A 69,360-nucleotide genomic window follows, 5' to 3' on the forward strand; every position below is an offset into this window, starting at 1 on the left:
TTACGTGATTGAGGCTCTTAAGGAACAAAATCCAGGAAGTCATCATTAGGGCGGTCAGAGCCGTATTAGGGAAGGAACCCAAAGTTTTTCGCTGAAGTTGATGCGCATTGATGGTACGGTCTGACGTCTGTTTCGCATAGCAATCGGTGACGCATAGCAAAAACACATCGTTTGAGATCAAAGAACACGAAAGTAAAAATCGAAGGCTGCAATACCGAAGGTAATAATATGTTAACATACAGCGTAACGAGTGATCATTGGCCATTCATGGCTGTGTAAGCTTGCTAAACCAAATCCATCCATTCGATTGCCACCGTAATCAGTTGTTAAAAATACTTTATATTGTGATTACGACTAACGATTTAGCTTAATTTTAGGCCCACGCAAAATCTCGCCGTGATCACGCTCGAAAGGACCCGACGAAGGCACGGCGAACCCGTTCGCGCAAGTGAGTGAAGTAAAAATCAATTTTCATTCATGTCCGCGAGGTATGGGGTAAAACAGCGTGTTTATTTTTGTGATATGTCTCGCATCGGCCAGCCCCCGCCAGCGGTCCGCAATGCTCCGCCGGCACATCTTCATCACGGTGCACGCTGAACACACACCATTCGGAGCAGAACGACGACGACGAAGACGTTGTTAGTGATTTATAGACGATTACTTACGCACTTGCCGCGCGAATGAGCGAGCGCTGCGCCAGGGGGGTATACTTTTGAATTGTTATTATGCTCTCCGAGAAGCCACGCCAGGCCCCTGCCGCGGTCTTATGCTGCGCCGGGTCTTGCACTTGCACCCCGTGGCACGCCATGCTCGAAGGCCGCCCAATAGAGTCAAGTGCTGCCAGGCAGGCCGGAGCTGCACTGGGTACCAAATCAAAAAAAGAGATATTCAAAAATATTAAAAATCTCTTTTTGACACGATCGTGGCTCCCGGTGACAGGTTCGGCTTGTTTGTTTGTGACGCCCGTGATGTGCCCGTGATCGACGAATTCAATTTCGGGCGCGGTGCTGGGATGTGGGGACAAACGAAACATTTTTTTTCGCCAGATGGTTGGAGTTTCAGGGCCTCAGGTCTGCGGCACGCTGTGCAGTTTCAAGAATTTCAAGCAGACTTGCTGTCTGCAATGATTTTTTTTTTGCTTTTAAATTTGTTTGTTTTCAAGCACCAGTAATTGGCCTGTCAGAACCGATCAGACAAGATATTGAGTTGCCCGGATTGATCGTTGGGCTCCGTTATCCGTATTCGATTGCAACAGAAGCGCACAGTTTTACTGCAGCTTGAAATATGATGTGCCCGTGACTAAAAACAAGTAACATTTAGTTTAAGTAAGCACATTTTTAAATGTTTTTTTACTCTTTTAGGCGATGTTTGAACGGAGCGGTACATTTAATTTGCCTTCGATTAGGCTTCGTTACGTAGCTTTCGTGCATTCCTTCGGGAGCAAATAGATGGAACAGTAAGTACTTTGAAACAGACCTAAGAAATTTGAAATCAAATGATAAGACGTGAGTTTTTTATCCTTAGATTGCCCAAGACCAAGCTGATAAGTGTGATAGGAATTAGAGAAACACGCCAACTTTTTCCAACTAATCGACATATCATGTATTACATCATGATCATGTAAGTTTCACGCGATGATTCAAATTACGGTAGCTTCATATCTGACTGACCAATGAGCCCGTCCTTTTGATGTCCATCGAACCATGACCGGATCGTTTCCAAACGGTTCTGACACTGAATGATCTGCATCCTTCTCTTCCAGTAGCAACAAGAATTTTTGGCGTTAGCGATCCTTAAAAAATAATCCAATTAAAAAGCCACCAACTCGAAAACGAACCGTGACGACGAACCCTCGCGGTCACGGGTGTTAATGCTGCTTAATACCCGAAAATTTATGTTCTCCGTGCGCCGAGTGTTGATTGTAAACAAATTGTTAGCAAAGGGAGCATCCGCCGGCGCCGGCGGGCGCATCGGGCGGTGATAAACTCTCGATTTTGATTGTCACCCCCAACACCGGGAAAACCGCGGCACCGCGGAAAAAAGTGCAACTGTTCGTCTCCGTTGGCGTCATCTTCGGGGGCCACTTTAATTATCTTCAGATGGTGCGTTGTCAGGCCGATGCAGTTTTTACGCAGACGTGGAACACGCGATCGAAAGGCCGGGCTGAAAGGGCTGAAAGGCTTCTGCTGATGCAGTCGCACTCGTGCGACGTTGCCGTGGGCAACGTATCGGGAAGCAGGCTCATTAAGCTGATGGCCTTTTACGCACCCCCGGGTCTCGATCTGAACGATCGAGATCAAGTGCCACACCATCGACGAGAACTTCCAGATACCTTTCCCCGTAGACTAGATCGCCGTGACATCCAGCGAGACAGTTTCACTCGATCGCATGCCGGCGGTACCGGCGACGACGTGTGACCCTTCCTGGCCTCAACAACCACAACCTCCCAACCTCAACCCGGGCAGGCGTAATCTTTCTTGCGCGACACGTTTACACTCGAGCACTCAAGCGCTGTGTGGCACATCTGGCACGATCTCGTTCGCTGGGACGCACGACGACGACGCGGACGCGGACCTGCCGGGTCCGTATCTTGTTTCAGGAGCTGGGCCCGGCCGCCTGTGAAGAGATGAAGCGTCCCGTCCACTGGTAGCGTGTCGAGGAACTCCACCCTTGCGGTTGGTTGCTACAAAAACAATATTTATGATATTGTTTATACTCTGGTACATCTCACAGCCGCGCGCCCCTGTCCCCGGTGGCCACTGCGTGGCCCGCCGCTTGCCCGTTCACGGTCGCGCACTGCGATTAGCGTACCCCGTGTTCGCTGTGCCTGCTTTCCCTTGCTTTTCCCCGGTTTTCTTTCACTTTCTGCATTCGGATGCGCAATTTTCCTTCGGGCTAGGCTTTCCGGGGCCAGCCAATCTATCGGTTGATGTAATCTATGATGTATACTATACTAAATTTATGAAAAATCTAGCTACAAGTTTTATGAAACGTTAACACTTTAGTAGCTATCGATCGTGGTAGGTTTAATAATGTGAAATGCAATAGCACTTAAACATTCCTTCGAGCATTCTCAAAACTTTCGCGCACCGATTGGCCAAGATGGCCCACACCATAGTCGAAGAACAGGAATGCACAAGAAAACGAAGAAAGATCGCCAAACGTGTACTCCTGTGGCCACAGAATTGACATCTCGGGTCCGCGGACGCGGGAGGCCGGAGTGCCCAGGAGCGGTGGCTGAGGCGCAACAAAAAAACCGTACAACAACCGTCCTTGCACCTAGACTATTTATAGGCGCGCGCGCCTCGAAAACCTGGGGGACATTTCAGATTCTTTTTCGTGGTTTTTCCTCTCCATAACCCTTCATTTTTCTTGCGGCCCTTTTCTCCCTGCCACTCATTGTTGCCCATCTTCTGCCTTCTATTCTTTCAGCACACGTTTGTGGGTTTTGGTTTCTACGTTTTTTTACGTTTGCGTTTGTGGTGGCAACATGGCACTTTTGCTTCAATAGTTTATCTTGTCCAACTATTCAATCATTCTTCTGCGCTGCGCTGCTGTCACAAGCAAGACACTTCATCTAATTTTTTTGTTCAGCGTGTTTCGAAGCCCAAAACGTGGAGAAGAAAACTGGAAAAAGAAAAACCTCGTTCCCGTACGAGTCGCCGTCCCGTTCCTAGGCGAAGCAGAACTATGTTTCAGTTTCTGGGATTTTCCATTTCGCTTATGAGTGTTTTATTGGCCCCCGACCGATCACTGGCTTTTCTGCTTACGGGCGCAGCGTTGAACACTTGCGTCGTAAATTTAAGTTTTTTAATGAGTACCAAGCCCCACCGATCGCTACGGTCGTGAAGTATCGCCGTGGGTTACGGAAAAGGGTTTTACAACGACCCTAGCTCTAGGAGAGTGTTTCGCGACGCGACGAAGGGTTAACGTTACGGTCACACCACGGCTAATGGTGGCTAAACAGTGGCTAATGCATCGACTAATGTCCTCGGAGGCTCCGAGGATCCCGTGGGCCACATATGGGATTCGTTAACGGAAGAGGTTTTATTGGACCACTTCTGTGCGGGCCACGTAGGGATGCACTTACATTTCGAAGGACGACAGATCGATGATCTTTTACGTTTTGGGTCGGATGCAGGAGGGTTCATCGACAGAGCGTATCCCATTACAGTTACAGAACAGGACCAAGAGAATTTTCGGATTTTTGGGCGATCGTGAGTGGGATCAGGAACATACATTCGGGATTTCAGAACAGTCAGAAGATTGCTCGTGTTTGTAGTGACGACATTTTATTTATCTCTTCTAAAACGATCGATGACTTAAAAAATGGACTTAATACTACGGCTTGCAATGCAAAATGTATACATCTGGTGCTGTGCGTTGCTTAACTTGCAGATTAATGTCAAAAATACATCACATTCGCTTCAAATGAACGTCACGCGTGTGATTAACGTTAAATTGGCTACCTTCTAACATTCCATTTGACTATCTCTGTGACTTTTTCTAAACTACAATAAAAGTACACTTACTCTAACACCAGCTAGCGTTGGCCGCACGAAACTAGATAAACAGTGAAATACTTTACCTAGCTAACTGTCTTTACTAGAATTATAAAACCCAACAAAAGCGCCCCCATTCGAACAGTTTTGGAAATGTCTTTGGTGTAGAAGCAAAGGGAAGATGATCTCGCGACTCGGAGCTATTGCAACGTCCAACACTGCTTGATCATTCAGGCTTTCAGTGACGATCAATGTTTGACCGCCCCAACCATTGAGACACATGTTTCCGTAACTTAAACCCTAATCGTATGTAGAAACCCTTATGAATAGGCAAACGAAACTCTTTACATCCTACTTCTGGCAAACGGCAATGCTGCAACACGGAATTGTGGGAAACGAGAACTTTGGCCACACCCACCCGAAGGATATAACAATTAAAATTTCGATCAGCTCGAGCCAACTACTAATACTTGCATAGCCACCGCCACTGCCATTCCAGTCCTGCCTGACCCTAAACAACTCCACCGAAAAAATCGTACTCACTAAACGACGGCACTAAACCCTTCTCGGTGGCCATCAACATCATGCACCCGTCACCGCCATTCGTTGCGGTTTGCTCCGGGCTGTAACTTTTCTCGCGCTCGAACGACAACCCAAACTCCTCCAGCAGATATCGGCCACCGGAGGCCACCGTTGACTCTTCCCGCGGACCCAGTATCTTCATGAGGCTGTTGGACATCTCGTTGAAGTTCTCCATGCCTGACTTCTTCACTTCCTGGTCACCTGGCTCTTGCTGGTTGGAAGGACTATCGCTATCGAACACATCGTCCACCAGTTCGTACTCCGTCACGGTTGGGACTTCAAACGTGACATCGACGGCGGAGGCCAGGGCGAGCTCCATCAGTGGCTCCGAGAACCGACGGCGAGGAGTCGTCTCTGCGCGGTGTGACTTCCGGCGCAGCGGTACATCGAACGGACGGAGCGCGTGGTTCTTCACGTGCTTGCGCAGACTGGACGGATCGGTGTAGCGTTTGGTGCAACCGGGCAGCTGACAGGCGTACGGTTTCTAAGGGGAAAAGAGGCGGCAAAGGTTAACGAAGGACCGTCTGCGAATCGGCAGGCAGGCATACCGTATCGTAGTGCGTTCGCTGGTGTTTCGCCCGGTCCGAACTGTTGCTGAACGCCTTCGTGCAGCCCTGGAACTGGCACTTGTAGGGCCGCTCGCCCGTGTGCGATCGCTGGTGGATCTTCAGATTTTCCAACCGAGAGAAAGCCTTGTCGCACTCCGGGAACTGTTCGGCGGGGCCAAGCGAAGAACACCAAGAAGAAGAAGATGAAGAAGAAAAACGTGGTACAGAAATGGGTTACACCGAGCAATGTCTCCGCAGCGGCGGCCAGTAACCGCAACAACAACAACAACGAAACACATGCAATTCTTGGTTGGGTTGCGAAACAAAAAAAAAGGACCAACCATAACCCGGACAAGTCCGGGCGTCATTATTGTGCGACTCACAGCCAGTGCGGTGCACGCATCCTGAGCTGGGCGCGCGCCAGATGTTGGCCACCATCGCGACGGCACCCGGAACGTACAACGAACCCGCCGCCGGCTCACTTACCGGACATTTGTTGGGCTTTTCGCCACTGTGCACGCGCATGTGGATGAGCAGCTTGTAGCGTGCGTTGAACGGTCGGTACCGGCGGGGACAGTCGACCCACTGGCAGGCGAACTCGTCGCCCTTCTTCGTTTCCACGTGCGTCTTCTCAATGTGCGTCACCAGTTGGCGTTGGTCAGCCAGCAGCGCGTTGCAGCCGCTCCAGAGGCACTCGCGCGGAAGCACCGACTCATCCACTTCCAGCTCCGGTTGTAGTTCGAGCGGTTCCAGTTTCGGGACCAGCAGCCGATTGTCGCACGTTTCGCTGCCACCCACCCGGGAGCTGTCCCTCCAGATGTCCTTAAACTCTCGGTTGGGCTTCACCTCGAACGGGTTCGGTTTGTTGTAGTTTTCCGCCGCGTAACTGTACGCGTCGGACCCGGTGGCCGGGCAGCCCGGCGGTCCGGAGAGCGGCGTGGTGTTACCGTAGCTTCCGCTCGTGCTCGTGTCGTTGCTACTGTTGAACTGCTCCAGGAAGGACACATCAAACAGATCCGTCACGTACCCAGCAGCAGCAGTCTGTGGTTGGGACTTCGAACGATCGAACGATCCACCGAAGGCGGCCCCGATCGGTGGCAGGGTGGAACTGTTGGTCAACTGGACGTTGTTCGGTTTCGGAGACGCCGAGTAGCTGGCCCCGTCGAGGGTCATGCCGAGCGAGAAGTCATCCATCCAGGAGTCGCCGGCGAACGGAGACGAGCAAGGTGACTGGTTCTTCGACTGGCAGTTCACCTCGTTGTAGTTGTAGTAATCCGTGGCCGCCGTACAGCTGCTGGCGCAACTCAGCACACTCTGGCAGGTGAGTGGCGTGGTGACCGCCGTCGAGGCCGGCGATAGTAGAAAGCTTGACGTTGACTGAAGCTTCTCGATGTACTCCGGATCGAACTTGAAGAACAGATCGTCGTCAGCCTTCGAGTTTGAACCGGCGGACGGCTGTTGGTAGCCCAGCACGGCTGGACCGTAACCGTAACTGGCGTTCGAGAAGTGCATCACCGGTGGTGCCGAAGTCGGTGTGTAGTTGTGGCTCATCGAATGCGCCTGATGCACCGGATCCACGCCGAGTCCTTGCTGGTGCAGGCCACAACCTCCACAGGTCGAGCCAGTGTTGAAGCAAACATCCATCGTCGCATCGTTCCCCATCGTACAGTAGCCTTGCTTTAGGTCGAACGATTTTAATCCTCCACACAGATCCGCCGTGCCACCGGACGATGGCGTCGTTGGCGTTAGCAGCGCCATTCTGGCACACAACTCACTCACTGGAAGATCTCCCCTAAAATTGTTTGTCACCCAATTCAAACGATAACCACTTTCAAACGGTGCATTGGCGAAGAGAGCCGATCCACAAATCGTGCGATAGATCACAACACTACGGGCGGACACGATCACGATCACTCACGAGATTATCGCTCGAGCGCGCACGCAACGAAAATAAATGCCAAACACCGAGTCCCGAGTTTCGACTGTGTGTGCGTGATGAGCAATCGGAAAATACGTCCTCGCGGGCCAACCGACCGGCAATAAGTGACTCCCGGCGTGCCCGTCAGAACCGCGGCAAGTCCCGGGTCAAACCAAGCGCACGCTCTCGGCTCTGTTCTCTGTTCTTCTTCCATCATGTTGGGGCACCATTTTCCATCCCATGTGTGTGTGTTTGCGTCGCGCGATCCGCATCTCGTCGTAAGTCATCGTGCGCCACACAGGATCGCCGGGCCCCGGGCGTCGCTCAACTTCTCCCCGCGATACACCGGGGCCACGCGAATCCTTCGGGCGGGAGCGAGACTCCCGCCAACCCGAACGCGAACACCAAAGCGGAACGGCGAAAGGTTAGGTTAGGTTAAGCCCTCTGGAAAAACTCTGGCGCGCAGAGTGAAATCAGTGACAGCAGGCCGGCGAGGACCGAGGGACGCCCTTTCCTTCACGTCCCTAGGCTCGCGCAACCGATCGTGCGCGATCGTTCGTATCCTCGTGCGGGGTGGTGGTGCGCCACGGGGAACACTTTTCTCGGCTTCTTTCTCTCTCCCTCGCGCGCGCGCGGGGCAGTAATCCTGGTGACAATCGTGCGCGCCTCCAAGTGATGGAAATGGGAAGAATTCGACGGGGAAAACCGATACGCCAGAGAAAGCGGGAGAAAGTGTCACCGAATAGTAACCACCCTGTACTCCACGCTCCTGCGCTTCATTCCATTCGCCTTCCATCTACCCGCCTGCCTGCCGCTTATGATCCTCACACGCTGTGCCACGCCACGCCTGTCTAGGGTTTATTATTATTTTTACCATTTCGCGGCTTACGAGTCACTTGTCGCGATGGTTCGTGTGGTCGATTAGAGTTTCTTATTCTCGTCATGCATTCTTCTGACGATTCGTGTGCACCCGGTGTGGTCGCTAGGCATTGGAGAAGCGGCGTTGGAGAGCTACGAAAGGAGGACACTTCATCAAATAGGGTAGATTCGTGCGGGGCAAATTAGTACACTTGACAGTATGGGAACCGGACGGACCCGCATTCCAGATGTTTGGTGGCCTTTCTCACTCAGAAACAGTACCCGGGAGGCGTTCGAGTGTCGATTATGTTAAAATAGTAGCTCTTTCTGATGGTATATTTCAACAAAATGCATCTTAGTTTCTAAAATATCAATTAAAACGTGTAGCCGTAGCCAGATAACCAGATCCACGGTCGAGGAATTGTTCTAGTTGTTGTTATTGGGCCCTAAATGTTATTAAGGTTAAACACACAAACTGCGGCATCATAAATCGACTACATCCGTGATGATTCGTTCCCCGCGCAGACCCCCACCGGCGTTGTCTTCATCGTCGGCGGCTGCAGAATCGCCTCCACCACGTTGCTGCTGATGGCGGTGGCACCCAAACTCCGACTCGACGATGATTTTCGATTTCCGGTTCTGCCGCTTCATACGCTCCAAAATTTCGTACATCTCCTTCAGCGCCGGATTACGGGCGGCCAGCTGACTGTAGTTTGGTTGACCGTCGCCACCGCTAGCGTCGGCACTCCCGGCTGCATCGTCGGTGTCGGGAACGGCGGGTACATTCGGACGCCGTCTCCGGAGCGTCACCTTGCCACTCTTGATGTCAGCTATCACCGAATCTAGACCTGCAAGGCAGACATTGACATCGTGAGGCACGGCGGTGATTCGATCAACGATCTATAATTGCAATCTACTGTTTGACGGAACGATGGGATGGACAGTAATTTTGGGGACGAATTAGATGTTAGGTTATCGTTGAAGGCATTGTTACACTGTTAATCGCCATCAGAGATTATTTACACACAGAAAGGTTGCATATTTGTACAAACTATTTACACAGTATAGAAACTAATGCGATGACCACTGTTGTTAAGCGAATTTCACTGCCCATTTACCGTTCACCAGTGCAAACTACCGCGCGGAGGATGAATTCGGAGCATGAATCCGTGAAAATGATTTTCCCGACCAACGGTTGGTTCATTTTCGCCACGCAACACGACTGGTCAGCCGAGTTGGTGTTCACCGGAACGACAGGACATTGCTGGTGCTAACGTGGAACGGCGACAAAATAAACAACCACAGTGTTGCACTGTCCTTCGAGCCTAAACGGATTGAGTGCGGAACAGTTACCCTAGGACGCAGCGATTCGGTTTTCCTCAGTGATTAACTTTTCGCGATAAAAGTTCGATTTGTTTTCAATTGGTTTGGTGGCGTGTGCTTCGTATTCGTAATTTATACATTGTGATGTAACCACAATAGTTATTTAAGATGCAGTGTTTCAGTAATTAGTTACGCCGACATAGAACGCCACATAATATCTCGCTTGACGCACACGGCGCAGACCTCTTTAAAAGGCCGTCGATGCCCAACAGCACGTTCTGATACCTCTTCAACCTGGAGGCTCTCGCTTAAAGTGGTTCATCACGTTGCTTCCGTTTCGTTCGCCACCGTCGCCGCATAAGGGCCGGCCGTCGCGGGCCAACACGAGAACGGCCTGATTTCATGCTAGTACACACCATCGGCAGGCACAGAGGTTCACTTTAAAGGTTATGGCAAAATTCTATTAGCTGAACTTTCCATATCATCCCATGACTGACCCACTCGGGCCACGCAACAGCCAGCCAGCCCACCAAAGATCCTTCCTGCTTCGTTTCCGTTTGACGGGCTGTTGCTCGCGTGTGTTGGCTGCTGTGAACGGCGGCATCGGAGCGACCATCCCATTAGGTGCGCGGGACAGAAGCATAAATCGTTAGCGAAGACGCGGTTTTGTGGGAATTGTTTTGCAAAGTTCCTAACACTATCGATTAGTGTTGCAAAAGTGTCTTTATGAGTTGTGTCCCTACGAGTTGCATCCTTCACCGCCATTAGGTGATTGTATGGGAAGCACTTTTTGTTTTATCTAAAATCTAATGCAAAACAGTGTACAGTGACAACGTTAAGCATCCCCTTCGTATTCGTCCATATCCTATACGCAAAAGGACGACACGGCGAAAACCGCTGGACCGTCGTTCCTTCGGTTAAGAGCACAACAACTTGTTGCGGTTTGGCTTCGCCTGTTTCTTGTTCCCTCGCAAACCGGCGTCAAACAAACGACCTGTTGGGGTCGGTAGAGCAACGCACGAATGCGCACACACACGCGCGTAGTGAACGCTGTACCCGTGCGGTAAGTGGCACAGCATAGTAGCGAGGATTTCCAAACCACACGTGAGGGGAAGAAAATATGACCGGAAAATGCGTACCGCGAACGAACACGACACAGACAAGGAAGGGGACACGCAAACAAGGAAGGGGATGGAGCAAAGGAAGATGTCCTGAAAAAGAGCGTGAGAGAGAAAGAGCGACAGAGAGGACGGGCACCGAAGTGGCCCGCCGCGGCAAATGTTCGATCGATAAAACCTACCTGTTGCTGGCTGGGGACTATTTACATTCGTTATTGCTACGTGATTTAATTTTTGTCTCGAAATCGCTTCGCTTAAGCCAAGCGCCGGTTCGGTCCCGGCAGCGATTCCCGCCGCCGATCCCCTCGGTGAGATTAAATGCTTGCTGTTAGCGAGATTGTTAGCGGCCGGTGCTAGTAGTAGCGGTAACGGTGGAGGTGGAGGTGGTGGTGGCGGTGGTAGTGTCGGTGCCTCCGGTGCTACGGCTGACGACAGTGAAGAACCGGTCGGCGAGCGGCGATCATTGGAAAGGCTACACCGGCGACACAGCAGGGACAAGTCGTCCAGCGCTTCCGAGGAGTCCGCGGCGTACAAGTTGGAACCAACGATAGCCAATCCGGAACGTTCCTGAAACCGCCTGGCGGTGATTTGTTGGCGTAGCGTACGCACTTCCTCCTCGGCCCGCTCGGCCCGTCCCAGGACGTCGACAAGGAGCTCGCGAAGCCGCTCAACCTCCAGCTCGAGTAGCACGATCTGATCGTTTGTCTTCCGCTCGTGCTCTTCGCTCATCAGGCTTTTCTGTCGGAAGGTATTTCCGTTCCGTGCGGCCCATCGCACCGAGTTACAGGGCATGAAAAAAGGGGAAGCGATAAGTATCGCACCAAGGCCGGCGAGCATACCCAAAAGGGGGAGAAGGGAAAACATCGTTTCTAAAGATCGGGCGATCGGTCGTCCTTTGGTGCCAAATTTGGTGCAAGGCAATCTTTGCCTCGTTCAATCACAGACGGGTTCAGTAGTTGGGCACAGTGCCCAGCGGTTGCAATTGGAAAAGTACGTGAAATAATTTTGTGAGTAAGAAAATTTTGCAACTACTGTTTCCATACACCGAATTTGTTAAACTTCCAAACCAAAGCCAAGGGAGATGCTAGAACTAGGCCGAGATGCGAAGGGGATTGAAAAGGAAGTAGGCTTTGTAGCGCAAACAAAAATACTCACATATTCGATGAACTGTGCTTCGTAGGTTTTACGTTGAAGTTCGTACTCCGAGCGGATCTTTTGAATCTCCTCGTTGGTGCTCGTCTTCGAATCGACAGAATCGCAGCTCTGGCGCACCATGCCCCGCACAAGGTCGCGTTCCCGGCGGACCTGCATCAAGGAGTTTCCGAGACTGGAAAGAGAGGCCGAGAAGTTAGCACAGCCTGGCGGAATGTGACGGCTCTGGACAATGGATTGTTTTTTCCGTGACTACTTGATGCACACCTCAAAAACCCTATTGGGTAACTTTTGGACTTTGGTTTGCGGAGATAAAATGTCGCTTCGTTTCAATTACAGCTCGAGGCCATTAATAACAGGGACCAATTAATCTAATGCCTACCTCTTGGTCGTGTCGATAGACTCCAGCATGTTGCGCGACATGAGACGCGCCACCTTGTTCAGCTCAGTATTTTCTGCCCGAAGCTTTTCGATTGTTTCTTCGTATTGTTGCTTCTAGATGGAGAGAATGAATGGCAGAAACATTGGTCAACATTCCGAATCACATTTCACAGAAACGCTAGCACGCACATTTTCGAGCAGTTCGGAAATTTTCTCGTTCGCTTCGTACAACTGGAGGTCGACATTGTTCTGGTAGGATTTGAGTTTCTCAATCTCGTTCAGCCAGTCGCCTTCGGTTGTCTTTGCGTCGCCAGCCGACTCGCCTTTCCGCGCTGCCGGACCGCCGCCGCCAGCCAGCGCCGTCCGCTCCGGCGTTATCTCGTCATCGTCACTTTCTGCCCCGTCAACGACAGACGACGGATCTCCCGGTGTGGTCGAGGGAATGATTTCCGACAGCTTTCGCCGCAGCCGACGGTTCTTTTCGGTAAACTCTGCCAGCTCACGGCTGGAGCTTTCCGCGTTGGCACTAAGTTGCTTCACCGTTTGGCCGAGCTGTTCGTTGGTTCGTTCGAGCTGCTCGTTCCGTTTCATCACTGCGCGCGTGTGCCGGTCAGTGAATCGAAAAAGAGGGGAAACAAATTTTGCATTAGGAAATTTGGGTATTCGCCGTGTGTGTGCAGTGTTTAGTAGCATAGTTTACATTTTTCGCATTTATCCGTTAGCCTATTGTAGCTCTCCTTAAGCTGGACGTACTCGGGCGGATGGGTGCCACCGACAACGGGAGGTAGTGGCGACTCCGAATGACCGAATGACCCGAGCATGCTGCGCGTGAACGATGTCGATTCGTCTTCGTTCATCGAGGCCGATCCGGAGCCGACGTTGGACGATGAATTCGAGGACGAGCCCCCACCGGAGATGTACAGGTGCAAGGACGTCTTTCGCTTCGGTATCGGAATGCTGCTTCGCTTCGACGGCGATGACGAAGTGTCCATCTCAATGCCGTTGTCCCTGGTCCTCCTGCTGTGCGGGTCCGCGAATCCTGCCGTGACGCAGATTAAAGCAGGCAGGCGTAAACGTAAATGGACAATATTTTTCGCAAACTAAATTAAACGCCACTGGTGGTTAGACGTACTTTCGCGCTCGGAGGCTACCCCAACGGCATATAATTATGATTAAGCATAGCACGCCTGGGGTTAAAAAGAATCCAATTTATAGCTACCCAGCGTTCGTGTATAATTTCTTCCAACTTTGCGTACTTGAATGAGCAATGTTGGTCATAAGTTGATCTATTTCTCCTCTGTCTATCTGTTGTAAACAATGGCACAGAAAATTGATAAAACACGAACTTTGTGCATTCTTTTTCTGCGCTTGACAAATGCACATCAAATCCCGTAATCGAGCCCCCATTGATAACTGATAAAAAGCAAGCACAAATCAACAAGTGTTGATTTTCTTGAAATCAGTTCTTACTCACGGCGACTGTGACCAGTCTGCGAGGCGATAAAAGGTGGCGTCATTTGGCGGAAGCGATTGCCAAAACATAAGTTTTTGTTTCATTGCAATTTCTTTCCCTTGTTGGCCTCGTGGAACGTCTGAAACCGCTTGGCGTAGACCGCCCGCCTCCAGTTGGACACGTCGTGTTTGTCGTCACAAGCTTCCGCCGCTGGAAGCGTGGGGGGTTACGCACGGTCTGCAAAGAAGTGACCGCACTCGGGGCGCCAGTAGTTAACGTAAGCTTCTAAATTATTCAATGACCGAATCAGGATCGATTAGAAGTCGCACCGCGAACATCCCACACACCCTACACCGTTGAATGCGGTCGTTTGATGTAATGTGAAGTTCAACTTTTGTGCTCGAGAGCCAAATTTACACTTGAACGGTCGCTGGTCACATTGTTGGAAACTAGACCGGCGTAGGTTTGCAATAGGCGCTGATAAAGCGAACAAAAACCTACAACCGAGCCGGCGCCCGGATTTCGAACCACCGAGTGCGATGTACATTTAAGGATGTGGCTTAAAGACACATCAAGATAAATATGACGAGAACTGACAAAGGAATGCTAATAAGGGGGGTCGTTTTGAGCTTAAACGTAACAGAACTAGTTTTTTTTATTGAAGCACTGTTAGCAAGTCCATTTAATGGAGTTCTTAACTAACGCTTTAGTATGTTAACGTACTCTGAGCAATATTTTATGGTTACACTGTTAAAATTCTTTTCAATAAGACCCTAGGTTACTTAAACTGCAATGTACTGTTAGTTTCTTGAAGCCCCAGCATAGCCAAAGAGCACGAGGTCCCTTAAATGGCATAACTTCGCACACCACACGAAGAGGAATGGCTCGCGAAATTGACAAAAAACGGTAAACGCGAAAACGCGAAAACGGGACCCAGCGAAACCGAGGGAAATTGCCCTTATTGATCAATTTCTGTCTCCCGGCTGGACTTTCTCTTCCCGATTCCCCAGGGCTGGACACTTGGTAGCAGCAATGTACTTGCAGGTATTCCAGACCCCCTCGTCATGCGTTAAGCTACCCTTCTTATCAGCGACCGGAGAAGTTTGCTTCGCTAAGTATGTAAGCAATGTGCTCCGAATCTTAAGTTGCTTTGGGTGGTCGCTGGTCCAATCACCACGTTTGAAGCCGCGGGCACCTGGGGCGCTGGCGCTTATTTGCGTACCTCTCGCGCCACACACAGTGCGCGGTCGTAGGTCGCGTTTCACGACGCCCGAGCAAACGGCCATCAACAACGAAACACAATGGAAAAGTGAACGCATCCGCGGGCCACGGGCACACGCTGTTGCTTCTCACCTGTTCCTGTGCTGGGCCGTACGAAGCGTCACGTCCCGTTCGCTTCCCGTTTCATCCGATCGGGCGAAAGTCACAATCCGTTCACCTTTTTCCGCGTATTGTTTCTTGCGGGTTCACTGCACACGCGGCCGCGGGGCTGCTGCGCCCGAAAATGACTCACTCAGCCGCCGCTGTTCGCTTGAGCTCTTGGGGCTGTACAGCGCAACGTTCGAGGCTATTCTAATTCAGCTGGCCGTAGCCATTCTCCTAGCCACCAGAATGGACCCGTGCTGCCCGACAGACAATGGCCAGCAGGTTTGGCACAGGTACACGACGACACACACTTGCTGTCCTACGCAGATCGCGACGCGCACTGCACTGGTATGCGTGAAAATCGACCCACTACCTTTAAACCGGAATTCGGTGTATTCCGCGATCCAGAGTCGCTATTTGCTGGGGAGGGGCGCCGCCGCTACCCACGCACCGCAACGACCGCAAGTTTTCTGTTTGTTTACCGACCGACGATCGCTGGCGACCAAAACCTTGCGGCATGTGAAGCCTGCTTCAAATTGCGGCACTCACAATTCCCACTGCACACCGGTTGCACTAAGAATGTTGCATTTTTGCATCATAACGAAATGCGTTTTCCAAAATATTCTTCGAATTGTCAGTGGAATAAAGAATAAGAATAAGTGGAGAATAATAAATTCTCCTGTTGCAATAAAGAACTTCATCTGACTGACGCGAACTCGAGAATCGGATATAAACGCTTGCTACTTTATCCAGACCCAGGGATCACTCTACTAACTGCCGGGGGTCGTTTCGAAGTGAAGAATAATAAGTTCAAATATTGTTCCAAAATTAACTTCTGATGGTGCAGATCGTTTATATTTACGTAGAAACAACAACAAACCACTTATTAACCACAGTTAGCGACATTCGTTTCCATTCCGTGCGTTTGGGAGCGTTTCGCTGGGAAGCGTTTTGCCGGGAAGCGTTTTGGAAATGTAGATGGCGCTGATCTCGCAGGTTGGTATCTTCACTAAGAAAGTATTCCCTTTTTTAAATGGGTAAATTCCCTTTTTTAAATGGGCAAATTCTCCTTTTTTGCTAACAATAGTAATTTATTGTACTGTTCAAGCCCTCAAGCCTTGCCTGTTTTCTGTTATTTCACGTTTGTTAAGCACCTTAGATGTAATGGCTCATTAAACTATTAATTAAAGAACCGCAAAGCATTAGTCACTAGAAGCCATCTAGAGACACGTAATCTTTGTTGGTAAATTTGCAAAAGGTTGTTTTACGGTTCCCCATTTAAGCTGCCATCCGCAATGACCGCACGTTAATCAGCTAACAAAGTGAACAACGCTGCCACGTCACCTGAAAGCATTACTAACCAAACGAAATTAGGTAGTCACAAAACAGCTCCCGAACGCATTAGAAATGATGCACAAACTGTCTGCCGACCTCTTTGTGTCTTGCAAACTCATTGTTATTCCGCACCTGTCTCACAGCTCTCTCAACAGCCTCGCGATGTCGTGAATCTCACGGCGGGTGACTTCAACGGCAGCGAACGTGGCGAACCCCGTAATCCAATTTACCAATTTTGCACCAAAACACACGATGGGCATAATTCAAACGCGGATCGGGAGTATTTGGATGGAAAAGCAAGATGAAAGAGCTACGAATTAGGAAAAGGTGCAATTTTTCAGAAAATTTCTTCAAACAAGCCGTGTTTTGTGCGCATGTACGGAAAGTAGCACCCTGAAGTAAGTTTGAGTTTTCTCGACACGGCACGGATTCCCTTTAATATTCCGTTTGAGGTATTGCCCTAAAAAAAAGATCCCGTTTAATTAACGAGAAGTCTAGCACGAGTGCTAACATTCCAGAAATAAAGCACGCTAAAATAAAGTGCAAATAAAAGGGCTGCCATCCCACGAACGCTGTTCGCCACCGTCATGCGCGTAGTGTGCAGGTATTTCTCTCTCTTTGCGGCGCAAGTTTGTTCAATGAAACCATTTTATAAAATTCTGTCCGCCGTCCGTCGCGGAAAGATGGGTTTTTGAAGCTACGGGAACTCTTTGAATGTTTCCTTTTCAACTGGCCCACTTCTCAGGTGCTCGTCGCTCCCAGGTCGTCGCTTGACAATCCAAAGCCGGATGGCTTCGAATCCACCGGAATCGGGCGCTTCTGACACGGTTTACACTTGTGCGGGGGGGAACCGTGAGACAGTTTGCCTTTTTGTGGAGCGAAAGGTGCGGCTTCCCTTCCGCGGCTTGCGGTTACTTTCTCTTCAGTGTTGGCGCCGAGGTCTTGCTGCTGCGAACCACCGATTGCTTTCGGTTTCATCGATGTGCGTGTTCGGGAGAGAACGCGGCTGAGAAAATGAGCAAAACAATGCAAAGTGGAGCATTCGCGAGACAGAACCCCTGTCTCCGTACCGCGGTTGAAAATGGGCTGACGGACTTGATGGACCTTTTTGATTAAACTTAACATTTTGGGTATCATCAAAATGTGGTACAGATATGGAAACTTTATAATTAAAAATAACAACAGACCCAAAAGGCTTTTATTTCGGTTTGTCTGTGCAAAGGACTACCAAAGGTATTTCTGATCCGAATGTTTGGTTCACTTGCGGACCAAAAGTACCTTTTTGCACGGAATTCCGAATTACAATTTCGCCCTGCAAAGGTGCTCATCTGCCGGCCGGGGCCATTCGGTGGGGCCAATAGTAAAAAAAAAGGATTGGCTCTCTCTCGCGGGCGCGCACTGTCAACCACACAAATGGCGGCCACACACACCAACGATGGCGTGTACAACGAACAACGATGGCCGCCAACTCTGGAGCGCCACCGGAAACGACCGGGAGCCAGGATACCAGAATGTGTGTTTGTGTGTGTCGGGGGTTTACTACGCATGTCACTAGAGCCCCAACCCGCCTCCCAATCTGTGGGCGGTCATTCCCGTTCCCGTCGACGTCCCTTCGTCCTACACTCCGAAGAACTCCGATACTCTCCGGCGGTGGATACTTTCTCAGCCTCTTAGCGAGCGAGAGAACGAGAGCGCGTGTGAGAGAGATGGGCACCCTTTCGCCTCTATGGCCACCCAAAATGGGGGGGTGGTGGAGTGGGGAGTCGGTTCCGTGCTCTGGGGTTGGTTACGCTCACGGTGCGAACACGGAGCAACCAGTCCGAGACGAGCATCCCTGGCGTTCAGACGGTCCGTTGTCTGTTTGCCACCGGCCACTACCAGCAGCAGCAGCAGCATAGTTCCCGCCGCCACCGCCCACGTGAGTGGTGAATTGTCCTGATCCACTCACACACACGCAGAGGGTTGTATCCCGTTCTCCGGCTCGTTGGCGGCGACCGCCTCCACGGAAAGCACCACCCCGCAGGTTCTCTTGCGCATCTGCCGGCCCCAGGAATCGACGACGGCTCCACCTCCTCCTCCACCACTGGTCACCTCACCGCCCGACTGCAAAGTGTCTCCACAGTCGTGAATCGTGAAATTATCGTGATACGGTTCGACAAAAGTGTAAAAAATTGCATTTAAATGCTGGGCTGTTAGTGTGTGTGCGTGCGTGTGGGTGTGTGTGGGTGCATATTGTTCTGTGACGGAAACGGTGTTCGACGGAAGTGATGCCAGTGGGTGTTGCGGGCCGTCGGTCCTTTCACCAACTGCTGCTAGTGAAAGTGCAGCCTGGCAGCCGTGAGGATCGCCATGGCAACGTAACGGTTCGCAAGGGCATGAAGTGAAGCAAATTAGTTCACCTCTTTTTTTTAAACCAGAGAAAGTCCCGACACCCCAAAAAGGACACCCGAAGGTGTATTAAAGTCCGTTTTTATTTTTCTATTACCTTCCTTAGTTCCTCAGTTCCGTATTAAGCACCGCACGCACACCACCGCACCGTGGTTTCAATTTCGTGAGTGTTTTGTTTTTCTCACTTTTCTGTTCGGTTCGCCTGCCGTGTCGTTTTTTTTCGTCCGTGCAGAAAGATCACGTGTCTCCACGCGCGCTGTGGAGTTACACTGCCAGTAGCTAAACCCAAGTAGCCATCGTCGACCGAAAAAAGTCCTCTGGACGCTATTTTGAAATCGTTCCAAGTTGGGGAAAAGTCGCGCGGCACGGTTTGCTCGTCCTGCGGAACCATTGTTCCACGTCCTAGTGACTATCGGTTGGCTCCGCGGTCCAAGTTGGATTGGGGTCCGAGTCCGCCATGATGATGACGCCCGATCCGGGACCCGCGAAACGGACCGATCGTTCGCCGGCTGCCTGTGACCGGCTGGAGGAGGAGAAGGAGCAGGGGCACCGGGGGTGCAATGCTGAAACCGGAACCGGAAGGCCGGTGGTTGGCCCACAGAAAACCAACCATAGCCATGGCCAGCTATGGTCGCGCGCCAGGGATACGTCGTCGTCGTCGTCGTCGCTGTTCGTAGGACTAACGATGCTTCTGCTGCATCTCGGTGAGGGTAAGTCCTTAGGTTATGTTCTTATCCAAACAAAAAAAGACATTACGCAACCGAGTGCATCGGAGTGTAACGTCTGACGCGGTTTTGGTTTTTTCTTTTAGTTCCGGGGTGTGTAATTAGCTCCTACAAGGACACCGGCCGCGCACACGATCTATGCAATGCGGCGAATAAGTTCACATTTGTTTTATGCTAATGCCAACATAGCAGCAGGGCGCTATGTTGGGCGTTTTCCCACGGACATGGAGATTTTTTTGCTTTCGCACGGCGTTTAGGGCAGTTCCGGTGGCTCATCGCAGGCGATTGTCCGCCGAGGCGCGGTGAACACGCAGCGGAGCATAATTTTCGTTCACACCACGTACCAAACGGTCAAGAAATGGTGGCTTCGACTATAATTATGCTATGACACGGCCGATAGGAATTAAAATGTGCGATCCATCATCCGAGGCAATCAAGGTTGCCCAGGGCGCCACACATTTGGATGTCGCCGGACGGGGAAACAATAGAGCCACTAGACGCACATTCTTCATCGTCGGGCTGTGGGCTTCAGTGGGCACCAAATTGGTCGTTTGGTTTGGCCCTTCACTTTCCTGTGGCGCGTCCGCCCTCGAGAAAGAATGAAGCAAAAGGTGGCGATCTTGCCACCATCATCATCATCATCATCGCCAATTCTCGCGTCAATTTTTGCATAGAATGGGCGCGCCCTTGGCCAAGGGACAGCGAATTAACACACAAAGGCGCACACACCCGTACCGGGTTTACGGGCGAGAGTTTGAGTTGACTTTATGTCGCTATATAAAGTTTTATATCGCCCCATCCTGGGTGCGACTGGGGGCCACTGTCACACGCCCGGGAACCCACTGTTTTGATTTATGATTAGCGAATTTAATTTCGACTCGTTTAACGACCCCAACTGACTGGCAGATGGCATTCTCTATTGAGATATTAGATAAGGTACGGTCCAGGCTAAAATGTTTTGAATTTCGTAGGTCCCAGTGATTGAGCTGATCCAGCCTGAACGTTCTTGGATGCCCGGTAAAAATTATCACACAGCCAAGGGGACTAGAATGCAGGTCCAAGAAGACTATTAAACTTGGCCTCGCTTGAAGGGCTTTGTAACAGCAGAGCAACACATAATTAACACTCTTGCTTTGGGCAAGTTGTGGTACGGAATCCAAAATTAACTTGAACATTTATGGATGTCTGGATTTAATAACATCTAAATCGTATCGAAAACTGGTTCCCACTGCCTTCCCAAAGTCTCCCGAATGCTCCACAAACAAAAAGAATGACATCATCCCACCGGATGATGTAACGCGCGGAGAACCGATTCGTCCGATTCTCGGACTCGCGTCTTCCGTTAATGCCGTGGTTGAGACCGACCTGTTGAGGAGCCAGAGCAACGTTCTTCCACCGCCGCTAACCTCGCAGGGGATGCTCAATAAAAACGGTGACCACACTGTGCTGATCCGTCCGCCGTTCCCAGTCCGCTCGTCTGGCGATCGTGGCCGTGGTTTTCCTTTCACTTTTCGCCTTCACGTGCGGCCCACCATCACGTGGACCATCTTGACGCGAAACCATTAACCCGCCGATCAATCACGGGACGCCGCACGGGCCGCAAAGCGTGCTTGATTCGTACAAATTCGTCGATTGCGCGCGAAGAGCCACAGTGTTTATGGTGCCAAACCGAAAAAAAACGGAGTCACAGACCATGTTGGTTGTTCGGGAAAAGTGGGACGAATTAAATGTGAATTCTTACAGACCGCCGGGCGCGCCGGGTGTTAGATAAACTGGGAACCGGGGTGATGATGTAATTTATACGAGCACCGGGTTGCGCTCATTATGCGACGGAGTGTAATGGCACCGATAAGGCTATACGGCTGGCAGGATGTGCAATGTGCGCGACCACCGTTCTGTGGCCTATTACGGAACGCCCGGCCGGCGTGGCGGCAAACCAAGCAAAAAACCGCGTTCGGGACAGACACACACATTATTATGGAGGCAAAACTGGAGTGTTGCATAACCGGAATTTCTCCTATGCGGAGCATTCTGTCACCCGCCGAGTCTGGAGTCTGGAGCGAAAATGGAAGGCAACTTTCGCCGGTGAACGCCGCACCGGTTCGCACAGGAAGCAACAAGCTAATTGCGAATGAAAACGAAATGCGCGCGGTGAAAGTCGAGCCAGCGGACGAGAGAGTGATACACAATGCCTACGCCTTACGTTCGTCGGTGCGTCGGCCAGAAATGGCGCACTATCGAGGCGGCCCTGCTGCGGGGTTTGCGACCGCTATTTATGGCCGCATAGCTCAGCATGTTTTCTCCCGGGGCGTGCCGATCACGATCGAACAATTTATCGCACCACAGCTCACCGGCCACCAGGCACAGGTCGGCGACGCGACCTCCCGGGACCCCGGAGGGTGTCGAATCGAACCGGAGTTATGCTCCGGCCACCACATAGTGTACGCTGTTGCGTAACAGCACTCTGAAGGGCCGTTTGCGGTGCGGGCCAATCGGTTGGCCCCGATCGGTTTCTATCTGACGACTGAGTCGCTGCTCTCAGGGTGCTCTACTTTTTTGCGTTTCGAAAGGAACGGCTTGAGGCTTCGGCACTACAAAAAAAAGGGTTCCTTCGTTCGCCCTGAGTGCCCTTTAACATTTCGTCTGTGGTCCACATAACGTTGGAGGCAACATGGTGGCCATCATCGGTTCGGTGTGGCTGCTACGTGCAAAGGGTTGTTGATTATCTGAGCGTAAATTGTCTTCAGTTGAGCTGATACGTTTGTTTGAAATATACAAAATTGTGGTTGATCAACAAGCTTCATCGTTTAATAATGAGTTCATTTAATTTACCCTACCAAGGATACCAACACACTATAATTAACTAATTGTAATTTTTAAACTTAAAATAAAGACACATACAGGACGTAATCGCTTCAGTAGAAGAATGGCGTAGTCTATTATGAGCTGAGAAAAGGCCAGTACGCTAAGCGGCTAACATCAGCTGCTGAATCCGAATAATTTGATCGTGTTTTCTTCACCAATAGTGTCCTGTTTTGCAAATAATCGTATCCATCAACGCTTCGGGATCCATCATTCCTCAAGCATCTTCCAAGTAGCAGATACAACCTTCCAGTTTGTAAATCATTTCCGCTCGCTAATTGGCACTTCCATTGCGACACCCGCTTTCAGCGTAGCATAAAGCGTACATAATTGGCATATCGTACCCGGCTCTTTCCCCCACCGTAACAATCCGTCTTCCCCTCGGTTGGCGCGAGCGTTGTGGTGTCGTAAAAATTTGTTCTCACTTTCACACACAACAACCAATGACTCTGCCCGCGCGGTCTAATGACGAGGGTTGTGTCCTGTTTTTCGCTGGCACCGAGCCAGATAAGACTTTTATAATAACCGTATCGATGATAAACATAGCTTCCTGCGCGTTCCTAGGCCCCACCAAGGGCCACCAGCCACCGCAGAGTCTGAGGACGACGGCGGATGGCAGCACAAAATCGCGACAGTCACGTGTTGATCAGAAAATTAAGTCATAAATCATAAGAAGCTGCCGCGCCACCCTCGTTCGGCATGCGGCAGCACGGAGTTTGGTTTTATGGTTCGGCGTTTAAATGGGCGACACAAATTGAACCGTCTGTTGAAAACCAGAAACTAGTTTCCAGTGGTTTGCCGGTGGGTTTTTGGGGTTCGTGTTTCGGTCCGGGGACCTAACTACTTTTGGGGTAATTCAAACGAATCACTGCGTGGCGTGAGATTGCGTCTCGTAAAAATTATGACGAGAACCGACACTAACCGACCGACGGACGGTATCTAAGTAGGCAGCCAAATCCGACTTGAAGGATTCATTATCCTGATGAAAGGCTGTCGTTTCATGCTTGGAGATAGGGCTTAGCAAAAGTACTAGGTGTGTGCGTTGAGAAGTGAAATTTTAGAATGATGGCTGTACCTGCCGATTGGGACTTCCCAGTTTTTCGGTTCATTCATCATTACCTCATTTTGACATCAGGTAAATCAGTCCAGGTCGCAAAAAAAATTAATCAGTTATCAAACGACCGTTGAAAGGGTTAGACCATGCCAACTTTTGTGCCTGAAAATGACGTTTTGCGGGGATTATTATTTTTCTGCCGCTGTTGAAGAAAACTGCTTCGGAATCGCACCAAATGCTTGTCGGGACTTGGTTTTGGAAGATCGCTGTGCTTTGAGTGGTTTAAAAAACTTCAAAATGGCGATTTTGACTTACCAAAAAAAAGCGTCGAAGGACTCCAAAAAACGGACTTTCTGATGGGACAGAAAGGTGTGGTGTTTCACAAGCTCCTAAAACCTGATGGAAACGTTAATTCCGATCGCTACTGACAACAAATGATCAATTTGAACCATGCATTGATCGAAAAACGACCAAAATGCAATTCTAGTGGGCTTCAATGTGGGCGCCTGGTGGCCCGTGGAATCAAGCACCAGGCGCCCAAAAAAACAAAACTGTTTCAGGATACTATCAAATCACTTGGATGGAGCTGCTATCCCTCCCCGCGTTATTCACTAGACTTGGTTCTTTCCGAATATCATTCATTTTCATCGATGGGACACGTATTGGCTGAGCAGCCCTTCGTTTTTCCACGAGGAAGTCGAAATTGGATGGCTAATTAGTTTACTTAAAAAGTCGAAGCATTCTTTCGTCTGGGAATCCATGATTAAGCAGAGAGATAAGAGAAATGTATAGCTAACGATGGCACATACTTCGAATAAAAAAGGAATTTGCATAAAAATTTTAGAAACACTTTTTGTGTGTTAAAATATTTCACTTCTCAACGCACACACCTAGTATGAAGTGAATGGTGTACTTTGTTTCCTGTACCTGTAGGCGCAAAAACGCGACTCGCAACTTGGATTTACAGTTGTCTGTAATTAGGCGCAAATAAAACTTTGCATCACTAAAACAAAAGGAACCAAATTGTTGCATACCTTTAGGCGATTTTGTAGTTGAGCTGGAAGCATCGCACTATGGGGAAAAGATATCGTTTGCAAAACCTTCAAACGATAATGTACCTTTATTATACATCATTAAAAGGTTAATAGATCCTTCTTTAATATTACTATTCCTTTGCATTTTTACTCCCATAAGTGATAATATGTTTATCTAAATTTCATATGATTATCATCAGTGCAGGTGCCATGCATGTTGCATAACTTTGGGCGCAAAAGAACTTCCTAGATTCTTCCTAAATCCATTTATGTTCGCCTGCGTAATACAAATTCCCCATACTGCATTTTCCGTAACCAAAACTTCCAATGGTCTTCATTTACGCGTTCCTTAGCAATACAATTTTAAGTAGAAAGGATCGAAATTAAGCTTTCACTTTGCGAAATTTTTCTTCCGTATTTAAACAACAATCGGGCTGTCGGGAAATACATATTTCTAAGCAGTGGCAAAAGCGAGCCGGTCACGTGCGGGTGTTAGGCATATCGAGTGGGTGAAATATTAGATTTTCCACTCGGAGTGTCTGGCTCGTGTTGGTGATTGTGCGCCTGCCGAGACCAGGAGCAGTCGCCCTGGTGACGATGAGAATGCCACTCCTGGGCCGAGCTCTGCCTGGGAAGTGCGAGGATAATGGGCGAGCACGGCGGGTGAAAAATAATGGTTCTACTTATTCCTGGCAAAATACGCTGCCGGAACGAAAGACACGGCCGAGATCGTGGCGGGCTCATTAGAATGCAACAATGATGTGCAGAAAAACTGAAATATGATATCTTCGGTGCACGCCGGTGCAGGTTGATGGTCATCGCAACAAATTAAGAGTGCGAGTGCTGGCAGGCTCTCGGCCGGGGTTGGAAACAATGTTGCAACACTCGCCGGAAGCACGCCTTGGTGGGCGGTGAATTAAAAGTCATAAACCGGGCAGAGTTTGCATAATTAATTTGAATTTGACGGACCTTGCCTGGAAGCAACCATTTCTCCTTCGAAGTTTTCGAGTCGCCGATGCCGGACCCGGTCACAGAGGGTCCTCAAAACGGAAACGTACCTCCCGTTGGTCCAACAGTGAATCTCTTTCGAATCCTATTACGCAGGCGAAGAAAAACAACTTCCCCTAGCTTAAGCGGAATAAATCAAAGTGTTTAGAAAAAATGCGGCTCCTAACGGCAAAACACGGCGCACCCGTACGTACGCTAGGCTCTGCGTGTAAAATTTTATCACATTCCGAACTTCATTTAATTTGATTTTGCCGCACGAATGGACAAATTTCATCCGTCCGCCGGAACCGTGGAAAGCGGAAAGAAGACTTCATTTGCCCGACTCGAAAATTAACGTTGAAAAACAGAAAATCTCAGTTATGCTGATACCGTCAAACCGTCTCGGAGCTGGCCCCCGAGGCCCATGAGCCTATGACACGATGCGAGGACAAGATTGTGTATCGATTCGAACAGCGCTACACCGTTCCGATGGGGGACAAAGGACACGCGACACACACACACCCCGGCGGGCAGGGAACCGTCACTGAAACCGTCAGAGATTATATCGATAATAATCTATCCATTACTGTATATAGGGCGGAAAGAAGTTCATTAAACATTATTAGTTTGGTGTGGTGCGTGGCGTGGGTCGCACATCATATTTTTACCATTTGCTGATTGGAAGGGCCCTCCCCTTGCGCCCTCCGGGCGCCCTTCGGCACCCTTTTGCTTTTCCGCTGGCGGAGTTTTCCCTTTTTCGCTACGCGGCACGATTTTTGTCATCATCCCTTCTTTCTGCAACGTCGTTGTCGTCGGCTTTGGGCTGTTTCCTTCCTTTTTCCGGCACGGTGGCAAGAAAGAAAATAATGATACTCACCGACCGGACCCCGGCTTTCGGAAAACAGGAGGACAAATCAAAGGATATCACCCTCGTTTGGTGAACCGGTTACGCGAATACCTGCTTCATGTGCGAACCACGAAAAATGTGTTTGAATAAATTTAAAAAGATGTGCCCAATTCTCGTCTTTTCTGTGGAGAATTGAGGCAAAATGTCATACAAATCTTCAATGCCCAGTGTGGAACGAGAGACCATTAAAGAAGCAATGCACTCCAAACGCAGTCACTTTTGACTTTATTGGGCCCAGAACGGTATTTACTAGAACGGGCTGACGACGATTCTACGTCGGGCCGTAGCGAGGTTTTGCCGACATTTTTGCGCTCTTCTTCGTCACAGTGAGAAACAATCGATGGAATCGACTAAACCCCACAGAATGCCACTGGCCGGCCACCAGCTCGAGCTGCTGGTTGACGTTTATCAGACATCTCAAGTACCGCCAGGACCGCGGCCTTTCGCCGCCACCGGTCGCGCCCGGGGGAAGTCAAGTTTATTGATTTATCCGATCTTCCATTATGCACTCCGTTTGCCTACGTCTGGGTTAAGTATTGCTTCCCCGGCCACTGCCAAGCCCGGCATCGGCAATAATCCATACTCTCTCTCTCTTACTTCATTTGTGGGCCACCGGCCGTCGGCAGCATTAGATTCGTATCGATTGTTGTGCCAATATTTGAAGTCATTCAATAACTGTCACCATCAACAACCGACTGTGTTGGTGGCCCACAGCGATAGAGTGACGATTTCCGGTTGGGCCGTGGCTCAGGGATCATGAACTACAACCCGAAAGGGCGCCATTACTTCCTTAAGCGTTGCCCGGCCATGAACCCAACGGGAGTTATAGTTTAGGTAATAAATCCGAGAACCGATCCAACCTGAACCGATCAGCTTTAACGTTTAAAACACTTGCCAAAGCACACACACACAAACACATCTGTGGTATCGGTCACATTAAGCAATTTTCTCGCCTCTTGCAAGGCTCGCCTCGCCTTGAAGCCGACGACGGGTGTCGACGACGCCGACAACGGTGATGAGGCTGATCTAATTTCCCCGGCCGACCGTAATAGGATTTTCTTCGGCTGCGGCTCTCGGGGTGGAATTGTCTGCACCGAAAGCGGCCAGAGGATCCCGGTTCATTAGCAGTGCCTAGCGGTACGCGCTTCAAGGACCAGCTTCTGCAGGCACATATGAGTTCTATCGAGTATAATCCGTCGCCGGAGACCGATCCGTTGTGAAGACCATTAATCCTGGTTCTCGAGCAGGAAAATAAAGGTCGGTGCGTCGTTTACTTGGATCGTCTTCCTTGACAACATGCTGCGGCCTCAAATCAAAGTCGTTAAATCGAGACGGACTCTCTTCACCGGGGATTCGTGAATCGACCGAGGATCTACGGTGCGTGTGCGACTGTGCTGCTTTAATCTTACGGTCTACAGACAGCACACACCTGTTTTACTTCGAGTTACCTTTGACAGGCTTATCGTATTCTATACCGTATGCTTCTATCCTCTTGAGTTCTCTACCTAACATCTAACAAAAGTAACAGGAGAGCAAACTATGTAAAATAATATAATTTTTAAATTGGTTTATTTTATGAACATACCTTCAGACAGTATCGAAAATGGCGGATTCTAATTAAGAATAATAGGTGAACATACCACCCACCAACAGCGTTCATTGAAGCTGGCCACACACACTGTCCTAGATGGGGTAATCAAAGTTTCATTCTTATTCGGGTGCATTCTGATTGCCTACATTCAGGTGCAGGCTTCCGGATGCCGTGCAACTGCACGTAAAGCGAATCAACTTTTGTCTGATATGCTCGCTTGTTACTTTTGCCATCAAGCAACAATATAAGCGTAAGCTTTGCTAATCGCTTTAATTACATAAAGGGCGGACAATGGCAAGGCGAAAGAAACACACATCAAATGCAACAATGTACAGTTTCCCGCACACAGCAAAGCGTAGTGGTCCCTTTTTAGTTCGTGGACCAAAAAGAAGAAAAAAACACCGAACCGATTACATCTAGTACCCACCAACCAACATCCTGTCGTTTGCTGTTCCACAATGCTCCCGGTTTGTTGGTGCAACGTAGAGTCGCTCGGATTAACCGGGCCGAGGGCCGGATGTGTTGTAAAGCGAACGTCATCGGTTTTCCCTTCACAGCAGCCCACCATCGGAAAGTGGCCGGAGAGAAAGAGGGAGAGCGAGTGAGCGGTAGTAGCGGTAGTGGGCAACCATTCAACCAGTCAGTTTAATATCGTTAAAAGTCTTTTGTTCTCCGGCGTTACAGGCGCCATAATGGGGTGGTCAAGGAGAGAGGGTGTCCCCGCGCGCAGGGTGATGATGGTGGATAAATAAACGTTCCCGACGTACATCCCGGCGTACGTCGTTGTGTCAGCATTAATTATCCAATCGCAGGACGCGCGCCACGGACGGTGACAGTTTTCATTTCCCGTTTCTTCGGCGCCTGCTCCGATGGATGGATGTCCTTGCGCTGGCTGTCAGCAGTGAAGGCGCTATTTTCAGCAAGCCCACGGTGTCGCTCCAGCCTCTCCTTTCAAGTAGGCTTCGGTGGCGGCTCGTACGTTTCGTTTCGTAGGACGGTTTGCACGGGGAGAGATACGTGTAACGGTGAAGGTTTAAGGTAATTGATTTTTTCTTGCCTTGGACCTGCACATTTCCATAGCAAAACATCGTCCCGGCCGAGGGGCGATCGAAAGTTCTGTCTCTGTTTGCTTAGCTTTAATATTACTCTGCTAAGCCGCCCGAGTCCCCGAAGGATAATAGTAGCAGCGCTCCCTCCGGGGACTAGATCAAGATGCAATCTCGATCTCGAATGTAACGAAGGCCAACCACGCCAGGACTTTCCCTCGCGAGTTGTAGTGCCCGAGAGCAGCAGCCACCTAGCAACGCCGCCAGGCTTGCTGCGTTGTTTGCCCTTCGTGTTCTAGGACTCTCGCCTTGTCTCGCTCTCTACAATGTCGACTCAAATTCTCCGACTTTGGTCGCCAGGGACAGGGTTCCCGCCTGTTGACACAACAGTCTGTCACGGCCGGCGGCACTTTGCATCCCAAACGCTTAAACCCACATTAGGTAAACACGGGACACGGGGCCCGGGGTTGTTGCTTGCTCTGTGAGGTGGATCGCAAACTTTACATGTTTAACGACATGTTCCACCGGCAGCAGTTGAGTGAGTCATCCGATAGCCGGTAATTTGATGGGGATCCGGGGTGATAAAAAAAACCAAACAGAATCACAGGAGAACATCAGAGACGCTTTAGAAAAATGTCGCTCGATTTTCAATGCACACCCTAATCGATTTCTTTTCCTTTCGCCAATTCCCGTTTCAGTGGACTGCCGAGCGCCGAAGGAACCGTACTATGGGCGCGAAATCGGAAGACTCACCAACTTCGGGCACGGCATCAAGGTACCGAGGACTGCTGGCACTTTGGCCCCCGTGGAAGACAATTTAGTTAATGCTTTCGAAAACCTCTGCTTCTTCGTCCAGGGTCAAGTGTTCGCCGTCGATGAGTCGACACTGTTTGTCAAAGGGTTCGCCTACGACGGCAACGCACCGGATGCGTTCTTCTGGGTCGGCAACTCACCCCGCCCGAGCCCCGAGGGCTACATCATCCCGTACCCGGAGGAGTACAGCGGGAGGTAGGTGTCCGATAGTATCTGTATTATTTTCTTTCTTTTTTGCTGGTGACACTTGACAGCCGAGTGACAGATGAGCGTGTCGTGAGGACTCTTGGAAGCGGTCTGGAGCGTAACCTTTAACACACATTAAACTGGGCCGTTTATGGACTCGAACCTTACGACCTAATTCAAAGTTCCTGAGGTATTTCGCCAACCAAACCGTAGAACGAAACCGAAGCCAGAGTTTGGGAAGGTTTGGGCACCCCTCAATTCCTGGGAGCCATCTTCAAACTCGTAACACCCCGACTTGTATAAAATTCACATAAATTTTTATTGTCACACTTCCCTCCACTAAGCCACTAAGCCAGGCATTGCCTGGCACCAGAGCCTTGTGGCTGTGGCTCAGAATAAACTCCTTTCGATGTCCGTGGCGTGGCGTGGCACCCTGCTGCTACCGGCCCGGCCCGAAACACCGCCTGCTTCAGCGACCGGAAGCGACCGATAATAGTCCTGCATCCTATCTAATCTAGTTTCAGTTTGGGGGGGAGTTCTAGGGGTGGTTCCCTTCGAAGCAGAGGTGGCTGCATTCTTGCGGATTCGGTCGGGTTCCGAGAGAAGAATTTGAATCATTTACCGGAGATTAAGTGCCTAATGTTACCACACTAACATTTCGTCACGTTTTCGTGAGAACGGTTCTGCGGGGGGGCGCGGAGGCCGAATGTGCGACGGATTAGCTTTCCGCTACCGAGGGCATCCTAGGGCCTATGAGGTGGGATGGACCGGAATTAAATATTCAACAAATGATCGGTACGTTTTATAAGTTAATTAAATTACAGACTGCCAAAGAGCGTCGATGGCGCCACGGGCGTTGCACTTTCGGCTGAGTTCGCCTTCAGATTCTACCGCGCGGTACGAAGGGTACGCTCGCCTTTAATTTCCCGTCAGGGATCCGCCTACATCCATCGACGTCACAAATAATTATTCCCCATCTCCCGGTACCCATCAAGCCAACGACCCTCGTTTCTCGATGTCTCGGCATGTCGTTGACAATTATTATGCGCTTCCAGTTGATTGCGCGTCCTCGGCGCGTCAGCAAAAAATGGACCAGAAATCGGGGAGGAAAACGTAAGGACCAGAGTCGGGATTGGGAACCCCTAGGCGTCCCATTCGGTACCATTAGCGCAAGAAGAACCATAGAACCAGCCATCGACCGTCTGTGGTGGCTACCTGTTCAAGTGGTTTTGCTGGCTTGGAACTCGTCCGCCGACCATCATCGGGTGGCGAACGCATTTGGGCGTTTAATTGAAATGGATTATGATTGAACGGGACGAGCGAACCAGACGGACCCTTAACGGCCCGGCCTGTCATCCGGTGGCACAATGGACCACCGTGCAATCGGGAGCGGGTGACACAAGAACTCCCGGTGAATCCACGTTACACCTGGCCGTTGCAGCGGAATCGCAAAGATGAAGAAGATGCTCCGATAATTACGCTCCGCGATTGGGCTATCCATCATGCGGCGTCAGTTTTCGTTAAGGGAAGAGTGCCTCATTTACATGTCGCTCGCGTTAATCGGTGGCCCTCGCGTTCCAGCCAAAGGGTTGAATGTCGCCGGGCGAAGAATGGAACCGCACCCCCCGGAAGAGACCCGGCCAGTCCATTTAGTTAATGAGAAATGTACCGCAAAGCCATTCGAAACGCTCAATGAAACTGAAGTCGTTTCGAATGTTTAGATTCTGTCACAGTCGCCCAACCTGGTCCTGTTCACCCAACCCAATCGGTGTGATAGAACCGCGTGTGTGTCCTTTGTGTAAACTTGAAAGTAATTTTCACAATCTTAACTAACATCTCACACGTGATGCTGCTGGAAGTTACTATTGTCACGTCCCGCGATCAACACCACAAACGACCGGGGCACTTTGGGCGGCGGTGTGACAGTCCTGCTCGGTGTTGGAACCGTGCGCGGAATATTTATTGGTGACGAGCTATAGACGAGCTCGGGGCCGGGAGAACCACAATCGTGCCGCGGTTCGATTGAATCGTGTCGAACGGTGTTCCCAGAACCCGATTGCCAAGTTGTCCGTCCGTCGTCAGGACTTCAGATCCCTGATTTGCCCGGCGGCTCCCGGGAAGTTCCCGGGAACAGTCTTCACACAGTCCCCGTGGTGGCTTTGTGTGTGTTCGGTACAGGATGTTTACTTTGCTTTGCTCTCTTGAGCCACTGGCAGCATCACACAAGACTGATGGCTGTTTGGCAGTGTTCTCTTCGATTTGATTTTACATCTCCTCGCGGCACGCACTCCAGCCGGATCCGCAGCCGGATCGAATCTCCCGCGGGGGATTTAGACAACTGTTACGGCCAACTGGAACTGGGACTTGCTGGGAGAGAAAAACAACAAAATGTTCATTTTCCACCCCGGACGTCGTGTTTTAGATAAGTGATTACGCGTAAAAGGATTTGCTCGGAACCGATCGGACACCCGAAAGTTGAGCCTCTGGAGGGCCCCGCACAAAGAGCGGAACGCATCGTTCTCCGAGAGGCAGCTCGTTCGCAGCAAACTTTCCGTGCCGTGAAGTGGATGGGATTTGGTTGATTGTGTTTTCCGTTATCCCAGGGCCCATTGTCGCCGCCGTTGTTGCCCCTGGTTACCGCATGGGGCACCACGCAACGTAGAGCACAATCGATATAGAGGGTTTCGATTTGAGGAAAATTGAGGGGATTGGCCGCGTGGGTAGTGAAAGCGGCTGGCGAAGGGACGCTGGCTAAATCCGGTTGCAAACGGCGTAATCGAAATTTTAACATTACATCACCTGAGTTTATGAGTTTTTTTCGGTGGTCTATTTGTGTGGCTTCTTTTGCCTTCATTTGATCAGCATACAATTGTGGTTCGGTCGTTGGTTATCGCTTGCTTTGATCATTTCAACATTTTGATGTTAAAATCGTCGAGCATCAGAAATGGCCTGTTTTAAAATTTGATCCAAACGAAAAGTCGATAAAATAGTCACAATAGAAGTGTTATTATGCTTTATGGTCATTCTACTTTGAATGTACATTTGTTTATTATTCTTTAGACAAATTTATGTTTTATTTGATGCATCCACCAAACACTCAGTGCCATTTGTATCAAAAGCTGCCTAAATAGCGAAAGGACGCCGTTCATCTGAACTACGACGTGACCTACAATACAAACACGTTTGGCAAATACTTTGTGGAACATTGCGCCATGTCAATAGGAATATTAAATGCTTGAATATTTCATTCGTAAGTAGAGTGCACGACGGGAATGTGAAAATTATTTAAAATGGGCCCCCTAAAACGCACTATCGAGGGCACCCATTTGGCACCCAATATCTGTCATCTTTCGGTGTCATCGTGCCAAAAAAACGAGATAAAATGTGCGAGATAAACGGCGTCCCGTTCGTGAGCGCGCGCATCCTTGCGATAAATATTCATTGACGGGCCAAAACGGACACGTTTTGTGTGCCCATTGTTCCGTGCTCATCGGACCGCACGGAACCTTGTTTAGCGTGAAATGAGCGATTTTAACGAAAGCCTCAACCGTTAAAATGAAGCTTCCACAACCCCAACACGAACCACTCGAACCGGCCCGTCACTTGCAAACCGGTGGCCCCCTTGAAGAGGCGCCCCTTAGTACAGCAGTCCGCTCCTCAAGTGACTCCTCACAGGACGTGTCGTGACAGGGACGCCAGCGCACGCACGCTCAGCTCCCTGTGCTCCCTCCGTCCGTCGGCAAGACATTGAAACGCCTAATGCACTTCATTGTAGACGCCACGTGGCAGGCTTCATAATGAAAATTCATTTTAAATTATTATTGCTGCTACGCTACGCCGCCACCGCCGCCGCCAGAAGACCCGTTCCTGCCACTTCCGGTTGCTGGCGGCGGGCAGGCGTCAGTGCGTCCCGTTTTTAGCACTCCCGCAACGTCCGGGATGCGGAACAGTGCCAAAAACTGGATGGCAGTGTACTGGACCGGAAGTGGGAATGTGGCCCCCCGTGACGGACAGCGAATCGGAAAAGCTTTTCGTTGATTCCGGCCCCGGCAGTGCTTACGCACAGGAAATCGATGTGCAAGGAGGGGGCACCGGATTTACTATACCTACGTACCTCCGGCCACCGCTCGACACATCATTAATAACGCTGGGGCGGCTGAATTGACACATTTCTTTCCTGTCGGCGACGCACGGCGAAGGTGTCGATAAAATCGGTCCATTTGATTGGGAATCGCATCGGTCGCCGTGCATTGGAATAATGGGACGGTAATGTATGGAAGTCATTTTTTCTCTTTAATGATATGGTTGGATAACAGCAACAAAAACTCGTATGCACGATCCCGATCAAACTGGGTGATTCATGGTCGTATCCAGCCGTGCATACGCTTTTCGTCTCGCAATCCTTTTTTTCGTTTTATAAATGGAATGTGAAATATGTCGCGGTTTTCTATCATCTATTATCAGTAAAGCCACCTTTAACTGTGACTATTTTTAACAGCAGATTCGCGTTCCCTCTTAGTATTTTGATCATCAAATCTTACGAAAGTAAGAAGGGAAGCTACCAGACAGAAGTACGCAAATCGCGACTCTCGATTGTTTATGTTACTACTTTGAAGACTCTCTTAATTGTAGCCCATAATGGATCATACTTTTCTTAAGAACGGATTGCATATTCAAAGTAAGGGCTATATTTGTTATTTGAACATCAGACAGTATCGAATACGCCCGAAAGTATGCAATCAGGAAAACAGAAGATTCGTTTTCCACGTTTCTTTTCACGATCATTACCCGTAAAAATTCGCAGTTTCATATTTATATTTATCAAATAGCTAATTTCGTCATGAAAATTAATTTATTGTACTACTTTTTGTCCTTTTCACTGCATTTTGCACTGTAAATTATCAAATGGAAGCATAGTCAAGAAATTGTCGCCATCCAAAAATATAAAAGATTACCTCAAAAGCACTCAAACAAAGAATATTTGAGTGAAATTTCAAATATTTTAAGGCAGGTGAATGATTTTCGAAAATGATTAAAACAACTTACTAAAAAACGTTAGCAAAACGCATTTGCTGACTGTGTATAAGACAAACATTGATTTGTTTATCAAAATCATATTTAAACGGTAATTGGACCGTGGTAAACACGTGGATTCGATTGAGATTTTCTTTTTGGTCCACTACGTCCACTGGTCTGCGATTTCCGTGGCCGCGGCCATCAATTCGGCGTAACGTAAATAAATCGGCCTAAATAAATGTTTAACGCTCCCGCGGGGAAGGAAATAAACACGGTTATTAACGGGCCCTGCGTATGAATTCTTCTCCTATTACGGCGTAATACCGGCGGCGCGGCATCACCATTCGGCATCATTCGATTTTGCCAATCATTTTACGTTCATCAAATTACACTCTGCGCGTCTGGCTGGCTTTCCCGCCCGTCGGCTCCGCATCTCGAGCTGCATTGGAAAGCCATTTTTCCTACTCCGTCGAGACGGTCGAGAGCTGGCTTAAGGAACCGTGCCCCGTTGCTTTTTGGACTCCCCTCTCAACAGAGAGCACCGAGCGACCGAGCATATGAATTCATCAAAGCATATTATCCGTGGAAAATACAATAAAGTCGGTCGGTCTACTCGGGAAACCGTCGGAGCGCGCGAAGGGTGCCCATCCTGGCGGCGGCACTGGCGTAACGGAACAGATTGCCGCCCCGCATTGGACCGGAATCCACTCCGGTCTCGGTGGCAGTGAATCGGATGGGTTTGCTTTGCTGCCGTGTTGTGATCTTTTCCCAACAGCAAACCGGGGGGGGGCGGAAAAAAGGATGGCAAAGAGATGGAAACGTTTGGAAAAATCTTATCCTCGCACTCAACCACTTCTCCGTGGCCATTGTGCCGTGGCGCAGGACATGCGTGCGAAATTCGCGCGCTCTGCCGCGCTCCGCCGCTCCGCTGACACCGAGGATCAACCGGTGCGACAAACACAATTGTTGTCTCCAACCTACACAGACACAAAGCAACAGTGGCCGCCGATGATATGCCGTCGCCAATCTGAGCCCGAACCGTAGCTGGATTTTGCTTCACACTCGGATCAGTTTCTCGTTGGCGGTCACGGTCGGTTTGTTGGCTTCGTGAAAAACTGGACGACCACGGTGTTAACAGGGCTTTCCCTGTTTTTTTAAGACTTTCTTTCCATTCTTGATATTTTGGTGGGTTGTTTTTCTATTTTTAGTAAACCATTCTTCTCACCGAATCTTTGGTTAGTTCGGTTTGTCCCAAATAGGAGGTTGTATAGGAGCAGGTTTTATTTTTTCGTCCCGATTTAGTTACAAGTTTTTGGAAGAGCAAAAGTTCCGTCATTTGTGGCGAGTTACACTTTAAGCCGAGGACAGTATTAAAGCAGCCATGGAGTTATTTTGGGTTTCTTTGGTGTCAAACATCTTTCTATCTTTGTGAAATATATTTACTTTAATCAGCTTTAAGCAAAAATAAAAATTGAAGGTTATTCTTTCAATATTTGTTCATAATACGTTATGCAAACGTTAAGGTCTTTACAGTGAAATTAATTTTTTTTTATTGAACCATACAGTATATTGTTTCGATTAGAATATTTGTTGATACACCATTATGCAGACTTCAACCTTTTGGCTGACTCAATAGTCTTTAATATGCGCCTTCAATGGTCGTAATGGTTTCGCTTTCATGCCTTCATAGTAACTGCCTAATTCATTCGTTTCCCTTGACTCTGTAATAAATAAATAAATGAATAACAAGTGAATGAATAAATAAAAGTAATAAATAAATAAACAGATAAAGCAGTCAACTAATTAATATGAAAATGAATTTAAAATTCTTCGAAGCTGGAAAGCTGAATTCAATTTGATAATAATACGATAGAAGGACACTTGTGAACAATATTGCAAAAAAGCGGCCACACTTTCTGGTGGACCCAGCGGTTGTTGTGGGTATTATGAGAAGCTGCGAATCGGAACTGAGTGTGGTATTCCACCGGGAAAACTGTAGAACGAAAAGTGTGACTCGCGAAACGCACAGAAAGCAGAGACTCGCTTCCCAGAAATCCTACCCAAAGGGGAACAAAGAAAGAGGAATCGAGTGAGGGTGACGAACGTAATGGTTTCCCGCTTTTCTCCGAGCATCCCACGGAGTCGCATCTCCTGCTCATCCGGCGGCACTGCACGGCAATCTGCGCGGGGAAACAAGCATAACGAATTATATATCTTAGATTACACCTCATTAAATAATGATCGATTAAGGGCGAACGACATCCGACACCCGGCGGCTTCCGTTCCCGTCCCGCTTTCTTGCTGGTTCCGGCAAAATATTCGACGATATTCGTTCGTTCGTACCGGGCGATAGGAAAAACTGGGCCATAAGCAAAAGGTCATTCGTTGGGGGCGGCGGCGGTGGTGGTGGTGGGTGCCGGAAAAAACGAGAAAAACATGGTATCGAATTTGAAGCAGCTCATCGTGTGGATGGCGCAATATTGAGACCGCAAACCGCACCGAATGCCAAGCAGACGCGTTGGTGGATGGTGCATAAAACGAACACAGGAATGTATAACGAAACCGCATTAAAATGTGTAACGAAACATCAGAAACCGATCGGGGCGACGTAAACAAAGGCGTATCGTGTTCCGCTGCTTTACTGTGCCCCGGATCATGGGCATCGTCATCAGCATAAAAATGTTAACGTGGATCCGCTATGGATGATCCGCGGTGCCCTTGGAGCCGTGATCTTTGTATTGCATTGAAATATTTTCATCATTCGATAAAAACAGCTCGTCTCAGCATAAAAGACCCCTTCGTTAGAAAGATTGAATGTGTTGAGGAATTGCATCGTTTATTCATGGAGGCCAATCAGTAAACTGGACAGTAAACATTAGAACCTTGTGCCTGTTTATGACAGCATTTACAAACGATCACTATTGTTTCTAATTGCAGAGAACCACCGGTGCTGCAGCAGCACAACAACACAGACATCATCCTGAAGCTGCCGATGGGAAAACGGATTCGCGACATTCGCTGGCTTTCGGTCTGGTGCCGACGGTTCACGGTGAGTTCTGCAGTTTACCAGTTTACTGTTCGTACATTTCTTAAAAGAAATTTTAAATGTTTAACTAACCTTCACGTCGTATGTTGCTATTGTGAACAACATTAGATCGTATCTTTGAGTTGAGTAAACTGTTTTCTTAATTCTCGATTTATTTTATTTTTCTTTCAAAATGTTCAAGAAGTAAGGTGTTTGTTATTATTTTTGATATTTTTATTTAAAGTTGAACAAATTCGGGATACAAACAGCAATAAAATCTAAAGGGAAGATGTACGATCGTGAATCCGTTTAACATAGAAACGAACAATGTAAGGAGAATGCTCAACCTCAATCATGGCCTTCTGAAAAATACACTCCAAAGGTTGGAACTGAGACGCTGGGTAGCTTTACAACATCGTTCGCTGCAACATCTTAGATCCCATTCCGAGCTGCTCACCATTTTTGATTATTCAAGTCAATTACGGAAACCGTAATTTGTTTCCATTTTTTTTCGTCTTTTTCGATGATTCAAATCTAATAATATTCACAACACGCCATTACAGTCCTCAAGCAAATCGAATTAATTTCAACCAAATGCACCTCACATATCGCTCGCACCACAGAGACAACTTTGGCCGTTCACTCCGCTCCAGACCGAACGCAACCCGTCCCTGCACTAAACCCATCCATCCCGTCGGAGGTGGCCTTTTCCGCCGCCCTCCCAAAACCAGAAGCCGCTTTTCCAACTCACACACACACACACACGCTATCAGCATCATTTTACGCACACAGATTCCCGTTTCGTTTTTCCACCTATTTTTTTTGCTTGATAGTAATTCCGATAAACGACCGCGCACCGTTGCGCACTGCGCATGCTTCGCCACAAGTTGTGCACACCTTTTACGGAGCGCCATGCTGTCTGGCAGGCGCGCGTTACCATCGCAACACAGTACTCTGCTTCTTGCTGGTCTCCGTCCTTGCCGGTACGGCCACGTCCTCTATCCTTGAAAATTGTAATAAGGATTCCGTCCACAGCAGCCCCGCCGTGGCTGGCTGCCGACGATTAGCGTCGCTTACTGCGACGAGCACCATCGAGGTGGCATTATAATTAAGAAAGAAAGAGAGAGAAAGCGCAAGAGGGTGACAGAAAATTGAGTGGGGGATTAGGAAGCAGTTGGACCAACGGAACGAAAGAAGCCCCACATGGGCGCCGGTGAAAATTGGAAAAATGACGGCTCATTTGCGCGACGGGCTCTAATCCAGTTCGCGGGTTTCCGAGCCACATCGGGTAATTACCTTAAGTACGCCCATAACCGGACCACCACCAACCGGGTCGGGATGATGCTCCAAATGGGACCAGTTTCGTCACACGGAAGTCCCCGAAAAATTCACGAGACTAGCGCACAGGGATCGGTGTGGACACACTTGTCATCATAAATCAACGCTTGCTACTACTGTTGCTTTTTGTCAAGCTGCTGGTAGCGGCGCAGCAAGCCGTGATCGCCACCAAGCCACTTCTAGGGTTGCTAATGGCGGACTTACAGAATGTTTCCTTTTGGTGTTTAACGGCAGCGAAACATTATTTACATTATGGCCGATTTGGGGATCTGAGATAGTTCTTTTAGGGAACACACGAACCCAAAATCATCTCATTGGACGAGTATATAAGAAATTTCACAATGCTTATCGATGTCCTTAACAGTCTAATGGTTAACAAAGCACAAGAAGTTAAAGATTTGGAGCAGGTCCTTGTTGTCTTGAATATAAAAGCAGGAAAAGGCATTAAAGACGCTCAAAAAGCTAAACATTTGACGGTCTTCAAGCTAAGCTTTCACGTTGTTGAATCATTATTATTCAGTCACTTTTGAAAGTGTTTTATTTATTTATTTATTTATTTATTTGTATGTATAAGTCAACGGGCGACTTAGCCTAATTGACAATAGAACTTAACCATAAACTAGAACTAAATATACGTTCGTGAGATGTTGTGCTTTTCATAATCGCGACACAAGTTACTTTGCAGCCGAAAATTACTTTACAAAATGGAGATTCGTTTGAATGTTCCCGGAATTCTCTCACCGATCACAGGTCGATTTTGGTGAAATCTTCATCCCGCCCGGGCTGGACGTACCGAAACCGCGGGTACTGCCCGAGTTCAAGCGACTGGCGCACGGGCTCCGGTCGAGCAACATCAGTATCCTGGACGCGAAAACGTTCTACATTCCCAACCTGCACTACGACGGTGCCGGACCGGACGCGTACTTCTGGGTTGGCAACGGGTCCGAGCCCAACATTATGGGCACCAAAGTTCCTAACGAGATCGGTTCGCTGGAACCGCTGCGCGGCTACCAGGGCGAAGACATCGAGATCCAGCTGCCCGGCAATCTGACCGTCTACGACATCGACTGGCTGGCCGTGTGGTGCGTCGAGTACCGGCACAACTTTGGCCACGTCTACATCCCGCGGGACCTGGACGTTCCGCCGGCCCTCGGGCAGACGAAAATAGCGGTAGGTAGCGGTAGCACCGGCACTGTATCGGTCGCTAGGTCCGTCCATTCGGTGCATTAACACGGTGTCTCATTGTGCTTCTTTTCTCCAAAAAACACACAAGCCGCCCTGGTGGTACAAGCCGGTAAATTCCTATTTGACTATTGCTGTGGTTCACCTAACCTGCCAATCTGATACAAGTTCCCCCGCATTAAGTTACTGAAAACATTGTACAGTTCATCCTCCATATCTTGCGATTGCCATTAGCTGTTGGGATACGTTACTTTAGACTCTTGTATCTCTGACCTATGCCTGCTTTCTCCCGCACAGACCACAACGACATCGTCCACCATCATCACGCAGGGTACGAGCAAACCGACCAACGTCAACTGCCGCGAGCTGATCCGTGGCCGGCTGAACGTCATGTGGGAAGTGCTGGACGATTACATCGTGATCGAGCTGATCGGACGGATCGCCGAGGAGCAGTACATGGCGTTCGGGATCTCCGGAAGCCACGGACACCCGCAGATGGTCGGTGCGGACGTGGCGGTGGCCTTCTACGACCGACGGCAGCGCCGGTTCCGGGCCGAGGACTACTACCTCTCGTCGTTGGCCCAGTGCGACGGCAAGCTCGGTGTGTGTCCGGACGAGCGCATCGGCGGCAAGAACGACGTGGAGATCCGTAAGTCGAGGAGCGCGTGGAGTGTGGTCATACAGCTAACCGCCTTTCGGTCCACTTGCAGTGTCCGGTGACCGTAGCCACGGTGTGACGCGCATCAAGTACCGTCGGTTGCTGCAGACGAACGAAGCCGTCAACGATCGGGCGTATCCGCTCGATCGGCAGGTATCGGTGATTGCGGCGATCGGACCGCTGAACTCGCGCGAAGAAGCCAACTCTCACACGCACACCGGAACCGACGTGACGGTGGACGACGTGCAGATCGACTTTTCGTCCAAAAATGATCACACCTGCACCGACGCCCTCGACAGCTACCGGGAGGAGGACGGACCGGAGCCGTGGCCAACGCGAATGATTCTCGGCGAGCGGGTTATCACGGCCCGCATCGGACCGACCGGCGGCAAGCGGGGCTACACGCCGATCACGGGCAACCCGTCGTGGGGTATCGCGTGGTACATGAACGACAAGCTGATCCCGGAGATCTACGTCGAGCGTGGCCAGACGTACACGTTCGTCGTGGAGGGTGGCGACGAACCGACGCAACCAGCCAAGTAAGTGAAGAGTTGTCGGTTGTTTAGGTTCGGTTTTTGGTCAAAAGTCCCCTCTTCCAGATATCACCCCCTGTACATCACGAACTCTCCCGAGGGAGGCTACGGACAGCTATCGGAGGCCCAGAAACGCCGGGAAACCGTCTACGCTGGCGTCGAATACGATTCGTCCGGTTACGCCGTTCCTACTGCAGGTGAGCATCACAAACCAGGGGGACTTTCCTGGGACATTTGACTCACATACATGGGATTCTCTCAATCGGTAGCTGGTCGGTACTGCGAATGGAAGCACAAGACCATTGACAAGTCGACGGAAATCGCCACGTTCGACGAGTACATGAAGACGCTCCAGTTGGTCTGCGATGATCCGAACGGCCAGCCGTCCTATCTCAACTGGACGGTGGTGGACGAGACACCCGATCTGGTGTACTATCAGGTAAGGGCGTAACGAGACGAGAACCGCGGTCGTCGTACTGATGGCTCCATTCTCTTCCGACAGTGCTTCACGCATCGCAACCTGGGCTGGAAGATCCGCGTCGTCAATCCGGGTGAAACTAGTAAGATCAGTGGATCGCATGGTCTGTACGGTAGTGGGCTGGGCGCCGTCACGGTGCTGCTAGTGTCCGTCGGGTCACTGATGCTCGGCGGTACGGCCACCGCACTCGTTGGCCGTCTGCCGTGGAGTTTCTGATAGTTTTGCGCGGGCTTCGCTACGCATCGCCTATGACGGGTCGGGTCGGCAGGAACTGGGGCGATTGTCCCCGGCTGGCGGCTGGAGTTTAAATAGGAAATAGAGTGTATTTGGACACTCAACGCTCGCTCGCTGGCATCTTTTGGAGCCCGTTGCGCCTATGTTGTTTGTTGAGTTTTTGAGACCGAGCTGAAGCTGTTGGGGAAGTCATGTTGGTAGTGTGACCATCGGTGGCCATTTTTCTGCCCTTCGTTTTCCTGCCACTCACCACCCAATTTCGCGCCGCACGCGCCGATGGAAGCAATGTCTTTATCCGTCCACACACACACACAGACCGACCGACACAACTTAGCACATGAAGAGGGTTATCATTTCAAAACAATAGTGAACGTGAACACAGATCCGGCAACCGCGGGCCTCGCCAATGGTTCGCTACCAATATGGCTTCCAGCGGGTGCAGCTTCAGCGCGACCTGTCACGTGGCCACGGCGGGCGTTCTTTAGGTAGGCAATTCAAAACATTTACAATGCAGAGCGCTGCGCTCTCTCTGCGGTGGCGGTGGCGGTCTTTGGGCTCCGCTAACCGAGCCCAATCCGCCCAAATCCAAAAACCAATACAACCATGCGATATCGCTGAAAAACATATCTTACCTAGTGTGAATCTGGAATGGCGGCGCGGCGGATGAAGGCCCCACGAGGAACGGAAGCGGATGCGGCACAACAGACGAAGCAAAGCTTTGCTGTAACGGAACGAATCGAATCGGGGAAACGGACACACAACCGTTAGCTAATCAATTTACTATGCGCGGTTGAAACATGGAGCATATTCCGCGGAAGCTTAGGGTTAAACGGCATGGCTCCCGGAACGGGCGTGTGCTTGTACAGGATGCCCAGGAACGGCTTGAATCGTCTGGTACAACGTCTAAGTTGTTCTTCCAGTTTGTTACCAAACCCTGTTCCAAAATTTTTTTTTAATATGTATTTTCCGATTACATCGCAGAATCGATTGTGAACTTTTGTTTTGCTAGGTTAAAGTTACGCCCGTTACGTTACTGCTTGTTGAGTAGATATTAAAAATGCTATAAAACACTTTCCGAATAGTTTATGCAAAGCAAAACAGAAACATAGTTAAATCAAACGACACAGACCTTACACTGTAAAAACATCGAAGTTTATGTTGATGTCGCTGTGCCGGATTCGGGGAGCGGCAAAGACGAAGGCGTTAAATGTTACAACAAAGAAATCGTAATCGTGACAATAATCGATTAAGTAAAACATTCCAACACTAAATGACAATAACTAGTGGAACGGAAAAGGGCGGAAAAGGGCACAAAATGGGTGCCGAAACAGAGAAACTCACTTTATTTACAAGTGCAAGTGACAATAAACTTCAATTTGCAACTTTGTATGGAAGCGAACCTGCCGGAGTGGAAAGTGAAACGATGTGCGGACAATAATAAGTAACAAAACAGACCATTCAAATAATCCATTCCATCAACTACTGTTTCAATCAACTGTCAATGTATTAAAGTAGCGGTTACACAAGCTAAACAAACGTAGAAAAAGCAAAGGTCGATAAGGCACCGCGAGCCGATCATTACTAAAGGAAACTCTCTTTCCAGCATACAAACAATGTACCCATCTTAGATAGAGTAAGAAAACAATTGCACAACAAACGGATTGTACTCAATTTCTTTCTACACACCTTCGCATCGTTCAGAGACAGTGAAGAGGGAGAAAATTCAAACAATTTAACGTGCAGTGACCCCACAAAAATGGTATCGTGTAAATATGGGTACATTGGAAACATTTGAGCACTTTTTGAACCCAATCTTCTCTGAGTGTAAAGCTTGCCGCAACAACCAAAAAGAAAACAAACAAACGAGCAAAAACTAAATGCAGAAAATTCTAATCATTGTTCAAAATTATATAAAAACACAGAAAGGAACACTGGGACAGTGCTAATCGATACACACTACAACAGCGACTAACGTGACACAACTTATCCGTAGTCAATAGGGTGCGGCTGTTGTGAAACCGAACTAAGATGGACGCCGGGCAGACGGTGTACACCTTCACTTAAATAAACTCTTTCTAACCGTAATTGTAAATTTAGCATGAAAAAACTCAAAATAGGCTGGCGAAATGCAATTCATTCAAATTACACTACTCGGACGCACTGCGGCGCCGAAGCGGTGGCAGATCATTCTACTCTTCTTGTCTTTGAGAAGCGCACATAATGAACGAGAATCATCTAATTACGACAATAATGGACAATAAAGATAGTGATGACGATGATGATGATGATCGCATATACATACAAATATATATATATATATATACATACCTAAGACTAAGCTGAAACAAAATTTATAATTATACATTGTACATGTAATTTTACAATCCTTTACGAAATTAAACTAAACAAAAGGCGCCGAATTACCGTTAGAATTACAATTTTACCACACAAACAATAGCAAACGAAAAGCAGAAATGGCCAGAAAATTGGAGGCCATAGTCGCTCAACCTAATGTGTGTCGTTATTGGTACAGCTGAGCGACAAAAAACGACACAAAGCTTATTGTTTGTTGATTTTTTTTCTCGGTTGATTGCTGTGCAACTAAACACGCTACAGCTTCGAATGATGATGTTCCGTTGAAGTTTCGCAAACCGTGCAATTAAGCCGCGCTAAAAAGGAAGACAATAACCAAAAGTTTGGGGCTAACCAAAAGACAGTTCTTTAATTCGTGAAAGTTGGACGTTGCATGTTCTTTGTTGTAACGGAGGGAATGAAACGAAATGCCCATTACAAAAGCCAACCGTCAATTACATGACAATAATTATATTACGGCAGTACGAAGAAAGCAAATAATGGGGAGAAGAAAGTTTGCCAAACAATCCCGCTGGGGCGAAATACGATCACACAATTTGGAAACAGTAAAACGAAGAGTGAAACTGCGAACAACATTCACGCAGCGTACGCAGGAACAGCAGGGCAACGAGCACAAATTCTAAAGAGAACGGAACACCGAAAAACCAATTGTGAAACAAACTTAACTAACTCAACTCCGCTCTAACTTTCAAACGGTTCGGCGTTTGGCAGCAACTGCAAACCCGCTCCGGAGCACAATAGGCATGAAGGCGGGCGGCCGGGCGCTGGCTTGCAGCAACAGTGGTGCAACGGGAGTGCACAATTAATGGTAAACTTTACAATTACATCATGATTGTGAGACAATAAATCCTTACACGCTAACTTAAGAACCATGCATCAGGCGCAGCAAAAGAAGCGGCAAGCACTAGTTTTAAATAAACCAGTAACGGTAACTATGCAAAATGTCCACAGACTTATGCGTGTGGTAGCTAGACTTTTACTTCCTTGTGTTACGTCCGCCATGAAAGAAAATCCATTTCCGATGTCTTAATGCTCATCTCTTTGCACATGGTGCACGTGTTCCGTTTTTGCGCGCTTAAAATCGCCGACCTATCGAAGCATGCGACACGAACAGCCGCGCAGCTGTCACTTGCCAGTCAGCTGATTGGGAACAAAGCTCGCGGGTTCGTTGACCAAACGTCGACCCAATATAAACACACGGCTGTGTTGATTGCCTTCACCGTAGTGCCAATCTTCAGAACTCGCGGCCGTGCACCAGAACTCCCCCAGAGGCTCGAGGGCGTAACGATGGCACGCAAACTGACCATTCTGTACGGTAGCCAGTCGGGAACGGCCCAGGATCTTGCCGAGCAGATATGGCGCGAATCGAAGATGTACCACTTCCGCGGTAACGTCCTGCCGATGGACGAGTACGACGTGTCGGAACTGATAGGCGAGCGGTTTGTGGTGTGTGTGTGCTCTACCTACGGCCAGGGTGAAGAGCCCGACAATATGAAGCGGTTCTGGAAGTTCCTGCTGCGCAAAAGCCTCCCGGCTGATTCGCTCCGGGCGGTGCACTTTGGTGTGCTCGGACTGGGCGACTCGCGGTACCCGAAGTTCAACTATGTGGCCAAGAAGCTGCACAAACGCTTGCTGCAGCTCGGTGGCGGTGCCCTGTTGCCGGTCGGGCTCTGTGACGATCAGCACGACCTCGGGTACGGGGCCGTGTTTCTGCCGTGGATAAACCAACTGTGGACCGAGCTGGGCAAGATTGCCCCCCTGCCGGCTGGTCTACACAGGTTAAGCGAAAGCCCACGAGAGTATCGGTGGCATGTGGTGACCACGGATCATCACGCCGATCGGAGCCGAAACATTGGGTTCGATCTGTACGCGGAACTAAAAATGCCCAACGGATTTCGGACGATGGTACGAGAAAATCGGCGCACCACGGCACCGGACCACTTTCAGGATGTGCGGTTGATAACGTTCGAAAAGAGCCCGTCCGTCAGTTGGTCCCCGGGGGATGTGCTCTACGTTCGACCGCACAATTCGCCGGAGTCCGTCGATGGGTTGTTTGAAATATTCTACGACCATGGTATCGCCTTGCACCGGGACACGAGCGTCGAGGTGAAAGCGATCGATTCAGGTGAGTAGCGAACACACGTAACGATGTTTTGACTCAACTTCCGTAGTGACATGCGGACTGCACGTTCGAAGGGCACGTTATCGTTAGGTGCGACTGCGATTACCGGTTTGCAACATTGTATCGGAATGGTCTTTATCTCATTGCGAAAGGGTAGATATAGAATAGCTCCAGTGCTTAACAATATTTATTGGACCAATTTTGCATAAAGACGCGCGAGGGCCTACCCTTCCACTTCATCTTCCTGCTGCCAGCCATCTTCGTCCGAGAGAAAGCGCCGTTTTGCGGCCGTATTCATGTACGGTCGATACACCCATTCCGTGTCGGCTGCATCGAGCTCATCCAACGTGCCGAGCTTGATCTGGTAGAGTTTCAGCTGGAACCTGGGACCTACTTCCGTGAGCTCGAGTTCGCGGTCCACCATCCGGTACGTGTGGTGCCGGAAGCTGATGTAGTCATCGTGGTTGGCAAATGTCAGCACACGCTTCGAGTCCTCCTTGGGCACCGGGAACAGGTAGCGCAAGATCGACATCGTCCGTTCGGCCAGCTTTGTTTTGAAGTTGTGAAAAACCAGATGCGGCTTTTGCTCGCTCATCGGCCCAATGTCCGGTATGTCGTGGCGCATCACGACACCGGACACGTTGAAGCACGCGGTCGGCCCGTACGGCAGGTGGCAGATAATAAGATTGTCCGGTACGCCGTGGTGTTCGTGCACTACGATGAAATCCGTCACGTTGTTGGCCCGGCACGCCTGCACCAGTTGCTTCATCTCGAAGTTACCACGGTTCATGCGCTGCGCGTTCGGGAAGATCAACCGCAGCTCCTTCACGAACTGCTTCAGCTTCGACGATGGATCGCGGGACGTGGTGATCATAATCTTGGGGTCTTCGCATCCCGCGTAACGATACTCGTCGTCCTTCGAGTCGACCGTGTTCGCCCCACCACTGACACCGGCAATTTCGGCCGCCCGTTTGGGGCCTTCGTCGGTCCATTTGAGTTTCTCCTGCAACGCCAGGGCATCCTTCTTCAGGTCGCCATGGATCGGAATGTGTTCCTCGAGCGATCGTTTTATGCGCTCTTTTTTATCCTGCTGCGTTTTATGTCGTCCTTCTACCGCTTTACGGTACAGGTATTCCCTGCGCAAGCGTGCCTGACGGCGTAACATGGTTTAATTTTCGGTGCTATTTAACGGCCACCAAGAAACACACTTTCGTTGCCGCCGGGGTGCGAAACGTAAACAAATGCACGATGCCGACCGAATGACAGTTCGTGGATAGCAAACCGAGTTGAATACTACAAAGAAGTGGAGAACGTCAAATGCACCATCCCCTCGTTTTGAATCACATGGATGACAAAGTTTGTTCAAATTGTGTTCCTTCTTTTGTTTCAGAAATGCCGGTACCTTGCATTCTACAGAAACCTCTTCCGCTGTCGATCATTGCTGAACAGTACTGGGACTTGACGGCAATACCTCGCGCCCGAGCCTTTACCATTTTGGCGAAAAAATGCGACAACGAGCTCGAAAGGGAAAAACTTCTCGAGTTTGCCAGTATCGAAGGACAGGAGGAACTGTTTTCCTACGCCAATCGACCACGACGGACGATTCTGGAGGTGCTACAAGATTTTCCACACGCCACCAAATGCCTCTCGCTGGAAGCGATGTTTGAGCTGTTCCAACCGATCAAACCGAGAGCGTTTTCGATTGCCTCAGCCGCGGCCAGCAGCACAATTCAGATCCTGGTTGCAATTATCGAGTACAAAACGAAGCTCAGCGTGCCCCGTCGAGGTTTGTGTTCGCACTGGTTAAAGCAACTCAAGCCGGGCGATGTAATCGGCGCTTGGGTTCGTAAAAGCACATTCCAACTTCCTGCGGACAAGGTTCGTCAAATCAGGGTCAATCGTGATGTGCGCTCATTTGCATTTTTACTTTCCAGAAAACTCCTCTCGTTATGATTGGTCCCGGAACCGGATTGGCGCCGTTTCTCGGTGTGCTGCAGGAACGTGAACTTTCGGAAACGCCGACCGCCGGGCCATTGGTTCTGTTCTTTGGGTGTCGCAGTTCTACCGCCGATTTCCACTGCGAAGCCGATCTCAAGCGGATGGAACAGCATGGTATGCTCAAGCTGTTTTGTGCCTTTTCGCGAGATCAACCGGACAAAGTTTACGTGCAGCACCTTATTCGAAGGGAAGGTGTGCTCCTGAAAAAGCTGCTGATAGAACTCGGCGGTTGGGTGCTCGTTTCGGGAAGTTCGAAAAATATGCCAGAAGCCGTAAAGGAAGCGCTAGCCGAAGCGATCGGTGACGCGGGCTACGTAGAGGAGATGATCAAAACCAACCGCTATCAGGAGGAAACTTGGGCCTAGTTAGACACATTTTACATGGAAATTTACTGTTGAAGACTTACAAGTTATGTATTTGTTTATTACTCCGAGAAACCCCACACTTTCAAGCTGCCCGCATCCCGGCGCCGATCGTTCGTATCCTTGTCGTCGCAGGCGTACGCCAATATGTACTGCTTCGGGTGCCAAGCGACGGTGAAGGTGGCCGCATCGACTGAAATGTCGGACACCTTTTCACCCGTCTCGGTATCGCCGATGTCGATGATCAAATCCTCGCTGGCCGATGCCAGCAGCTTCCCATCGTGACTGAACGAAATCGTTCGGACGGGCCAATCGAGCCGCGAGAACACGCGCAAACACGCCAGCTCTTCAGCGTCCCACAGCGACACGAGTGCGTCGGCCGAACCGGTCGCAAAGTACTTGCCGGTGGGATCGAACTCGATGCAGATACACGTGCTCGGATGGGCCTTCAGGATTTGCTGTAGCTCCAGATTCGGGTAGTTCAGTATGTGCACACAGCCCTGGCCGTTGGTGAGAAAGAACAGGTCACTCCCGTTGCTCCAGGCGATTTCGTTCACCTCGAAGCTGAATTGCTCCTCGGCCCGTATTTTGTGCGTCCGGGTGTCAATGAACGTTACGAGATCCTCCTTATTCCCGACCGCTATCGTGTTCCCATCCGGTGACCAGGTAATGTTTATGTTTTCGCCCTTCGTATTGATAAACGTGGCACACTTGCCCACGCGCACATCCCAGATGCGGACCGTTTTGTCTCCACTGGCGGTACTCAGCAGATCCGGCATCGACGCATGCCAGCACAGCTGATCCACCGAACCCGTATGGCCACGGTAAGTGTTTTCTTTGTTCTGTAATGCGACATTAATTGTAGTTGTGGACCAATTTTCGTAGCAATGCAGCAGCAACGTACCAATCGATCACGGTCCAGCGTAAACACGGCCACCGTTTTGTCGAACGAACCGGACGCCAAACGACGCCCATCGCAGTTCCACCCGACCGAGTGCACCTTGGCCGTGTGCGCTTTCGATGCTTCTCTGGTTTTGTTGTGGCCTTTAAAGTACTCCTGCAGTTCCTCCAGCTGCGTTTTGGTGCTCACCATCGTGATTTGTGTAGCTTTTAACCACTTGTTTTATTTAACTATTCAGAACGCCTGCTATGTGTTGTTTACTTGCTTTGACAGTTGACACCCAAACAAAGCCGGCAAAATCCAGGGTTGACGGTGAAGCCAGGGAGTTTTGGACCAAATAGTGCAGGGTTCACTTGAGGCGAAACTGATTGGCGCCATTCGATGCTTAGCTCGAATTGAGCATCAAAAGCATCATTTTCATGCTGCAGGAACTGTTACGAATCAAATTAATTCTCTAACCTGTGTTTTTTAACATTATAACAGAAAATGGCAGAGCAAACAATCGTTTCCCCGGCAAAATCGTGCCCAAATTCAACTGTCACTTGAAGCGCCAATTTGAGTTTTTTTGTTTTGGTCAAAAATTTTGGCTCCTAATGCTGTCGTCTGCCTTCAGCAATGTTTGGGTTAGTCGCACGAAGCGAGAAATAAAAAGCGGTTCCGTGGCGGCGTGTTGCTGGCGGAGAATGCTATAATCACGTGTGCCGAATCCGCAGAAAGTTGCCGCTTTGCGGTGCCAAACTTGCCGTTGGGTGGTGCGAAAGTAAGGTAAGCGAAAGGAACACCTTCTCGAGGCGCGATTCGTTTTGCTACTGATTTACTCTAAGAAGCTTATCAGCGCTTGCCTTTTGTTTGATCGATCAAATGCGAACGCTGATACGGCTATATCCAACACAAAGGCGTACTCGCCCCCTGCGAAGACAAAGTGTGCCAATTTTCAGGTGATGCACATTTATATTGGTTAGCAAAGTACGCTTTGCGCTCAATCCGGGGCGCGATGCGAAGGGATCAAATTGCAGCGGCGCAGGGATGTGTTCGCATGCCTCAGCAGCGTCCTGACGAATGGGTTTTTAATCGTTTCACACCGGCAGCAGCAGCAGCAGTATCGTTGGCAGCATGGCCAGTCTGCAGTCTCAGCACGCGACATCTGTCCACGTCAAATGCCAAAGCACCGAAATGTGCTTTGCTAAAAATAGTTTTTCTATCGAATCGATGCCTAAAACATAGTCGGCGGTGGCGGCAGCAGTCGTGAACTGCGACGGATCGACGACATGTGACAGTGCCGTTCGAGGTTAGAGTGGTAGTGACTTCCGGTAAATGTGAAGCTGTGCCGGTAAGGACCTGCAGTGAAACCCTCGGGGCCGCGAGAGCCCATGTGCCCAGAGCAAACATGCAACATCGCCCAAAAGCCTCGCCACCGGATCATGGGATGACATGGGGCCCTGTTGTGTTATCGTGGCTTATCGTCTGTGGCGGAACACTGCACTGCGAAGCGCAAACATAGTCCGGATAGATTTATCGTTCTGCAGCTCAACAAGCGATTGCAATTGCGTCACTGTAAAAAAGCACATGCTCTAAAAGGGTGGCGCTGCGCAGTGGTTTCGCCATGTGATTTCCTGGTACTGATGGCGCCAAGAACGGGAGAACCTTATCGACCGATTGGCGGTAAATACCCTTGCACGTGGACCAACGTACCGGGAAGCTTTACGCAAGACGCAACGATATCGGCGGTGCCTTTTGCGCCCCATTTATGCGCCGTGCTATCGGCGTGTAAACAAAGGTGTTTCGCGTTTATAAGAGCACGAGAATTTGGCTGAAATCGATACTGTTTGCCGGTATTTGTTGATTCACTCGCATCGTCACGTTTTACGCTCGAGGCCTACCGAGACCGTTCGACATTCCGCCCCTTATCGGGTTGGACTCGTATCACGTACGACGTTACGATGTACGTTAAACGGGTTAACCCCGGGTGGGGAGCGGTGCCCTGCAATTAAATTAACAGCAGCTTCAATTGAACCTTCGATGCATTGAATAAAATCGTACGCACAGTCATAAACAATTGCTACAAATTGCATTGCGGTTGCCGCACATGGGTTCGTGACACGGTGCAGCCCATTATCGTTAGTCGGTCGCCGATTGGAGCCGCGCTCCATCTGGCCAGGCATATTGTTGGAGCAAATTATCACAAAAAACAAACAAGCAGACCAGTCGTCAATAAGCCACTGGGGGATTAGCTCTGCTCCTGTCTTGGTCCGTTATCAGGTCCGACTTGTGTGCTCCAGATGCGTACCGTAAGGAGATGGCTCCAAGAGAGAGAGTATGCAAACAGAAACCATCAGTCGAGCATAAACGATCGGTGGGTAAGGTTCTCTTGCATCATAGCCTGATTGTTCCAATCGAACAGCTAGCTATCGACCCATCGACAAGCGATAAGGGCGAGAGGACCCTTGTTAATTGATTGCTGTTTCTGGGCACAACACCGCTGGCAAAGTGACCAACAGGTTGTGGTGCACAGATCCTACCATTCAGATATCTCCATTATCATCGGCCGTACGCATCGGCCTGCTTCTATCTAATAATGATCTGCCATTGTTTCGATCTATTTCCAGACTGATTGGAGGGTGGCCTGTGGTGACTGTGGAGGTCCAAGGACGAACTGGAATCTCACTCGCGACCATTCGCTTTCAGCCGACAAAAACGGACGTGAGAAGGAATAGTTGAACGTAGCTGATAGTAGAATGCATTAAATTGTAGCGCTGGGAAACATAAACGGTCTAATCTTGGGAAGTTCCACTCCTATCGAGCTTTGACGCTCAAATGTTGGTAAACCGGAGCGTCCGCTAGTAATACACGTCGCCAGTGATCGCCCGAAATCGATCGTAAACGCGGCACTGTTGTAGTCCATCGGGCACGTGGACTCGAAATTGACCGCCAACAGTCGTTATTACAGACCACCATCGACAGACCCGAGGATGGCCTCGTACGATAGTCAAAATCTTCTATCGGGCGGCGGCCGCACAAATGGAAGCATTAGCGTCGTTAGCAACCGGGGTAAGTAACTTTGGCGTGAATCGGCAGGCGCGCTGGCCAACACCAGCGCTGGCCGAATAAACAAATAGAAACGCCGCCTTATTGCTGTTTGGTGGTAGCGCGTGAACGATCGTGATTTTTAGTGAGAACGACGTAGTGGGTGTCCAAATTAGATGGACGCTAATTTTAACGTTTACGTAGCCCAGAAGCGAAGAGTGACCCGTATGAGGCGGGTATGAATACCGATGTTGTGCACGAACCAAATCAGGGCTCAGCAAAAATGATCCGCCGGCGCTGGCTAAGTTTTAGTACACACTGGAAGTGATAAGAATTGATGGAATATTATACAATATGAACACTCTTATCGTTATTAATTCCGCGCTCTTCTTGCTAGTTGCCAAAGAAACAGGACGTTGTTTGATAAGCCTCCATATGCTTGTGATCGATCAGTACGCTAGAAGGTGGTACGTCGGCTGGATGAAATGTGTATAACGCGAAACATGCTCCTTCAATGAGTAACTTCCCCCTGTTGATTGGCACCGAGCGGTGGACGATAAATAATTTATGCACGCGCCAGGAAACGATACCATCCCACGTGCCGGGCCGGCAAGTATCTGTCATTAGGCGCAAGGGTAGAGAATTGAGCCAGCATCTTATCCCTACCCGCTTGAGCAATCATAATACGTTCATGAATTGGTTGTGTCCGGATGATCAAAAGACATTCTTTCAACACCCCTTCGCTCTGCGACCGTTACACGCATTCTCGCTCAATTGATCTATTGCTCATCCATTCCGATGGGAGAACGTGAAAGAAGCGGCGGCAAGGGCAGCACCCTCTCCCCGAAGCGGAGGGGCTTTTGAAGCGTGTGACGGTATAAATAGATCAAATTTATTTCGTCCATTCTTCACGCACGCCACGTTCTGAAGAATCAATTCACCAGCTTCGCAATCACTCATCCCCCCTCGGTGGATCATCAATTCCAACGTGGATCGCGCTCGCTGAACGATCCTCTTGGCGAAGATCGCGCAAATGGCTCGTGCGATTTTGGCTTCAAGTACCAGACAGCATGTGATTATCCTAACGCCGGGCACGATCGTGATGTGGCTGAGCACGGTGCAGTTGACACTGCGGGCCGTTATTTATTAGAGCTCGTCGGCTCTAATTAAAAGTGATCGAGATTTTCGTTTGGCGCATCGGCGAGTGGCCAAAGGCTGATGGTTGATGAGCGTGATGAAAACGATCGCGAGATTGTCTTATTACTTTCTCGGGGGAGCGTGACCACCGGGCAGGAGGCAATCTGTTTTGGGGCGGTGGCCCATAAATTAGCGCACGCGAGTATCGGACAGTTAATGGGTGGTCTAGGTCGATTTCCCCGGCGTTTTGACCTTGCCCTCGAATTGCTTGACCTTTTGGGTGGTACAAAATTACGCCAACTGACAATGTTTGTGCTCGGATTCAAAAACATAAGCTACCGCCGGATGTGATTGATTTGATGCCCGCTGCCAGAGAGGTCTTCTCTCGCAAGTTATGTACTTCGCGCGGCAAATTAAATTAAAAAGACAACAAGAAATGACAACAAAGTCTGAGAAACAGTAGAAACATCGCCCGTGAGGCTTTTAACCCACACAAATATATGAGTTAAATTTACAAAAAGTCACAGGTCATTGGTCTCCGCAGTAAAAGAAAAACAAAAAACATAGCTTTCACAGTTTCCACACTAATTCCTTTTCTTTTCCGTTTTAACCTCATCCACCTCTAGCCAACGGTAACAATGAAGCCGAAAAGTCACCGTTCTTGGAAAAGTCGGAACCGGTGCGACTCACGCCGGCCTGGGAGGAAACCAATTTATCCAACGATGAGCTCAATTTCAAAGGTAAGCTCTTTCCGAAAACGATATGCATAAAATGTGGGTTCACTTGCGCCTTCCACTTTTTTATGGCGAATCAGCGTTTAATATTACTTCTGGGTTGACAATGTTAGGCTTTTCTTAGTGTAGTTGTTTTATTGTAAGTTTCATCGTTTTATGGCCAAAACAAAACGCCCGCCACGAAGGAATGCGTGGGGATGGTGTTTTTTTGCTTTGCGGGTACATCATGCCTAACCCTTTGTGGCTGCAGAAATGTTTGTTCTCGGCACGGGGCCTGCGTTTTTTTGGTGTCGATTTCATGTCGGGAACAAAACATACGACCTGCAGACCAAAACAAGGTCTTCCTGCAGCAACAGGGTTTCTGGTGCACTCTCCTCGTGACTCTGTGGAGCTGCAGTATCAGCAGAGCCAGTTCGAAAGTGGAATACTATACGGTTCGAAGCAATTATGCACCATGCGAAAACTTTCTCAGATGCGCAATTACATGAATAATACCGCGTATAACAACACTTTTCCTTTCACAAGACTCGCCCGGGACAACAAAGGTAATCGGCAACCAATTCGATGTTCCAATCATTTTTGGGCACACTGAAACAAGTCCCCGAGCTTCGCATAACTCTCTGTCGTCTCGTACCATCCTCATAAATTATGAGGATTTTCAGATCCTGTTTTTGTGCCTTTTTTTTCTTAATTTTCGATAATCGATTATTAGTATTGCAGAGTATTGAAATTTTTCATATTATTTTGAATCACGCAGGGATCGTATCGCATCACTGTAACGGTTTGGCCCGAAAAATGTCGAAGGAAATTCCTCAATAAATCGAAACTGATTAATAAAAAATCGTAAAAAATAGTGACTCATAAAGTTTTTTAAGCTTGAATATAAATGAAAGTTGAAACATGTTCTCTTTGTGTTGTGAATAGTTGACAGAGCATAACTTCCAAACGGGCGAAAACAGAAACGATCGTGGTATGTCATGAAGAAACGCAGCCGTTGTCTGGACACAGGGGGATTCATCATGATACCTGGCGGCGATCGAAGAGAAGCAATTTCCTTGAAGTTTTCCTGCGGCGCGATGTTACGGTGGCCATTGAAGATTGCGAGAGTAATCAAAGCATCTTATTCTTCTCGTGTCTGCCAGCGCGCACGGTGGACGATAAGAAAACCGGTGCAACAAGCAATTTCGTGATGTCAGAATTCACCATGGGGACTACCGCTCCCATGGTGCGGCGGGACATGGCGCAAACCAACAGCAACAAGATCAGTCTATAATTTTTAAACCCCCCTTTTTTTGCTCTGGCCCTCCAACAAGCCCTCTGGAGCTTTGAATCTCTCTTCCGAGTTATTCTGCATCGTTGCGGTTCATCGCGGTTTCCTTTTCGTCCGCTGCATTATCATCCTCCAGACGCGCTCTCTTCGGTGGAATTCCAGTGTCAGTTTTTCTTCTGGCGCGAGAGTTGCTTCGGAGGTCCCCGTTGTTTACGGAACCACGCTGCTATTATCGCGAGAGGCCTCAGATTGCGTGCCTTCGTCCTCGCGTGGACCGAGGGTATTTTGCGCCCAACCGCCGCTTGTTGCTTCTCTTGGGCACGTTTGCTTCGACAGTCGAACTCGAGTGCCGTCGCCAGAAAGAGCTGGACCCCCGTTTGCTGCTGGCGTGTGTTGTGTCTTTGTGTTCGGAATGCTTTTCACGCTGTACTATCTGCTAACGCGATGGAACCTTCTTCCAGGGCTGACGATGGAGCGAGCGAAAATGCAGCTCAATCCACCGAAGGACAAAATGCTGCTCGTCTTCATCGTTCTGATGATCCACGGCATCGGTACGCTAATGCCGTGGAACATGTTCATCACTGCCAAATCCGTAAGCATAATCCTGGGTTTAGTCTCCCTCTGCTGCTTGACCTTAATTATGTTACTTTTTGTGGCTTTTAACAGTATTTCGTAGATTACAAGCTTAGTCAAAACTACACCGGTGTCGAGTCGGAATATGGCACATACTTTCTATCTTCCCTCGGCTTTGCATCGCAAATTCCGAATCTTTTGTTCAATTGGCTCAACATTTTCGTCAACCTTGGGTAAGTACACGCTCCTTCCATTTTCAACCATGGTCATACTGAGGGAACTAACTTTTGAACTGGTGAAAGAATACAATCGACAATTGATCTAATTAACACCGATGAACGTAGGGCCAACGTTAACGAACACGATAACCAATTAAATAACCGTTAACCGGCGTACTGGCCCACGAATGTTGAACGCACATTTTACGACCCTTCATTTTCGGCAATTATTTGACATTAACCTTTGTAACCTTCGAAAAATGCTGCCAGCACTGGCGTATTCTTACGTTTCAAACGTTTCGTCTAAATAATACGAAAACATAACCGGTGTTTGAAGATTGCCTATATCTAGGCGCTGTTGGAATCTTTCGAATTCCGTTCAAGTGATACGCCTGAAGTTATGCAACGCGTCAATGAAAAATCCCACTTCAAAACGTTCAAGTTTCTGTGGCTGGTTTTTACATAACTTCTCCATGTTTGTACCTTTCAGCGGTAACCTTACGAAGCGTATCGTCTACAGCATCATGATCGAAGTGATCGCCTTCGTCGTGACGGTGGTGCTGGCCATGATCAACTCGTCCGAGTGGCCGGGAGCGTTCTTCTGGATAACGATGACCACGGTGGTCATTTTGAACAGTAAGTCGTTCACTGGGTGGTTTGATCCGTGCTAACCGGGGGCCCGCTTTATCCATTCCAGTGGCCAGTGGTATCTACCAGAACTCGGTGTACGGAATGGCGGCGAAGCTACCGTTCAAGTACACCGGTGCCGTCGTGCTCGGTTCCAACGTTAGCGGTACGTTCGCTTCAATCATCTCACTTCTCAGCTCCGAGTTTGCCTCTTCCGTGCGAACAGCCGCGATCTACTACTTCATCACGGCCATGTTCGTGCTACTGCTGTGCTTCGATACCTATTTCGCGCTACCACTGAACGTGAGTGAGATGGCCGTGGCACACCCTTCCGATCGCACCACCTATAAACTGTTTGTCTATTGCAGAAATTTTATCGCTACCACGAGCTGATGAACGAGAAAGAAATGGAATCGAATAAACGGTTGAACGCGGGCGCACGGCCTCCGTACTGGACCATCTTCAAGCAAGCGTTTCCGCAGTTGTTCAACGTGTTCTTCGTGTTCTTCGTCACGCTGTCCGTCTTTCCGGCCGTTCATTCGGATATCAAGCGCATGGACAGTGAATTCCCGGTGCCGGAAAAGCTGTTCGTGAGCATTTGTTGCTTCCTGACGTTCAACGTGTGCGCCATGCTGGGCAGTTTGACGACGTCGTGGGTAACCTGGCCCAAGCCAAAGTACCTCGTGTGGCCCGTCGTGCTGCGCGCCGTCTTTCTGCCCCTGTTCCTGTTCTGTAGCTATCAGCCACTCAACATCACTCGGGTGCTGCCGGTGTACATCGACAACGATTGGGTGTACTGGGGAATCGGCATCGTGATGGCCTTCTCGTCCGGCTACCTCAGCTCGCTCGGTATGATGTACGCACCGCAGTCGGTCGAACCGCAGTACGCGATGACGGCCGGCATGTTTGCGGCCGCCATGCTCATCACCGGCATCTTCACCGGTATTTTCTTCTCGATGCTGTTCCCAATGTTCGTGCAGCACAACTTCCTCGACTGGTTCCACTAGGCCCGGCGTTGGGGAATGGACGTGTACGACGACTACCTGTCGTCGTAACTGCATACGTACCATTCTCAGGATCCTTGCGGCTCTAGACCGCTGTACGCCGGTCGAAGGGCGTTCGATATCTCCTATCTCACCATCCGCTCTTGCCTTTTTGGCACACCTGTTACTATTTTAAATTCTGTCGTGACATGGGGCGGGAAACAGGGGGAGTGTCTGTTGGGATCGGCCAAAGGGCTGGGAGTGTGTGGTAAGAGCTCCGAACCATATCACAGAATTAACAGGAAGTGTGCAAGAAAGAAGCACACGCTATCGCGACGTGGTGGCTGAACTAAAGTCGGAACCGCTGCTGCCAACTTTCAATGGAAATCTCTCATTAGTTTAGGTGGTCAGGGGATAATTTCATGCTTTGATTTGATAAGTTTTCATTTTTCCATTTTAGGCTTATTAGTTTGGATAGGTTTAGCTAGTTCCGCTTCACCGGGGAAGGAGTGATATATCTTTCGGTCTTCGGGAATGGACCGCAGACTGATGTAGTAACCAAAAATATTAGTGAACCAAACGCAAACAGCTGGACGACACTTTTGGAGCGCTTTAGAAATTATTTGTAATCGTCGTCCATCTCTTATTTTTGGCATTTACACAACGAATGGGTCACAACCCGGCGCCGGAGTGTTACGTTAACAGTTTGGTAGTGTTCAAAGGTTAGATGTTAGAGCGAATGCACTGCTGAATTAATTCTGTAGCCAGCGACTGATTTCGAATGGTGGAATGATGGGCCACGAGTCATCCTTTTCGGTGGATACCAGAGAGAACATCTTCCTTTTTACCGACGGTTGTTAATGGCTTTTAGTAGCAACAATCCCATTTCTGCCGAATGCATCGAATTGTTAACGAACACGTTCAATTTATTCTTATTCTACGTTTGTTTTTGCTCAACGTCGCTCTAGTCGAGCATCGCTTTAAAGTAGGGTTTAACATATGACCAAATTTATCTTTTAGTTTGTATGCTAAAGTTTAACACAGCTCTGCTGGTGAACAATGCGCAGCGCCATTATCATTGGTTAGTAGCTATAAGTTTTTTTTGCAAATTTCTGCAATTTTGTGCTTGGTTTTGCTTTCAATTATAATAGTATCCTTTTCATTTAGAAAGAAGTAAGAAACACAGGGACAGTAACACAACTTAATCAGAGAGGCGAATAAGAGTCGACAAAGAATCGAAAAGCGTTATTTCTCATAGGAATTAACTTTCAATGTCTATAAAACAGTTTGTTTTAGTAACACATTATTTTCAACCATAGAAAAGGCATTGTTCTAGGGAACGCATATTATTTCTGACATTCACCCGTTTTGTTGCACTTTGTGTTGTTTAAGATCAACTCGTTCGACTGCTCAATGTTTCCGCTAAAGAAACTCTAAATTACATGTTGATACCGTGTAGCAGCTCTACAGAGCGTAAAACATGATTTAGAATTACATCTGAATGAATTAATAAAATGTATTGGTTTCATTATCATATGATTTGACCGGTTTTTCTTCTTTTTACCTGCCATCCCTCACAACCCCGTTTCAGTGTTGTTTGTGACGTACCAGTGGTTTCAACAGACTTCAGCAACCACCACGCGATTCGTTTCTTCTGAATAGTGACAAAGAATTGTTCCGTTAAACACCTTCGACCTAATACATTACTTGAACAAGTACATAATCTCACCTAGTAAAAATCACACATTATTCTACACTCCTCCTTTACTAGTATCTTTAAGCCCACTTTTGAAAGAGACGAAAGAGAATGTGCGAAAAGGTTACTGACGTTTTATGGATTCAAAAGAACATACGAGAAAGGTCCTGCATACCTGTACTAGGAAGAGACCATTATTGATAGTTGAACAATCCGAGATAGTACCATTTCCGTAGCATAGTTTTAAAACGTTCAGCGTTACCGAACGACGACCGATGGCTCAGAAGCAAGAGCTCACGTAATAGCAAAAGATACATATGCGATAGATATTGAATGTCAACGTAAGTTTTATAGAAATTAGTACCTTGTTGCAGGTATATTCTAACATTATCAAGATCATGTTGAGCAGCTACTAGAATAATGGATCAATGTTGAATTTATACATCTAAAGTACCTACCACACATTGAATAGGTAGCTGCAACGTAGCGAAATTACTCAGTATTTATCTCTCCCAACACATAATGGTGGATTTGAACAATATTCATTTCCCGAAGAATCATCTAAATATCGAGTAAAAGTGGCATGATAACAAATTAGGCACACTCGTCTTTGAAATAAACAAAATAGAGTTTGTGTGCAATAAAGGGAATTGTTTAAGCCGAATACTCGATAACGAAGTGGCATACACAATAGAATTCACACAATTTTAATTCCATATGTCGATTAATTTTTTAACAGAATTAAAACGAGATGAACAAACATTTAACATCATCAGAAGTTATGTAAAAATATGAATTAATCAAGATTATCATGCGCTGCAGAAGTCTGCTACAAACGGGCAGATACAATTTAAAGAACATATGTGAAAATTCTTAAATATTACTATTCTGCTGATCTGCTGATGCTGAACAGCATGCTCTAGCTTGCAGTAACTAGCTGTCTCATTGCTTTGACTTAGTAAGGAATTTCATCTAATTCTAAAACTGTATATAAAGCACTAATCTAATGTGTGTGGCCTGCACAGATCTCTATTGCTTACGCTCGCCCTAGTCGCACTGTTGCCATTTGAAGAAGGTGCTTCCCACGTGCAAACACACATCTAACGGCTGCAAACGATCTAAAGGCTCACCAATAACTCGATACTGTTCCCGCTCAATTCAAACATTTAGCTTAACGCATGTTCTTAGAATCCACAAGTTGCAACACACTGAATAATAACAATGCTGAAGTGTCTTAAATTAGCACACTTCTGCAACAATACCTACACACCTTACGAATCACAGCAAAATGCCGAGTGAACTAATATTCTCTCCCTCTCTCATATAAAAACGACCCTCGACCAGTTTTCATATCATGGTAAACATTTTTCACTCTTTTTCTAAGCACTTAGCAGAGGAAGACCATTTCAACAGAGTGAAACAATGTCGACACTTTTCTCAATACCTCAACTTTCATATAAAACGCACTGCAAACCGGCGCGACAGCCGGTAACGGACACGGCAGAAGCCGAACATGTGATCAGCAGCATCTCAGCTTCGTTTTATACCGCCATTTGGGAATAGAAAACAAAATAGTGAAAACCACAAATCAACCAGACACAATAAGACGATGGGGGCCCCATTCGAGTGACAATAAAAGCTAGAAATTGAACAATTGATGCCTTTTTGTGCGCAAAAACAAAGGGAAAACAGTTGACGGAACATAGCTTGCGCTTTTTCGCTTCGTATTCTACAAACAGAAGGACGGAAGGGATCATCGTTTTTTTATGATGAAACCACCAGCCAGGTAACGCAACATGTGGACAAGGGTAGTTAGTGTATAGGGACGAGTACGCATACATTTCCTTCGAACTTTATCAAAAGCAGTGCCACGAAACAAACCGCAGTAATAATATTAAATGATAGCATACGATGTAAGCTCGTAATGGATAGCTTTGAAAAGAAATGATAAACAGCAACAACAGGCTATCACCGAGAGCCACTAACAGAACCAAGCGTTGAACGGAATCAATCAATCAACCCATTTAAATAGTATCTATAACAAGCTCAAAAATATCTCAACACAATCGATCTTAATCAACAAACAAATTCCAGTTTCCGTTTTGACATCTTATCACTGCAAACAAGGCAATAATAAATGAACAACTTTCATAGAGTGCCATTTTGGAGGACATGTTACGTGATCCTCTTGTTTTTTCAACCAAGCATCAACCTTAGCAATGAAAGAAACCAACGGTGGGCAGTGTCGTCCGCTTTAATGCATGCTTCATTTTTCTGAGGATCCCTTACTAAATCACTGAACGAAGATCACTTTCGAAGATCATCAGATCAGAACGAAAATGGAGAAAATCATGGAAATGGTATATAATAAAGGTTCGGTCGTACGATTCTACGAAATGAACTACGGTCGCGTCCACTCGGGACGTGTTTTGCACTAGTCACGGCATAGGAGAACAGTCCACACGCTACCCGGTATAATTCATAAATCCTTCACCATACATAACGCTACTAGGATCACATTTCTTTCCAAGTACAAAGTTGCTGCTTCTCTCTACTTTGACAGAATGCACAATCTTTTCTTCTTTTCTTGATCCGCCAGAACAACAGCCAGGCGGTCTTGACCTACAATAGGCCAAGTAATGTAGTACACATTCTCTTCTTTGGCAAAGTAAGATGTAATTCGTACACTTACAGATATGTTGTCTGCAGGAACCCTTCTCTGTAGAATTTCTTTCATCGACACATTTCATAGAAACCTGCTACCACCTGCTGAAACCACTAACTGCCACCAGAAACAGGGAAGCTCCAGTTAAATCAGTTTGCCGTCTGTCTACTTGGATCTCAAACTTAGGCGTCCCCCGACGCGCACTGGTCAGCAAACCATCAGCAAACATCAGCAAAGCAAGTAAATTACACTCAACACACCAACAGCAGTTTGTTTTCATCAAGAATTACTTTTATTGTTTAAAAAAATAAGCTGTACTAACGGGGAAAGTAGGGCATTTAAGAATAGGAGTTTGTTTGTTTTTTGCGTCGGTCCGATTCTTCGCCTAGTTTTGCAACATTTTGCTGCCTCCAAATAACAACCACCTATCTGCTTGCTGTATAGAAAGGGAGCGAAAGGAAAGAAAAAAAAACAGAATCTAAAGGACACGTGTCAAGTCTTTAACCCTACTATCTGCTGGATGCTCTGCTCCGTCGAAATCCACTACTTGTGTGTGTGTGTGTGTTTGTTTGTGTTCATGTGCCGTCCTGATTTGTCGTGTAACCTGCTACCCAACCTGTTACTAACAGCAGCAGGAGGGTACAACACCGGCGCACCCCAAACTGAGTGCGTCGTGACCACCCGCGCTGTTCAGCACAGCGCTGTAATCACACCCTAATGTTTTCATTTTATCCTGCAAGAACGGGCAGAGCCCTTATTTATATCTTTTTCCGCCTTCCTGCGGTGAAAGGGTTCACAAATTTATGCACATAAAATGTTAAGCGCTCGCTAATCCATTCACTTCATAATCGCGGTCATCCTATTCGCTCATTCGCTCGCTATCCCTTGCTTTCTCTCTAGCCCTCTCTCCCTCTCTCTCTCGTGCACACACGCTCTTGCCTCGCGTTATATTCCTCTCATATAAAACACACGCATGCATACATGGGGGGGCGCGTACCGAAAAAAAGAAAAACAATTAATTTTTCTCGTGGTTTTTAATCATTATTTTGTCACAAAACGCGCATACAAATAGACGAGTGCAGGCGCAGGCGGTGCGCACCTACCCATACACAGAGAAACACACACACGATCGCCGCGCTTCCTGCGTCGTGTCCGGTGTGTTCGTGTGTATGGGTATTGTGAATGTTTTTGCTACTTTCTTTCTACGTATGTGTGTGTTTGCAACTTATAATGCTTTATATCTTATATGAGGGACTGCACTCGCTCTCTCTCTCTCTCTCTCTTTTTCGCTCTATTATCAACTCTGCAATGTGAGTTGTGTGCTCGATTGCGCTTTCATTTGCATTCGCGTTTGTCATTTGTATCCTTCAAACTGCGTTTGCCTTCAATAACGATGCGTTCACTTACTTACTTGCACCGTTCTCGCTGCAAGTTTTTCATTTTCTTTTTTTAGATTTTCTTCTTGTTATCCGCTTTCATTCTCACACATGTACATCCATACTCTTTTTTACTGTCCTTTCTCCGTTTGCTTCTGCACGCTACTAATGCATTAAAGTACCGTTAGTGCTTCTTCCTCCACATTTTTATTATTATTATCCATTATTATTATCCATTACACATTAATTCTCTGCTCTGTTCAACTCCTCCGATTGTGTACACATGTGGATGTATGTGTGTGTGTGTTGTGGATCTCATTTGTATCATCATATCATATTACGGGGCTGCTGGTGGTGGCTGCTTTCTCTCTCTCTCTCGGGGGGCAACGATCTATAAATCTGCATGTGTACCTTGTTTTAATTTTTATTTCTATGTTTCTGTGTGTGTGTGTGTTGTGTGTTCGCATGCTTTTTACGTAGGTAGTAGTATAGTTTACTCTTACTTTAATCTAAATTTTCGTACACATTGTTTAAGTTTTCTCTTTGTCAAAGACAAAAACACGTAAACAATTAAAAAAAATCATCCTCATACGATCATCCACTCTTTTTCCTAGGGTCCTCTCTCTTTCTCCTCGTTAGAGTCAATAGTTCACTTAACGTTCGTCAAAGAAATAATCACACACACCTTTTTTGTTTGCTGTTGTGTTGTTATTATTGTTGTTTTTGTTGCTGTTGTTGTTCATTGTCTTCACCAATGTCCCTCGAGTTGCAAGGTGTCGTCGTGTGTTTCTGTTTGTAACATTATCATTGCCTCATACATTCCCCCAGTCCTTGGCAAACGTCATTTTTACTAATGTTGTGTGATTTCGTGTATGTGTGTGTGGTTGTTGGTTTTGTAACTTCCCTACTACTCTTTTATAATGCGGTCCTTTTTCCTCCTATTGGCTGCCATCATCAGTTTGCGAATGAATGCCTCGCTGCTGCCTGCCCGGTTGTTGTTGATTGTTGCCTTTCATCGTATCGTACGTGTACGTGTGGTTGTGGTGGTGGTGTTAAAGGTGTGTTTTCTTTTTGTTCTTGTTACAATTGTAAAGGTAGTAGCAGCATATATTTATATATTATTTTATAATGATAAAAACTAATGTACTTCTGATGGTTCCGGCTTAACCGAATGATGATTACTTGGATCTGGGGCACTAAGAGGCTGCGGTTTCCAGACACCACACACACAGAAGACGCATCAATTGTGTCGGGTATTTGCCGTTGAATTCGAAGAGACGCAGCGCCGGAATTTGGATGCGGAAAGTAGGATGAAATGGATAGAAAGAGAACGTACCGATTAGTAAAGAGTTACAGGCGAAAGTACATCACGTTGTCCGATGGGTTTGGAAAGTTGAAATAATCCGAAAACTTAAATTCGAAGGAAAACAACCAGAGCTCGTAGCCACTACCTACAACACACAGTGTTCGCGGGAAGTATTGGGAGAAGCTGGGATTGTTCGTAATACGTATCCTAGAGTTTGTGTAGGTTTAGTATGGGTTGTTGTCTTCCCTTTTTTCAAAACTTTACGATACATGCTTCAATATCGTTGAAAACTGACGAAACCAAACTAGAAACAAATATAACAAACAGCTCCGGGGGCAACACATCAACCCTAAAAGTCGATCTACAACAAAACTTGAACAGAGTATTACTCGCTCCGGCTACCGGTTATCGTTAATCTCTAAATCTAATCAGTATCAAGATTTGAAATCGATATGCGTTCATGTTTAGATACATGTTTAGACTATTCGATTGCAAGCACCGCGACGCACGCTAGGCACGCTTGCACTTTACTCCAAAACACATGCAACTCGTTCCGCGTTCACGACTGTTAAGCAAGCAACCCCTACGTATTACGAACGGTCCAGGTGGTGTAGGAAAAATGGAATAACAAGGAAACAGGAGCATGGGGAAACGTCCTAAGTTTAGTATCGGAAGGTTTGCATATGCCACTCACATCACGCCCACCATGCTACAATCGAGACTGGGCCCCACTTACCACTATTTTTCCCACAGTCATTGCAGCACGGTGCCGTGTTAATTCTTTTCTAATATTACACGATATTGGCCACACTAATATTCCAACTAATTTGGGACAATTTTGAAACATTGTCCTTGCATTATCGTCAGTCGTACAAAAGCCGACATCCGAGCAAGCTAAGCGGAGTCGATGAAAACAGGATAGCAATCAAGTCGGCGGTGTACAACAAATGGTACATCCTACAATAGCTGACGACTTGACTTTGAGCTGAGGTTATGTTAGCAACCGTAGCAACTGTACTGCAACTGTAGCTGTTGCTGGCTAACGGTTCGTCAACACATGACTACTACATGCTACATATCATGTTCTAGCGAAACTAATACGTTCACTACTTTTAACCAATATCTCAGTGAGCCTTGCGCTGTAGCGAATGTAAACAAGATATGTGCCACAGGCACCGAGAGCCAATGTGTGATCGTGTAAATTGATCGCAAGATCCTTGTGGCACCACCTACCGATTGATGACGGACGCTAGGATGCTGTAGTGGCGGAGGAGGAGGTAGTAATGGTGATGGTAGTAGTAGTGGAAGAAGTAGTGGCGATTGTTGTTGCTGTTGTTGTAGTTCTAGTGACGGAGGTGGAATAATACCTTGTGGTGGTGGCGCTGTAACAGCGGAAACAGGCGGTACGGCAACGGACGGTGGCGGGGGACCGCCGCCGCTGGGTGGCGCATGCGATCCTGCACTGTGCGGTGCCTCGAGCGGTGTTGTACTATGGGCTTGCTGTAATCCACCTGAATAATAGCCGCCATTTATACCAGCTATAAGTTTTTTTCTTGATTTGTAAATTATTATTTCACTTTTCTGCGTATGGTTGTTTTGGTATCTTGATTTATTGATTGATTGATTGATTGATCGATTGATCGGCTGATGATCGATTGTAAAACAAATGTATACTACTACTGTTTCCTGATTTTCGAAATCGTTGCTGACAAAATTATGAAGACTGTGAGAGGCAAGTGTGCAAAAGTAGCAGTGGTTATCATCGTTTTGCTATGAAAGTTTTTGCATTTGGTTTGGGAAGCATCAATTTTTTGTGTTCAATCGAAAAAAGAAAGGATCGTAATGAGATGGAAATTCGTTGATCATTTAGTAAAGAGGTTTGCGTATTGGTTTTATTTTTATTTTTACTTTCTCATTGTATGTGTGTTTCGTTTTCTATTAGCACTGTTGTTTGCTGCAATTTCGTCTACTAATTAGTGTCAGTGTTTATTGGGAAACAAAAGAAACGCGCGCGTCTGTATATCTATGTATGTGTGTGTGTGGCGGGTGTGTGTGTGTATGGGTGTATGAGTAAAAAATGATCGTTCGTGGAGAGACGGGTTTCGAGAGTAGTTTCGAGTAGAGACAGTGTGGTGTAACGACACAACGACAACAAACAGAAAACAACAAACAACAAATCGGACAACTTGTGACTACTAACCTTCTGAGTATCCGCCGGCACCACCGCCCGTCGACGAGCGCAGGAAGTACTCCTTGTTCACGCAGTTCCGGAGACACTCCGGGATATTGCCAATGATTGCCCGCCGGATTTCGCTCGCCGCCATCTCGCGCAGCTCCGTCGTGGCCGCCTCGCTGTAGAAGGCTGCGTGTGGCGTGCAGAGTAGGTTCGGGGCGTCCTTCAGTGCACCCTGCGTACCGCGATCGCGAGAGACCGATCGTGTCCATTGTGCGAGCAAACGCACGCACCCGAACAACGGTGGTAGGGGAGGGCCACAGTGTTAATTAAAACGAAACGAAACGAAAAAAAACAACACCCAATTAAAACCCGGTTACGATCGTCCCCCAGCGCATAAAGCTATCGTTGTTACTGTCACACTACAAATGATTTCCTTTCCATGGAGGTTGGAGAGTAAAAGTCGATCCTGACGGGTGTTGGATGCGTTGGACCACGCAGCTGCTCTTCTAATGAGCAAAAATCTGAACCGATTTTGCCTCTTGATCAAATGAAGGGGGGAATGTTTGCAGATAAATATGTGTTCGACGGATCTTGCCACAATGTGGCCGCCGGAGTTGGAGGAATTGACTACACTAGTTAGTAGTAGCGGTACGGAGTACCGTGTAGTACTGTAATTAAATGTGCAGAAAGTCGTGATTCCGCCGTCAGTTCAACACTCGCATGAAAAGGATGTGGTGGTGGTGGTGATGGTTAGTACACAAACATGGATGATCGCCTAGCCTGAATTGAAACTTTTACGTGTTAGTGTGTGCGTGCTCCGCTTGGTTTAGTGTCGTCTCGTGTGTGTTGTTTACGTTTTTGTTTTTGATTGGGTTTCCGAAAAAGCAAACGATTGTGTAGAGAGCCATTTTTGGTTCTATTCTGTGTTGTATTCAAAACTGACCACATGGAACTGTAGTGTATGAATGATGCATGATCGGGTAAGAAGTTTTCTTTGCCTTCGTGTCACATGGATTGGAAATGTAAATATGAACCGCACACAGCGTGTGTTCAGTACCAAAACTTCACATCGAACCAATACACCACCGGAACACGGATTATGAGATGATGATGATGATAGTGATGAACGTTATTGCCTGGCATTTGGATAATGTGTTCAGCAGATTAGGGTTACACAGGCTGCTATTTACGGCGGCGCAACGCATCATCGCAAAAATCGCAACGTGA

At 48.3% G+C, this 69,360-nt stretch overlaps 8 protein-coding genes across 12 annotated transcripts in view; 3 read left to right on the forward strand and 5 right to left on the reverse strand.

Annotated features, from left to right (window-relative positions):
* Positions 1-5,013: 5,013 nt before the first annotated feature.
* On the reverse strand, positions 5,014-7,390 carry LOC128275387 (uncharacterized). The gene is made up of 3 exons (XM_053013866.1): positions 6,119-7,390; positions 5,633-5,794; positions 5,014-5,568 (listed from the first exon to the last, which is right to left on the reverse strand). The coding sequence occupies exons 1-3, from the start codon at positions 7,388-7,390 to the stop codon at positions 5,014-5,016; spliced, it is 1,989 nt and encodes a 662-aa protein (XP_052869826.1).
* Positions 7,391-8,718: 1,328 nt separating this feature from the next.
* Positions 8,719-15,521, reverse strand: LOC128272092 (shootin-1). Of its 2 annotated transcripts, XM_053009825.1 has the most exons (7): positions 15,189-15,521; positions 13,083-13,421; positions 12,572-12,975; positions 12,384-12,496; positions 12,005-12,176; positions 11,032-11,587; positions 8,719-9,256 (listed from the first exon to the last, which is right to left on the reverse strand). In XM_053009825.1, the coding sequence occupies exons 2-7, from the start codon at positions 13,372-13,374 to the stop codon at positions 8,892-8,894; spliced, it is 1,902 nt and encodes a 633-aa protein (XP_052865785.1). In that variant the 5' UTR covers positions 13,375-13,421; positions 15,189-15,521; the 3' UTR covers positions 8,719-8,891. The 2 variants fall into 2 exon arrangements, 1 of the variants encoding a protein (XP_052865785.1); XR_008269238.1 differs by lacking the exons at positions 11,032-11,587; positions 12,384-12,496; positions 12,572-12,975; positions 13,083-13,421; positions 15,189-15,521 and having other exon boundaries at positions 9,115-9,256; positions 12,005-12,142.
* A 3,859-nt stretch (positions 15,522-19,380) lies between these two features.
* Positions 19,381-42,574, forward strand: LOC128275390 (protein Skeletor, isoforms B/C). Its single transcript, XM_053013871.1, has 11 exons — positions 19,381-19,633; positions 29,828-29,904; positions 29,986-30,137; positions 38,082-38,193; positions 40,258-40,677; positions 40,781-40,801; positions 40,987-41,338; positions 41,400-41,886; positions 41,947-42,077; positions 42,150-42,319; positions 42,383-42,574. The coding sequence occupies exons 1-11, from the start codon at positions 19,381-19,383 to the stop codon at positions 42,572-42,574; spliced, it is 2,367 nt and encodes a 788-aa protein (XP_052869831.1).
* Positions 42,575-46,175: 3,601 nt separating this feature from the next.
* LOC128275395 (NADPH-dependent diflavin oxidoreductase 1) lies at positions 46,176-49,479 on the forward strand. Its single transcript, XM_053013876.1, has 3 exons — positions 46,176-47,090; positions 48,478-48,965; positions 49,022-49,479. The coding sequence occupies exons 1-3, from the start codon at positions 46,253-46,255 to the stop codon at positions 49,448-49,450; spliced, it is 1,755 nt and encodes a 584-aa protein (XP_052869836.1). The 5' UTR covers positions 46,176-46,252; the 3' UTR covers positions 49,451-49,479.
* LOC128271930 (U3 small nucleolar ribonucleoprotein protein IMP4) lies at positions 47,311-48,252 on the reverse strand. The gene has a single exon (XM_053009616.1). It carries the CDS (start codon positions 48,250-48,252, stop codon positions 47,311-47,313), a length of 942 nt encoding a protein of 313 aa, XP_052865576.1.
* Positions 49,480-49,509: 30 nt separating the features above from the next.
* LOC128273262 (THO complex subunit 3) lies at positions 49,510-50,595 on the reverse strand. Its single transcript, XM_053011198.1, has 2 exons — positions 50,352-50,595; positions 49,510-50,289 (listed from the first exon to the last, which is right to left on the reverse strand). The coding sequence occupies exons 1-2, from the start codon at positions 50,538-50,540 to the stop codon at positions 49,510-49,512; spliced, it is 969 nt and encodes a 322-aa protein (XP_052867158.1). The 5' UTR covers positions 50,541-50,595.
* A 2,459-nt stretch (positions 50,596-53,054) lies between these two features.
* LOC128272142 (equilibrative nucleoside transporter 1) lies at positions 53,055-60,435 on the forward strand. The gene is given in 7 exon segments (XM_053009891.1): positions 53,055-53,411; positions 55,136-55,249; positions 56,975-57,105; positions 57,180-57,319; positions 57,795-57,940; positions 58,002-58,234; positions 58,300-60,435. Coding segments are annotated over 7 exon segments (1,497 nt in total). The 5' UTR covers positions 53,055-53,317; the 3' UTR covers positions 58,939-60,435.
* A 3,118-nt stretch (positions 60,436-63,553) lies between these two features.
* Positions 63,554-69,360, reverse strand: part of LOC128274341 (C-terminal-binding protein) — a 36,589-nt gene continuing 30,782 nt past the window's right edge. For 3 of the 4 annotated variants that reach the window (XM_053012502.1, XM_053012500.1, XM_053012501.1), the window contains exons 6-8: positions 68,158-68,365; positions 67,325-67,495; positions 63,554-65,855 (exon numbers count right to left, since the gene is read on the reverse strand). In XM_053012502.1, coding sequence (XP_052868462.1) covers positions 65,848-65,855; positions 67,325-67,495; positions 68,158-68,365 — 387 coding nt within the window. In that variant the 3' untranslated portion in view covers positions 63,554-65,847. The remainder of the gene's footprint in view (positions 65,856-67,324; positions 67,496-68,157; positions 68,366-69,360) is intronic. The other variant, XM_053012504.1, reaches the window with a different exon arrangement.

This window comes from Anopheles cruzii, chromosome 3 (assembly GCF_943734635.1).
Source record: "Anopheles cruzii chromosome 3, idAnoCruzAS_RS32_06, whole genome shotgun sequence".
NCBI lineage: Eukaryota > Metazoa > Arthropoda > Insecta > Diptera > Culicidae > Anopheles > Anopheles cruzii.

Coding starts and splice junctions, on each gene's coding strand:
- LOC128275387 (XM_053013866.1), bottom strand. CDS start 7,390: ATGGCGCTGCTAACGCCAACGACGCCATCGTCCGGTGGCACGGCGGAT. Junction 5,795..6,118: donor AAAAGCCCAACAAATGTCCG/GTAAGTGAGCCG, acceptor CCCGCCGAACAG/TTCCCGGAGTGCGACAAGGC. Junction 5,569..5,632: donor AGCGAACGCACTACGATACG/GTATGCCTGCCT, acceptor TTTTCCCCTTAG/AAACCGTACGCCTGTCAGCT.
- LOC128275390 (XM_053013871.1), top strand. CDS start 19,381: ATGATGATGACGCCCGATCCGGGACCCGCGAAACGGACCGATCGTTCG. Junction 40,802..40,986: donor CGCCCTGGTGGTACAAGCCG/GTAAATTCCTAT, acceptor TCTCCCGCACAG/ACCACAACGACATCGTCCAC. Junction 42,078..42,149: donor TTACGCCGTTCCTACTGCAG/GTGAGCATCACA, acceptor CTCAATCGGTAG/CTGGTCGGTACTGCGAATGG.
- LOC128275395 (XM_053013876.1), top strand. CDS start 46,253: ATGGCACGCAAACTGACCATTCTGTACGGTAGCCAGTCGGGAACGGCC. Junction 47,091..48,477: donor GGTGAAAGCGATCGATTCAG/GTGAGTAGCGAA, acceptor CTTTTGTTTCAG/AAATGCCGGTACCTTGCATT. Junction 48,966..49,021: donor TCCAACTTCCTGCGGACAAG/GTTCGTCAAATC, acceptor TTTACTTTCCAG/AAAACTCCTCTCGTTATGAT.
- LOC128272092 (XM_053009825.1), bottom strand. CDS start 13,374: ATGGACACTTCGTCATCGCCGTCGAAGCGAAGCAGCATTCCGATACCG. Junction 12,976..13,082: donor AACGGATAAATGCGAAAAAT/GTAAACTATGCT, acceptor ACACGCGCGCAG/TGATGAAACGGAACGAGCAG. Junction 12,177..12,383: donor TCTATCGACACGACCAAGAG/GTAGGCATTAGA, acceptor CTCTCTTTCCAG/TCTCGGAAACTCCTTGATGC.
- LOC128273262 (XM_053011198.1), bottom strand. CDS start 50,540: ATGGTGAGCACCAAAACGCAGCTGGAGGAACTGCAGGAGTACTTTAAA. Junction 50,290..50,351: donor CGCTGGACCGTGATCGATTG/GTACGTTGCTGC, acceptor GTCGCATTACAG/AACAAAGAAAACACTTACCG.
- LOC128271930 (XM_053009616.1), bottom strand. CDS start 48,252: ATGTTACGCCGTCAGGCACGCTTGCGCAGGGAATACCTGTACCGTAAA.